The following is a 72089-nucleotide window of genomic DNA, read 5'->3' as shown; positions in this document are numbered from 1 at the left end:
TGCTAGGCCTTGAAAAATAGGAAATGGGCTTTGAACGGGTTGGGCCCATTAAGCCCAATCCGGCCCCACCCGACTCGTTTATCTTATTTTCTCTAAATTTCTTGCACAAAGTCATATTATTAAATTTCATTACTTAACTCGGAAACAAAATTTCTTATTTGATGCTCCTTACATTAATGTCATATTATTAAATTTCATTAGTTCAAAAGCTGATACAATTTTAATGAATTGGCAGTTGATCAAAACTGATGAAATTAGTAAAGAAAATCAATTCCATAATTCCATAGAGGACTAGTAATTGTCAATATCAAATCAAATCCGATCAATATAAAAATTAAAGTACATTCATTGATATTAAAATTAACATTAAAAAATGTCAGAAATTAAAAGAAGGAAGAAGCATATTAATATTAAATAATGTACCAGTGACATTGAAGCAAACACGAGATGCTTTGGTGGTACTGAACATTTTCTCCAGCATTTTCAATTGTCATTTTTTCTCTTAAAATCGATTAAAACCTAGAAAATACCTTATTCTTCGAAATCAATTCAAAAAAAAATCAATCTGCAGAAAAAACCACGAATAGAAAGACAGAGGAATTTATACGACGGAGGGTGAAATTGGGGATTATGCCATTTTACAATTAGAAAATTGGAAGTCGTTTACCGGAATGGATTATGTAGGAAATTGGAAGTCATTTACTGGAGAAAACACCGCGAATATAAACTATATAATACAAGCAATAATTTTTAATATATTCCCGATTGGGATTGGGGTTTTTATAAACAGAGCCTGGATACTTCATTTTATTGGTCCAACCGAGCCAACCATAAATTATTCTCAGTGAGAATATTAACCTAAATCTCCCTAAAACTAAAAAACGGATCGAATTGCATTTCATGTCCAAATTTTGGATGATTTAATCAATCTTTCTTGGGAAAAATGGAGGATATCTCAATCGGGAGAGATAATGGGAAAATCCCATATGACCCAATATATCTAACAAGTCGCACTATATGTCAACCCAAGATGCATCTTCCTCTCTAGGACTTCGAAAGGGAACTTTTGGAACACCAATAGGCATTAAATGATATTCCTGCTCCTATGATGAATCAAAAATTAAGAGTGTACATTGGGGAAAATTTCTACTTCAAAGAGGATGATTTTTAAGTTTCAAAGTTGATGGACCGGCCTAATGCATAGGTCTAGTGTAAACTAAGTAATGATAATAGTTAACGTAAAGTAATGGTAATAGTTATCTAAGCAACAAACAAAAGCACTATAATGGTAACGTTTTATCTGTTTCCATTTAACTTCCTTCAAATCTCTGTGCCAAACGACCCCTAAATATTTTGCACATTTCATCTAATACTCATACTATCACAAAATAATTGATAAAACAATGTCAAAGCATTAATCCCAACAATATGGGCCAACTATGTTTTAAAAAAAGAAAGAAATGTGTTAGTAGCCTCAAAATCCTTTCAGAAAATGAGTTATGAGAACATAAGAAACATGCTAATTATTACAAAGAGCAAAGATTTTGGTCTCACCAGTATTGCTTGGGTTATCATCCAAATAAGCTGAGCCACCAGAAGTTCTCTTACTTGCTGCAGAAACAAATACCGCATGAGAATGGTCCCTCTTCGAAAATAATTCAACAAAATATTTTGGTTTATAATTGTATCACAATTTCAGCCAGAATGCATACCGGAATAATAGAGGTCACACCAATACTACCGAGAAACATAAAAAGCATGAAATATCCTAAGGGTCCTCAAAGCCTAGGCATCATGCGAATGTGCTAGCCTTTGGGTGTAAGGTTTAACGGGCCCTAAAATCTAAGAAAAATATAAACCCCCTAAAAAACATTGAAAAAACCTAAATGAAGAAAATTAAACATAGAGAACCTGAGAAAAAGAAAACGAAAAGAGAAAACATATGTCATGAGAGCATACATTGAAACTTCAAAGGAACAAATCCTAAAGAAAGCAAGAACTATTACTTGTTCTGCACAAAAATCTTAGATAAAAGATAAAGATAACAATATAGTTGTGCCCGCATAGGGCCCGATCCAATACGTGCCTTGTGTCTTCTTTCCCGTGTCTATGTCGACAATACAAGGTGCAACTGTTCTATTTCCAAGTACCGTTGGTTCCCACACCTTCAATGAGTATGTTAAAAATATCGATGTAACCCGATCACAGAGCAATTGAATATAGACACCCTGCCCCCACTTTCCAATTTTAAACCATACCCTTTGACATTAAGATAAGGTATTAAAGTCCCAATAAATAAACCAAATTAAAGTATTTACATAAATAAATAGCATACCAAAATATGAGAACAAGCTATGAGATGACGAATAGGCAGCGACGTCTACCATTTCTTCTACTCTTCTCCGTTTTTTCCTCTTAAAAACCCTTCTTGACCGGTTCTGGCAAACAAAAGGAGCTGACTTTATAGCAAGGTCTTCAGCGGCACAATTCTCTAACTCAAACTTCTTTCTTCTACCACATTCTGCTAGCTCCCGATCATATTTGGATTCTAGGTAGTCTAGTTTCCTCATCTGCAACTCTGCCCATTTACACCTCCACATAACAGGTTGTACATATTTTCTCCAATGAGATGTCACCTTCTTCCTGAGCATGCGGACCACAATTACAAAACAGTACGTGGGGCATACAGAGGAATACAGAATGAAAAACCTCATGTACAGAAAGTAAAAAATTGAAGAAGCAAGGGACTACAAGCACACCGGTAAGCATCATTACAATCGTACTTAGTGTTGGAATGTCAAAATATGAGGGAGCATGTAGCAGTAAGATCTTCCGGAGTTCCAAAAGTTCACAATACATACACAAAAACAAGAGAATTGCAATTATACGGCCATCCAAGCATCAGAGTATGAATTTGGGAGACATGTTAAATAATGGAACTTCAAAAACCAAGGATCAGTTCGGCACTTAAGGTTTCAAAACCACTTTCTAGCATCACTAATACTAACTAAAACTACAACACAAAATGAAGCATTGTGATGATTATATTTCTGCCAGAAGGCACAATCTTGCAAAAGTGTATTACTTATGTTGCTCTGTAATCTAGCACCTATCACCTTTGTTACATGGAACGACATTCGGTTTGAACGAGGAACGGGAACAGGAACGTGAACAACAAGCGCAACCTAGATTGACTGGGGAACGACTGGGTGTGAGATACATTATAAATATATTTGAAAACAAAATCAAACTAAAATGGATTTTGTTGTTTTAAGAAATTGATAGTGGAATTTTTTTGTTTCCTAGGTTTCATCTTTTTTTCCTCCTTTTTTCTCTAATTTGTAAATGAAGGCCAAAATACCTTTTAAAAAAGGTCTTCTACGCCGGGAAGTCATCTTGAGCGATTCAGATCGCATTTCGTGGTGATTGAAGACAAACGTTCTTGGATCGCATAACGTGGCTACATTCCACGTTCCATGTAACTATATTATCACTTCCCTAATGTTATAACCCGTAACGTCCTCCTAAGGAACTCAAGGCTCTCAAAAAGCTTTGGAATTGGATATGATGTGCAACACAAATGTAAAATTTATACCTCGGCCCCCTACTAGTTATAAAGGATCACACATTAAAACCCAAGTCCAACATGTCTACAATAAAGTAGGTGTAGATTCTGAATAGCAACTAACAATAAGCTATTATACAATTCACTATAACGGAAATTTCATAAAGCAATAACCAATTTAACAATGAAGAAATACACAGAAAAAGCCATTCACCTTACACAGTCTTGTTTACATACTCTCAATCTATGCTACTTGGACTCGGATACTAATGTCATATTGGTACGTGTCCAAGTGTCGGATTCGTCTAAATATTCAATTTAACGCCTAAAATAAATGTAAATGTCGTACAAATGTCCGAGCATTAAGGATCGGACACGAATGCGTGAGCAAACTGAAGAGTCCAAATAACATAGCTCTCAATAAAAGACTCAATAGACAATAACAGACTGAGAAAAGAGATAATAGGCACAAAATCATCAGAATATTTTTCCATTTACTCCAACTTGACTCGTTCAAACAAATAATTTTTCCATCAATCAGCGTACTCTTTCATGCTTATAACGATTATAAATCAATAACAAAAACATAATTAAAAATGTTAAAATAACAAAAATTAAAATGGAAATAAAAAATCAAGTTACCTGGTTTTGAATAAATCAAGTCTATCCAACTCTTTCAATGATCCATCACCATCCCTCAACCGAGACTCAACTTCCACATCACTAGCAGCTCCAGCAGTTCCAATCCCAGAATCTGTACACCCAAACGAGCTCGAATTTTCCGTTGCATCAAGAGATTCCCTATCCGCCATCATCTCCTCAACAACAACCCCATTCCCCACAACATCAACATCTACATCCTCATTTGGCCCCATAGTCATACCTTGATCGCAATCGACTTCCATATGAAAACTATTATCCTCATAATTACTAGCACATGTGATCATCAAATTCTCTTTGGGGTTTTTCTCTTCACATTTACTTGCACTAACATCCGATTTCTCTTCGTGTAATTTAACACTACTGGCATTCTCTTTGATACTAACCGGAGAAGATTCCATTATATTATTTAAATTTTGACTCATACCTACTTCAAGAACCATCATTCCAAATGCCCAATCATAAAGTTTCCATCCTTTCTACAAATACAGCTCATTCCAAACAATCAATTTCAAAGAATCCGTTGTTTAAACAACCAATCATGAAGCTTTTTGCAACTGCCCATCAATCAAAAACTTGCAAATTATTTACTATAGAACTCAACTTAATTAATTTTTCTCAACCAACATTGAGATGTTTCATGGGGTTAAGATGAAAGTTGCAAGCTTTTTGTTACACAAATGATGATTAAAGTTTCTGACCCAGATGAAAAAAAACCTAATTGAATAAAAATTTAACTATAAAAGAAGGGGATTGGACAAAAACCCAACAAAATTCAAACAAAGGCAACAGAAATTTCAATTGAAATTAGAAAAAATTACCCAATAACAAAGATAATCCAAAAACTTCATATAAAAACCAGAATCATAATAAGAAAGCAAAATTAATAAAGGAAGAAAGGCTGAAGGGAATTTTTTTTTTTTTTTTTTTGAAATTTTGAAGAGCGATACCTGGGTGAAAATTAAATGATGATTTGAACACTTCTAAGGGGACAAAAGAAAGCTGGGATTTCGGAGTGTTTGGTTGGAAGTGGAGAAGGTAAACACTTGAGGGGTAAGAGAGAGAATGGCAAGTAGCTTTGAAAACTTGACAGGCAAGGCTATAATGCTCAAATATGGATCTTATTTAACTTTTTGTTTTCTTGGACTTTTGTTTTAATTTTTATCGGCTGTTTTCTCGTTTCTTAAGAAAAATTATCATTTATCCGAAAAAAAAAATAAACTATCACAAATTATTAATTCTTAGTTTTCTAATATAGTTTCCACATAGAATGGTCACGAAAATAAATAGTTGTTTTAAATAATAAAATAGGAGTATTATTTTAAAAATATTAAAAGGTTATTGGAAAAAATATAGAAACTACAACTAACAAAAAAATATTTTTATTAAGTTTGTGAGAAACATGTAAGGACCAAAACGTTTATAAAAGATAAAAATATTAAAATAAGGATGAAAAAGATTATTTTTGTCCAAAGATAAAAATAGAAAAATTTTGTGTGAAAACAATAAATAAAACACCCAAAATAACAAATGAGAACTTTTTTAAGGAACGAAGGGAGTATATAATAAAGCGTTCGGTGATAAACTTCATACATAAGTTAAATAACTCAATTTAAATTAATTATGCAAATATAATTGTTTGCTTTGAGACTGTTTCTAAGATCATAATAGAATCTCATAAATTATACGTCCTCGATTTTAAATGTTCTCATAATGAATGTCCGCAAGAATTATAAAAAAAACTTTTTTTTATGGTGTATATATTAAATGATAGAATTAATGAAGAAAAGTGAAGATCATTAACATTAAAATAAAGTAAATAAAATTAGTGAAAAAAATAAAAATTACAATTATTAAAAAATATTTAAATAAATTAGTGAAAACATGTAGGGATTTTTTGAGACAGTCCCTATTTTAGCGGCTTAATTAATAGTAATTAATTAAGTTAATTTGAATACTAAATTTTTAAGTATGTTATTTTATTTAGACTCAGAATAATATTTTATTATTTAAGATATTAGTCCTATTAAATTAGAGATAAAAGTAAGTTATACGATGAAAATAGGGTAAAAAGTAAAGTGTCTTATGGTTAGACACATAAACGTATAAGGTGTCAAACCTTTAACAATATCAACTTACTCATCTTCCTTCATTTATTTTAAAATAAATATAGAAAACAAACCAGACTCAAAATTGAGCTCTCCTCCTCCCTTAAACCTCAACACCATTATCAATCATCACTACCTAGAGATGGCAATAGGTATTGTACCCGACACGGATCCGTGGATCCGTATCCGTTTTCACGGATTTGGGTCCTAAAAATATAGACCCGTCGGATCCGGTTCGAATTCAGATTCGTTTAAATTTTACGGGTCCGGATCCGGATCTGAGAAAAATACTTAGACCGGGACCCGGGGATCTGGAGGACCCGTTTTATTTAATTTTTTTTTTATATCAAAAATATGTTAAAATACCTCCCTCACAGTCACTGCCTCATCACGACACACCCTCATCAATTCAGTCATCACATACTCCTCCCTCACTGCCTCCCACTCCCAGTCGACAGACTCGAGTACTCGACACTGATGATATTGATGAAGAATCAGTGAGTTTGATTTTGAAGTTCTTTAATAATTTGAACCTCATGTAACTACCATTGACAATTACGAATTTGAAATATTGATATTTGATAGGTGGCAAAGCTTTAGAATCTGATGGAGCAAGATTATGAGATTGGGTAAGTTTTGATGTGTAGTGTAATTGATGAATGGCGTGATCATCTCTTAGATTAACCATGCTTATTATTGTTGCTAACTACTCATTATGAATGTTCCCGATCATGATTCAGATTGACCATTCGAGACAAAATTACTCCTCATGTTGTATCATGGTTTACTGGAGAGGCAACTCAGGGGGTTGAATTTGATGATATAAATGATGATGGGGATGATGAAGAAGAAGAAGATGACGATGATGAAGACGAAGACGATTCAAAAACACAAGTCAGACCCGTTTTGGACCCGGATCCTGATCTGGGTCTTGCAAAACTGGACCCGCGGATCTGGGTCTGGATCTGGATCCTGTTCTTGAAAACGGATCTGGATCCGGGTCCACTGGACCCGGTCCAGATCCGAGCCGTTTCCATCCCTATCACTACCACCATCGTGCCTCCACACGCGCCGCCACTGCTGCGCCACCTTTGCCGCCACTTCAGTCACCACCTTCTCACCTCTTTATTTTTGGTAAAGTTTCATGTCTTGCTATTGATATCGAAGTTAGGGTTTTATTAATTTGGGGTTTTTGAGTTGAATCTCAATTAGGCTTATAGAATCAAGTTAGGATTTCTGATTTGGGGAATAATTAGTGAATTGAAGTTCCATTGGGAGATAATGAAGTTGATCATTGAAGAGGTGATTCATCCATAGTTTTCAAAAAGCTTGTATATCAACTTTTAATGGAGATTTTCTCATAAAAGAGGTAAGACACAATTAGTAAAGCTTTTCAAGTTTAATTTTTTGTAATTGATTTATATAGAAAATTCATTTGATTATGACTATGATTTTGATTTAATATATTGTTTATTGTTGAAAATCTTATTTATTATGGTTTGAGTTTGTAATGACTAAGTTATTGTCAAGATTGTTGAGTTTAAACTTCAAGTTGAACTTGGGTGATTATGATCTTGTTTTTGGGTTATAGTTTGAGTATCAATTAGATTTATTTAGGTAATTTGATTATGATATCAAATTAGGTTTCTAGTATCAAATTGAGTTTCTTATCAAGTTTTGAGTTCTTGTTTAATGTTGATTAGTAATGGTTATTTGGGTTTAATTTTTACATTAATTGGGTAATTAATTCAAGTATTAAAGTTGGATTCATTTGGGTTCTCTTTGAGTTCTAATTCATGCGGTAGTATTTAATTAGTGGTTACAATTTGGGGTTTTAATTCATCTTCAAAGTTAAAAAAACAAAGTTCATTTATAGTCCTTAAAAATTCAGATTGTCCTCTCTGTTGTCGACTGTTTTCGAGCATCTTCTAGCCATTTCTGGGTTTTGGTGTTTGCATATGATTTGTAGAGCTCTGAGTCGCAGTCGCGTAGGCACTTGAATCACCCCCAAATGAGTTCTTATGTGAGAGTTATGACTAAAATACTAATAGGTTGTCATGAAAATCGAGAATAATCAATTATGAGATTAATCGTTCAAATTGAGATTTCAATTGGGTATTCCTTTAATTAAGTATTTAGGATTATTTTATGTTTCTTTATTGGGTAATTATGGATGGTATAGATTTGTTGAGTATTATTGACAGTGATGCAAAAAGGGGCTTGGATTATTATCTTTTGGAGTTAGAAGTTGATGCACACAAGGTGTTTGTTCAAATGCATCAATGAATTCTTTGATTTTCTAATATGATTTTTGGTTGAAGAATTTGCTCATAAAGATAACCTACAAACATCTAATATCATTTAAAGCTAATTTAAGTATTTTTATGTTCAATTGATGATGGAAAAATATTGGTTGTATTGCTTTGTTTATGTAATAATATTATTAGTATTGTAAAATGATTTTAATTTAAAATTAATCATGTTATAAAAATTCTATTTGATTAAAAAGTATATTAATATTTTATTTATTTAAAGAGATTACAAAAGTATGTTTTGTATGTTATTGACTTATAAAATGTGAGTCTTGAAATATCGTATTATGAAAATGAAGTATGGTTGTTGATTTCAAAGAAAATCAATTGAATTATTGTTTTGTTTTATATTGAAATATTCGACATTGAAAAATGTCCGTTTTTGGGAATTGGCAACGGATATTTATATCCGGATTATTGTGAAATCCTATAGCTTGATAATAGGTAATGGTTATTCGGATAGGTCTCTAGCCCCTAATCCCGTTTCGTTCTTGCAAGAGTCGTATTTTCGGTGATGCGATCACCAGGTGTGTTCAGGATTTAGATCAAGCCTACTTCCTTACGGTCCATATATTCCCACGTTTTTAAGTGTTGTTATATTATTGTTTTAATATGAGTTTTGAATAAATACGTTTGGTATATAAAGTTTTGTTTGTTTCGCAAATGAAATCATATGTTTTCATTTGCCGTATTGTTTCGCTATTGACTTGTAAATTAATAGTCGTATTTTGATTTTCGCTATTAACTTCTGAAGTTATAGTCGTGATTTAATTCGCTTTGAACTAAAGGTTCTTAGCTTTATTGATGTCGATACCAAACGATCTTTTAAAAGAGTTTGAGTTTTGATAATTTAATATTTTATCAGGAAAATAGGATTTCTTGGGGGAGCGCGTGCTACCCGACCAACTATTAAATAAAAAAAGTTCCTTAGAAGAATAACAAATGGAATAACTCAAAATAGAAAATGAGAAAAACTTCAACGAACGGAGGGAATATATGGCCAAAATCCAAGTGAAAAGCCCAGGCACTTGCCTATCCTTGTTAATTTTTAGTCGATATTATGCTCCAGATTGTGGAGCTTCACGGTTTTTTTATGTGATTTTCAAATGCCATCATTTCTTGCTCGATTAATAGATTTGAGTGTTCGAAGTGGCGTTGGAAAGAGTTCATCTTAATTATTCATTTTCCACTTGAGTTACTGAAAAAAATTTAAATGTAAAAAATATAGTATTTTAAAGATAACTATATCTCTTAGAGGATAAATCTGAAATTTAGCTTAACTTTTTACTTGCCCAATAACTCTTTAACATCAAGACTAATCGTGTTAAAAGGTCTAAGTTGATTCAAGTAATATGAGGAAATGGAAGAATTGTGTGACGATATAACTCAAGATCCTTCATAAAATGTGATACAGCTTTTTTACTGAGATAAAATTCAATTCTCAAGCGCGAAACCTCTCTAAACCCATTCAAATGAGCAAATAATTGGAACCTAAAATCTGTAGTATTTAGCATTTATCATTTGATGTTCCTTTCTATCTTTGAGGGTACATAATATTTTATTTATGTCGTTCTTTATAATTTCCCCATATTTGCAATGAAATTAACCTAACCCATTATTAATCCGGCCAAAATCAAACATTTGAAATTAACAAGTTTTTGTAATAAAAAATTTTAAAAACAAGCGATCCTTGTGACTATTTTCCGAAATAAATGTCTTCTTATTCGAGCCTCAGGTCGTGTTTGGCATTATAACAATAGAAATGAGAAAATCTTGTTAAAGTCAAGTAAAGTTTTGCTTCCTGTTGTTAACAATGAATAATATATATTATAGTTTTTTTAATTAAAAAGTCATAATTTTAAAAAGTAATTAAAAATATAAAAACTATTTATACACTCATTGTAAAACTGAATAAGACCTAATAAGAGGCTCAAAGAAAAAACACTTAATTTTTAAAATAGTTTTGAGGATGTTTTTTTAAATCTTTTTATTAAAACAAGCTCCTTTATTTCAACACAAATTGTTGTAAGAGACGGTCTCTATGAGATATCGTCTCTAATTGGGCTGGTCCGTTATATATTTTTGTGACAAACGAAAAATGTAGTGTAACTGCACGTTTACTCGGTAGGATTTTAGGATACCTCAAGTAGGCATTCAGGGTACGTCAAGTATGGTTTTACAGTATGTTAAGTTGTCAAATAGGTATTTTTAATCGTCTAATTCTTGTAAACCTTAAACACCTACTTGGTACATCTCAAAACAACTATTTGACACACGTTAAACAACTACTTGACATACCTCAAATACCTGCTTTAGATATCCAAACTCATACTTAACATACCTCAAAGACATACTTGACAACCTAAATACTTGGTATTTCCAAATTCCTACCTAGCATACCTCAAACACTTACTGGGTATACCGTAAACACCTAATTAGTATATCTCAAATACCTATTTGATATACCTCAAACACCTATTTGACAACTCCAAAATACCTACTTAGTATACCTAAAATATCTGCTTAGTATATCTCAAATTTCTACTTGATATAGATCAAACACTTACTTGACAACCCTAAATAGCTAAATTCTTACTTGGTATACCCTATATCCCCACCATAAAGATATTTTAAAAAATAATAAACTAACATTTTTTAATTAAATAGTTTTTATGAGCTGAGCCTCCTCCTGAAAGAGACATACTCTCATGAGAACTATTACTTACTCCCTTTTATTCTACCTATTAGGGATGCAGGCGGGGCGGGTCTAATAGGAGACCCGCCCTATCCCCGCCTCATCGGGGAGGGGATGGGTCCCGGTTTGATGGGTCATGGGGCGGGTACGGGTATAAAATTCATACCCACCGCGGGGATGGGGATGGGGATAGGTTTTAGGTGATACCCGCCCCATCCCCGCCCCGCCCCGCCCCGCCCCGCCTCAAGATACCCGCCTCAAAATATGTACAAATTTTGGAAAACCGGGTACCCGGTATCCGGTTTATATTTAAAAAAAAAATAATTTTCAAAACCCTAAATTTGGCCTTTTGGAGCCTAATTGGAGATTTGATAAGGATTATGAAAATCATAAGATGCATAATCTAAACAAACAGTAAAGAATTAGAAATGGGTGGATCCTGGAAGATAGATAGCTAATCAATTTTTTTTCATGAAGTAAGCTTCATCCAGTATCAAATTTTAAATTTTATTTTTGTTTTTTTTCATGTTTACTTTTTGTTTTACTTATTTGTTAACTAGTGTTTTATTTTTTTTGTTTAATGATAATTTAATTTAATTTAGTTTTAGCATGTTTTAATATTGTTCTGATTAGTGTATTTTTTTATTTTGTTGGTTATTTTATATTTAATTGTTATCTTAGTTTGGATGATTTTATATTTACTTTGGATGATTTTGAGTTGATGTTGAAATACTTTTGTTTTAGACATGTATATTTGTTTGACACTTTGGTTATGCGTTTGTTTGAGACAAGGATTGAATATAAATATGTGGCACAGATGGGTATTAAGCGGGGATTTAACGGGTAGTGGGGCGGGGAAAATGGGTATTACAAAGGGATGGATACCCAAATGGGTGGTGGGGCGGGGATGGTTTTAGATACAAACCCATCGGGGCGGGGACGGGGAAAAAAATTATACCCGCCGCGGGGATGGGGATGGGGATGGGGATTGCATTAACAGATGGGGATGGGGATGGTAATTCCAATATCCGCCCCGTCCCGCCCCGTTTGCATCCCTACTACCTATTAGTCCAATTTATTTTTTTTCGCTATTCACTTATCACTCTTAATTTGTATTTTATTCTTAATTTTTAAGTTAAAACATACTCAAGTTGGATCTTGTTTGATTCGTCTCAACACAAAAATTATTAATATCAATTTTATAATTTTTAATTGAAAACAATTAGAAATTTAAAGAGTTAAAATATTGTCTTGACAAGTTTAGAAAATTAAATAAGATTAATAAATTGACTATGAGGTAGTATTATTTTAAAAGTTTTGCTAAAATCGACCCACTTAAAAATTAGAAATGGATCTAATTAAACGACCATTTTATGAAGTCTATGCGGTCTCTACCAATCCCAACAAATTCAAACGACACTGCCTTACGCCCTTAGCCCTTACCCTTCCCAATTCCCATCACATCTCCATAGTCGACCCTTCGACCTTCTCTTTACCCTAATAGAACTAAATGAATATCGTTTCAAATAAAAAAAAAAAATGAATATCCTTTATTAAAATATATTTATTACTACTTTACAAGTAATATTTTCTCTCAAAACTAGTTTCAAACTTTCTAATACGTTAATTTAATTTTTAATATTTCTAATTATAAAAAATAAAATTCTAATTTAAACGATTAAAAAGATCTCGTATGATTATATTTTAACTTATAAATTAACGATAATATAAAAATTAAGCTACTTATCAAATTGTCTTTATATTTGTATATTGTTGTGCCCTTTCCTTCAAAAACATTTATCACCGACGGCGCAAAAGTGTACTTTTTCCAGAAGTTGCCGGGAGATTAATTCCGGCCACCACTAATATCGAGTTTCTCCGATTGCCTATATAAATTAATCAATCAGGAAATAAATTGATCATTTTGAAGATGGCGAAAAAGAGGAAATCTGCTGCTTCAAACCTAGATGAGGTGGATCGAACCATGTACACAACCTTTTGTAGCGCAGCAACCTCTCTTTCTCAACTTTATACACAAGCCATGAACCACCAGAAACTTTGTTTTCAGGCCGGTGAACGCCATGGACATGTATACATATCTTCCTTTCTTTTTTCGTTTTTCTTGTCATCCAAAATTTTGTCTTCTGTTTGTTTGTTCTTGTTTCTGGGTTTTTGATTGAATTGTTTTATTCTTACTTAATTTTTTAATTTCTTCAATTAAGGATTTTTTAATTGAGTTTTTGAATGCATTTTTTTGTTCTGGGTAGTTAATTTTTCTTATCTACTTATGATATGAATTTTAAAGTATTTTTATCATGAAGAGTTGGAGTTTTGAATGATGAGGAATTCTGGGCATCAATTGCTTAAAAAATTTCTTAGTGGTTTATTTAATTTGGTTAATTTGTGTTTGGATTATCCAGATCCTTAATCTGTGGTTGAACAACAATGGTATAGTCTTAATCCCAAAAGATTGGGTATCTATGTTTCAAGTTTATTTATATGATACTTTTAGGTGTCATTGGCTTAAGCTATAAACCTGCAAACAATTTTGCTATTAAAATTAATGTTTGCAATGTACTAATTGCTTGTTGAAAATTCTGCCTTTCGTTAGATGCACTTTTTGCAACCTCTTAATTTTTTCAAGTACTGTTATCTCTTTGTTTTTCAATCTTAGTGTATATGGCGTTGTTAACGATAAATTTGTAACTTCTAGTATGTCCTTGAACAAGGATGTATCTTTCCTGTTGGTGGAGTAAAGCATACCTTCGCTTTGAGGTTATGTGGTTTTCCTTGAGTTAGAACTTATCTTGTTACTTTAGACTACAATTGTTGTTTATGCATACATTGAACATTCTCAATGAGGTTTAGGATCATGATGTTTTGGGTTTTTTGTTGTGGTTAACGCAAAATAGTGATGCTAATATTGTGAAAAAGTGAGTGAAGATCTTTGATTGTTATTCATATCCTTTTATGGAAGTAAAGCGAGCTTTCTCAAATGATCATGTTATTAATGCATGCTGATTTTCGTTCTCAAATTCTTCTCAGTTCCTTACTCCTAAAGCTTCTTTATTTCATTACTCTATATAAAAGCAAGTTGTTTTTTATTTTTCCTTTTACGTAATGAATCATTAAGAGATATTTTGGGTTTGTACTAAAAAATTATAGTTAATCATTGTCAATGTTGATAGTGATGTTAGTATTAAGAAAAATGAGTGAGGATCTTGAAAGTATTATTTTTTTCCTTTGTGGGAAGTGAATTAAGATTTCTCAAATGATCATGCTATCAATGCGTGTTGATTTTAAATCTCAATCATGTAGCGGTTTTCAACTCCTAAACCTTGTTCACTTTAGTTAACCCTATATTTTAGTAAATTTTCCCCCCTTTTACGATCATGAATCATCAAGTAATGTTGACGAGAACCTTAGTTTAAAAAAGCGAGCGAAAGTGCGTGGCAATATAGGCGATTGGAAATACACAAGCGCACTCTGTCCCTTTTTTGTACCTTCACGCTGGGCTTTTGAATGTAAATGTAAAGTAGATCCAAGAGAATCCCAAAAGTACAAATAGTGGCGGAGATTTGTGATTTGGATTAGGGATAGTAATGGGTCAGACTCAGCTTGGATTATCCAACCTTCGAGTTTGCTTGGACAAACTCGGATTATATTTTTCAAACCACCTCTACTCGGAGTGGGATTATGCATACTCTAACTTTGCTCCGGCTCAAAGTCTCGGACCTCTGACGGAGTTTGGATTATCATCAAGCTTAATTTTTATCTATATTACACTTATGATTTAAATGCATAAAAAACTAATAGAGAAGTCTTTCAAATGAAATAAAACTTAACAACGAAAATATGTCTTTCAAATTTTAGAATTGCAATTTGAATCGTAGAATTGCAACTAGAATCGTACAGTTTTACTGATTCTACACGATTCTGAAAACACTCCACAAAAATGCTTACTTGGGCCTTACCCACCCAATCAACTATATCCCTGGACCTTAATTTCTACCTTTTTTTTTTGCTTTCTAATTATTAAATTAAGGCTCTTGACCATAATATTACTATTTTATGAACAATACGCGTGATAGTTGAGACTCTTAGCTTTTTAATAAAAATTCTTGCTTCCTTAGAGTTTCTTTTGTTGATTACTAGTTGAGGCTTGATTTCATTTGGTGTTACCGAGTTATTAATGATTGAATTGGTGTTCATAATTTATCATTTCTGAATTATTGACCGTGAAAATTATTGAGTTTTTCATTTGTTGTTATAATTAATAGGGCTTTAAAATGGTTACAATATAATGTGGCTTTGATAAACTTATCACAAGATCATTCTCCTTTGCATTGCTTAATTTACTAAGGATTATTCTACTATTTGATTCGATCTGATTATGAAAATTGTTTTTTATTTAAGTTAAATTCACGCTTTTAACAACTTTGGCTATAATTCACCTTAATTCTCTTTTCATATTCAATTATGAAACCAAAAACATTGTAATTAAAACTTTGAGTAGTATATTATTAACTGATATTAAAACATAAGTTTTTTGAATTTGACTTAATATAAAACACAATCGAGCTTAGACTTTTTACTTAAATTTGACATTTAATCTATGATTTAGATGTCAAGTTCTCAAATTTAGTTTGAATAAATTTATTTTCATCTTATTTTTAATATAAGTTCAAATTTGTTCAAATTTAAAAAATGGCTTAAATTTGAATTCGGAGTTGGGTATCGAGTGGAGTTGGGTCGAGTCGGAGTATTCGATTTTTTATGAAGTCCAACTTCGGTCCGTCTCTGAATCGGACTCGGACTATATAATCGCATTCAGAGTCAAATGAAAAGATGTTAGGCTTGTCAAAAGAAGAAGGGAGATAGAATGTTTATGAGTTGGTGATGAGAATCACCACAATTAGAATACAAATAGAGTGTGAAAAAGTGGATGAACAAGAAAGGATAGGTGGCTAAGCTTAAAATCCACACGATATATAGAAACCATCACTAATGAGCTTTAAAGGCCCTTAAGAAGTACCAATGCATGTATGGATGCAAATCATATAAAGCATAAGATCTTTCTTCCACTCTATATTAATCTAGTATAAAGGTTAAGACAAGGATAAGCAAAATGCTCAACTTTCTTCATTTATTCCTTAACTACTACAAATGTGAGTATATAATTATTAATAATAGACAATAACATCTTTATCATCCTTTCAATCCAAGCCCTTCAATTTAGGTAAACAATAATCCTTATGCAACTTTCCCCTTTTCATTCAAGTAATTCTATAGTTGTTGGCTTTGAAGCCAATCACCATAATAAATTTAACAAAATACAAATACAAATTTGTAAAATAATTAATTTTGATATTGAGATTATTGACGTTAACTAAATTTTTTTCTTATTTTATGTCAATTTTTTTAAAAAGTTATTTGCTACTTTTAAATATGTTATTTACATTTTAATTATTTTTCAATTAGTAAAAAAGAAATACATTAGATTCTATACTAATATATTCAATGATTGACAATGCATAATTGTGGTGGTTGAATTTGCAAAATTTTCAATTTTACTTGAGAAAATATATTACACGCCTATGTGGATGCTCAACTTCCCTCTTGCTACTTCTCCAACTTCCATGATGTTAACTCCTATTACGTCTTATGTAACTTTTGATTTTAACTTACTCGACTCAAGAGTAAGTTGCGTTGCTTCGTAATTTGCTCGATGTTTTCTTGAATTCTGAAATGATGAACTTCTGTTTGAAGCTAGGAACATAGAGGGTTTGTGCATTTAAAATGGCATATAATTTCCATAATAAACAATCAAAAATGATCTCAAAATTTAAGCTGAAAGGAAAATGTTAAATAGATTAGCCTTCTATAGAAGCAACAACAACAGGAAGAAAATTGATGACATAGATGGGTTGGATGAATCTACATCATCAATTTTCATCTTCTTATTGCTTTTATAGTATGTTATTTATTACTATATCTTGTTCAATACTCTTAATGCAAAGCTATAGTGTCTTACTTATTCCTTTACTTTTTTAGGAAAAACTTTATCAGTGGATCTTAAGACAACAAGAGACGGGTGTTAGAGTGACAACAATGGACATACTTACTTTCCTTCAGGTATATGTTTTTATTTATGTTTTACTACATATGTTTTTCATGACCCTCTTTAGCTTTTCTAGTATAAATTTTTTCTTTGGTAGCATACTGATAAACAAGAAGATCGTTATGAAGAACAACAATCCTTGTTTCACTGCACAGGATTTTAATGAATAAAGGGTGGAGCCACAAAAAACTAGTGTTGTATGCCCCATTAAATCCGCCATTGTGATGTAAGACCAATAGTAGCAGCATTGTTAATTACAAATCTGGTATCTAAATAACCTTATATTTAAAAGGTGTTTTTTGACATCTTGTTGTTTCGGGCAATTGAGTGTGAAAGCTTCATGTATGGTCTTGGGCTGCTATACTTACTCAAATTGTTTGCTTAACAATGTTAGAAAAAAACAACATACAACATTCCATTACCCTCTCACGTAATTGGAAAACTGAAAAGATTTTGCTATAAGTTGTTTTTATTGTACCACGTAGCACAAAATTGTGTGCCAACGAAAACAGTATCAAGTTCTGGATTTTTAGTTATAGTGGACTCTTAGTGTGGTGTATATTGTAGATACCTTGATATTGATGAACATTAACATCTCATAGAGCATATAGAAGTGAAAATAATTGTGTGCAAGAAGTTGTAACCAAGGATTTAAGGGGGAGAGGATGTATTGTCTTAATGATAGTACATGTTGTAGTTTTGAATGACTTGTTCTTTTGTGGAGTAGATTGGGATTTGTTATTTCTAGTGTTGTAGATTGAAGGTTTCTATTTAAATTTCTTTATCAAGCAAAATATTACAATGATATGGAAATAAAGTTGATTATTGGAATTTCTTTATTAAGGTTTCTACTTAAATTTCTAAGATCATAATAACTGCTCATAAATTGCTTGAGTTTTTGTATATTGATTTTTGAATTGAGTTATACATGACATATTGCTAACGTTTCTTAGAGTAATTTGTAGAAGTATATATTGTAAAAGTGAGCCTCATTGTGCCCACTACAATTTCTTCATGCAAATCTGTGCACTGTTGTTGTAATTGTCCAGTGAGTATGACTTTGCTTGCAATTTGGTGATGCACTTATCACATTGTAATTGTTTTGACCAATGTAAATTGTTACTTTGAGCAGTCTTTATGGTTTTGATTTTTTATTCATACGTTCGAAGATTTTCTGCTAATACTTTGCATTTACTTTATTTTTTAACCTTCCTAGTAGTCTATTATTGGGAAAATGCACGTCCTCTCTTTACTTCTTTCCCTTTCCTTTCTAATATCTCACTCAACAACCTGACAAATCACTGTTTAGCCAGTTGCTATTAAGATACAACAATGCCAAGAACTTAAATCCAAAGGATTAGGGTCGGCTAAATAAATCAAAATATCAGTTCCAATGGTCGTCCACATGGATTCTTCTTCCCCATTCATTCTTATTTTCTACCATCTTAATTTTTAAGTCTTAATTTTTATATATCTTTTTCGACTCATGTTGTCCAAGTCATCTTCGGTTTTTCCCCCACTTTTTAGATTTTCCAAGCTCTAACTTTCTATTTCCTTATTGGTTGGCTAATACTTCGTCGTTGCACATAACCAAACCATTTTAAACAATTCTCTTTCATCTTTTTCTCAATATTTGTTAACTCTTAAACTCTTTCTTATATCTTTGTTTTGAATTCTATCCTTTAAGGTATGCCAGGATGTTTGTTTGGTCCTAAACTAGTTGTTATTAAGATATTTGGTATAAAATAGTTGGTCGTTTTTTTTATATTAGAAAAAAGTGGCTTTAAAGGCCAAAGTCAATGAAAAAGCTACTGATAGTTGCTTTTTGATTTTGGCTTAAAAGTCATTTATTGAACACTTTTTTTTGCTCTATGATCAACCATAAAGCCAAAAGCGAGCCAATAAGCTAATTGCTGAACACATCCTTAATATTTTAACATTAAGCTTTTATTGTTGTCAACCTCTAAGTACCTGCTCATGTTATAAATTCTTCAAACGAATTGCCATTCTTGGAAAATGCACCCCAACTCTTTCTCTTTTCTTCCTTTTTGTTGTAATCTCTCGTCCAACAACCTTTCCAAAAGTATAAATATTTTGATTGTGAGCTTGGTGACGATTCATTAGATCTTTCTCCTTTTAACTTATTCCATATGATGGATTAAGACCATAATATATTATGCATTAAGCAAATACAAAGACTGTTGAGTAAGGAGTTGAAATTTGAAATTTTGATTATTGTTGAATATGTGGGCGAACACCTCCAATGAAGCAGTCTCGTCTAATACAGAACTAAAACGTTGTTGCAACTCTATTTATTATGACTCATCTGATTTTGTGAACACCCTTGTTTATGTTAACAGAAGTAAGGTGGTGGAAAATTGTTGTGGACAAGTATAAGGTGAATGCAAATTTAGTATGGTAAATACACACTGCTGAGTGCTCCAGCATCCACTATTGTCGTACACTCTTGTAATGGAATGCTTTACATTTGATTGCATCTTATACAATGCTCAATCAGCTGCTTTTCTTTTTACGTGTCCATTTTAATGTTCTTTTTTGAATGATTTCTTTGTCTTGATGCTTTTCCTGTTTGCCTAACACCATTCCAAGTCCTTGTGCTTGGCCCGTAGATAGAATGTACTTTTAACTAGAAAAGAGATTTTATTTGTGTATATTGATTCATTTTTATCATTTTTGCTAGCATGACATTCATGATACACTACTTAATGTTTACAAGTTTCTGTGTCTGTGTAGAATGAGCTTGATTATTGTGGAGATGAAACATCAATGTCCCCTCGAGCTCCCATAGCACATCACCATTCACAAGCTCCCTCACATATTGCAAATACTGGATTTCTTCATTCTGGATCATCAGCCCAAATTCAAGCTGCTCACTTACCACCTAGATCTGAGCAGTATGAAAATCAGACTAAGAATTCAGTCTTCTCCAATGCTTTGGCAAGTCCGGTCCGTAGGACTCTTCAGCACTATCACCTAGCTCAAGGAGGGTATTGCCCAAGCGGTGCATCCCCACCACCACCCGGTAATGCTGCGCGAAGTAATGAAAGCAATTATGGAAGTAACCAGAACAAGGATTCAAACTCAAATGATTCATTAATGGACATGCATCAAGATAGCCCAGGTCCCGAATCTAGTTACTGACTAGTCATTTGTCCCATAAGCTGATTGTCATGGATGAATGTTCTGTTTGTTGTGGCATACTTTGAGGTTGCTGTTAGTTGTTTTCCGTAGTGGATAGAGCCACAGACGTCCTGAATGGTTCAGGGACTGAAACTTATTTTGTATTCACTGGCTTGAGGTGTGTGAATAGGGATGGAAATCGGGAAGGTGTTGGTGTGTATGCGTCTGAACGGTGCACAACAGAAGTTACCCTTCACTACAATTTAATGAACCTAGCGTTTTTTCTGTTAAAATAGCAGTGTCAAAAGTAGTATATATACTTTTCTCGATGTCATATTGTCTAATTTCATAATGTCGATCAAGGGTTTAAGTGTTTTTTTAATTAAAAAAGTCTTATTGAAGTGTTTTTTCATGTTTACGAGGTATATAGATCCGGTGTGTCCATTGGAGAGTCAGTTTGGTGGTGGCTTCTTGTGTGTGCTGTTTAGCAACCCATACCCTGGTGTGATTGACTAGCCAAAGCTATTGTATTCTACTTATAACCTGATAGGTACTATAGAATAGTGTTTTCTTTTCAATGAAAATGTGCTAATTTCTGCTGTTTCTTGAGCTCCATTAATAGTGTCTTCTATTAGCAGAGAGCGAGACACTCTTAGGGGGTGTTTGGTATGACAACATCAAATATAATGGAAAGGAAAATGATAAAGAGGAGTAAGGGTAAGAGTAAGGATTGTAGTTATATGTTGTTTGGTATAACAATATATAAGGAAAACACTTACTTGATCATAGAAACACCAACAAAGTAACATCAGAATTTGTTATTTGACAAATGGGTGGTAATAAAATAAGGGTATCCATTACCCTTAGGAAAGGGATTGAGTTAAATAATATTATATCAAACAAAAAATATAAAGTAATGGTAATTGAATCTATTACTTGGTATTAAAAAGTTCATACCAAACACCCCTAATGTGAGAATCTAGAGCCCATATCATATTATCATCAACCTGCAATTTAATTTCTTTTTAAAGGCAAAACACGCACAACAAACTATTCATATTTCATAGATGATTGTAGAAAAAAAAAATACGAAAACGACATCAATTAATGCGAATTCTTCTTCACTTGGAGAAAGGAAGATGAATATTAAAGAATTGATGCTTAAATTCGATTAAAATTAATTCTTAAAACTCTTACAGCTCGTTTGTTTAGTAGTATTAAATGGTGGTAATGAGAATGATTTATAGTATAAAATTTCATCAAAAGTTTCATGTTATTCTCATGATGAAACTTTGACCACAAAAAAGTTTTTTTATTCACAAGTTTCCATTACCATTTAATACCCCATCTTCCAATGGGAATGCATTGGAATAAGTTTTATGAAAAAAATAAGATGATTAAAGTTGGACAAGTAAGACCATCAAAGTAGCCAAGAAAATTTTCAACTAAAACTACACTAATTTTAATTGTCATTACTATCGTTTCATACCATCTATCAAACGAGTTGCTAATATTTTCATTTGATTTTGTAAGAATATTGTTGAACATTTTCGATTAATTGATTTATGGGTGATTGTTGAATTGATTTTAGCATCACATGATTTATGAATTTGTTAAAATGCTAGCTTAGGCTTATACACATGATATGAATGATAAATAAACACATAATTATTAGAATCATACATCCACTGTTTTGAATAATAATATAACATAAATTTTCTGTTCTAAAATATTTCAATGCACTAATTTAATCTTTAATATCTTTAATTTAATTATTTACAATAAAAATTATAAAAATTTAATTTTATAATCTTTGCATTGAGATGAATCAAACAAGATCTCATTTGACTAAAGATTAAAAATTAATAATATATTAAGGGTGATGACTAAATAATGCATTATCTTATTATGTTACAAGTAATATGGAACGGAACAAGTATAATGTTAAGTAACAACACAATTGATTTGTTAAAATGTCCACTCAGGATCTTAAAACACTTACTTGGTTTTTCCTCTTAGATTTGCATCAAAGAGAAAAGAAATGATTATTTAGAAATAATCAATAGTTAGTAGTATTCACTGTAGATAGGCAAAACATTTTTCTTCATTCTTTATGCACAAAATAAGCGATGAAAACTTCGTAGAAAATAAATTTTGATGTTACATTATAGTTTCAATTTCTTTCCTTGTTATTTGGGTGCTTAGATCAGAGTTATTCTTGTAGAGTTATTTATGAGCGGATTGCACGTCTGGCTTGATCCACTCAATTTGAAAAATGATAGGCTTGGATGATATACAAATTTTTGTTTAGGGCTGTTTCAGTATAGGATGAGTCTAACAAGAGAGCCCAAAGAAATATAATCCGTTCTAAGTTGTTTCAGCTGGTCTTGGACGAGACGGCTTTATAATGAGACCGTCAATTTAGGCCGGCTAAATTCGCACGTGTAACAAACTGTGCATTTTCAATTTTGATCTTAAATGTATCAATTTTGATCTTAAAGTCAATTTTCAAAATTGATACCTTTAAGGTCAAAAATTGATAAATCCCAGAAAAATGAAATGTTGTTACACGCGCGAATCGAGCTGGCCCAAATTAACGGTCTCATAATGAGACCGTCTTGTCCAAGTTTTTGTGAAGTTTTATAATACGTACATATGTAAGTTTATACTATATGGTTCATTTTATCATTTATATATACTTTCTTATGGCATAAGTGATCATCAGTAAAGTGTAAGTGATTATTATTACTATATAATTTTTCCACTAAGAGATTACTATTCTCATTTAACTAAAGAAGCATGAAAGAGGTCAATAGTATGTACTATGTGGTCAATTTTAAGCTTTACATGATTCATTTTGAGGTGAAATAACATTCAAATATTGACTAGCTTCACCCGAGACTGACATAGCCTTAGAGCTATGGATGTTCCTCTTAACTAGACGCCATGTCCGCACATAGATCTAGGAAACTGATGTTGCTTTTAAACTTATGATTTGAATTACTGTGTTTTGTGGTTTTGGATTGTTACTTATCATTCAGTTTAACCTGACCCCCTGTTGTTTCCATCTTTTAGAGTGCCTACAAATCGGAACCGGTCAGGAACGATGGGTTAGTGGTGATGATTAGACTTACATGGATGTTAAATTGAGATGAGTACATGAGAAGTTGTAGCTTTGTATTAGGTTTTGGTAAATGTATATTGGACTAGATTGTATTGGTTATGTTGGACTTCATAGTGACTTTTGTGATTACTTTGTGTTTTAGTTAGATGTTTGGATTGAGAACTAACTTATACAGCTATGTAATAGAACTGTTGACCCTTTTGCACAAGTTTTGGAATTGAGAAATAAGTTTCCTGGAAAATAAATCTCGTGATGACCCTGTTTACTCAGTCAATAGTAAGTCGGGTTGTTACAGAGAATTAGCTGATACAGCTATGTCAACTAGTGATTCATTTGCACAAGTTTTGGAATTGAAATTTAAGTTTCTTGGGAAATAAGCCCCGTTTACTCAGTCAATGATAAGTCGGGTTATTGCAGCTGACTTTCCTCCATTTTGTGAGCTTTTTCATCCTTATTTAAAATTAGTGCTTTTAATGTTTAAAGTTTTGGATAAACTCATGAATCTTAGTTTAAATTAGTTTATATCTTGATAAAATTTGTAATGGGTAAGTGTTCGAAGTGAGATTTGAAAATTAATAAGTTAGGTTTATGTTGTGGATGAAATTGAAGGTAGTTAGTACTAATTTTATGTATTTTGGTGATTTTTGATATTGGGACAAATTTATAGAAGCTTTTGATAAGTGTTATTTTTGATTAATAATGGTGGTTTTGATGATTAAAAATAGTTAGGATTGTTGGTCACTTTTAATAGTTAAATATAAATTAATTATGTTAATGGTGGTGAATGTGATTATTGTTGTTATTTGGTGGTGATAAAATTACTAATAAAGAATTAGTGATAAAATTACTAATAAAGAATTAGTGATAAAAATTACTAATAAAGAATTATTAATAAAATTACTAATAAAGAATTGTTGTATAAAATTACTAATAAAGAATTATTAAATCATGTGTCGCTAGCGGTGATTAAGTGTTGTCATTGTAATTTTGGAAACATGGTTGATGTGTAATTGATGTGATTAGTATGCAATTGTTGCCAAACTAATTTCTTGTATGGTTTTGAGATGTCTAAGCTACTAATTGCGGTTTTTTTGTTATACTTTGTCACCTCAAACCTTAAGAAATGGAACAAATTTGATTTAAAATCATTATCATCATCCATTGAAATCGAGTGTAATACACTACACTATACGATTTAAGGCTTACATAGTCTTGTTTTATTACAAAAAATATATAAATTGAATCTTTCCCTTTGAACATGCCTTGTTGAATTTAATGGAAACTAATGTTATAGTTAGATTGATTGATGACATTGTTTGTAAGTAAACATGTTGTGTGTATGATTAGATTGCATATTCATATGAGTTGTGGCTTGTAAGGATCAAATTAAGGTACTTAATAGAGCAAGTAGCTCCTAAAGGAAGTCGCGTAGACTTACTAGTCTTACTTTAAACGTGTATAGGTTCCTGGTTCATAAGAGGGGCGTAAGAACCTCCTTCGAAGTGATTGTTGCGACTTGTTATCTTGCAGTTGCAGGTAAGTACACGTAGTAGCTAACTCTTGCATGAATCTTGAATATGTTTTCTTTGCGTAACAATATTATATGAATTATGTCTACTATGAATTGTTAAACATTATTAAGTTGTTGTTCAAGTGTGGATTGGTATGTAGAGATGGTAGAGAATGAGTTTTGATGTCACGAAAGTGGAATGTTGGACTATATGAGATGGAATGAGAATGATTCCCTTATTTATAAGTTGTGAATTATGTTTTATGAGTGGGAATGAGTCCTTTATGGATGAGATATTAAGTTGGCTGTTATTGTGACTCCACTGGATTGGTACCCTAGTTGGTTTAGTTCCCGGAGGCATGGATCATCTGCATATGGTCGCTGTACGGGGGTATGATCATACGTTGCCATTGGGTGCCAGCATGGCCATCACCGTCCTTGGCTGAGGTGTTGCCATGTGGGTTTTGCAAACCCCAATATGGTGGCCTCTTGTCACGTAAGAGAATATATGAAATCAAAGAAGAGAAAGAAAATGGTGAAGACATTGAAAAGTACATCGAAATGAGAAATAGTTGGAGTTGATACTTACATAGTGGAATGCCTCCTTTATCTTGTTATGTGGATATTGATTGTTGGTCATATATATAACATGTTTTAGTTATTGACGTGTACTGTTTGTTTTCATAGTTGATGGCTCGTCTATGATGCGTTGGTCTATGATCTTACGTTGAGCAGTGGAGACATCATAGATAGACATTACAGGTGATGGAGCTTCTATGCATTGCATACGGGGGAATGAGTGAGAACCTTAAAGCGTGCAATGTTATATTTGTTTTTGACGCTACATGTAGTTTCTTTGCATTTAAATTGTTTATGTTTTTGGCTTGAAGCACATGTCCTCCTTTTTGAATAAGTTATCTCCGCTGCGTTGTTTTTGTGATTTGTATGATTTAAATAGTTATCGTTCTTTTTCTTTCTTCAATCTCAAGCGTTTACTTTGGAACCACGATCCATTCTTAGCATGTCGACAGAGGATTAGGCGATGAACATTCCGCCGTGATATTTTGTTACAAGGCCGATGTTGCCTCTTCTTGATTATGTTTTAGTGCTCGTTTATTTTCTTTTGGTGCGTCCAATTTCAAGGCAGATGCTGGCGAAATTTCCGCACGATTTTGGTTGGAAGTTTTTCTATAATCCCTTTAATTAAATCAATCAAACGTAACTTTTTCTTTTCCTTTTCTTATTTCCTTTTCTATATTTTATTTTTAATGTAATACCCGAATTTCCTCTGTTTCCTAATTCAGAGGTGTTACAAGTTATGCTTTATTATCTCCCTTCAGAGCGCTTAACGTCTCACGAGATATTATGAAATACATTACACTCTTATTACGTCCTCACGAAATTAAAAAAATCCTATCAGATCCTCCAAGCTAAAGGCAACCAAGCTATTTAGCTGCTTGATCTCTTATAAATAGTAACTTAGGTTTCGGAAAAGACAGCCTTTGGGCCCCTGACTACTCCCAAGGTAAGAATTAAGTAACAAATCTCTTCCAGCATACATTGGATTCCCTTTGGATTTGATCCATTCTAGATCTTAATTGTGTATATATTCATACAGGAAGATATGATTTATCCATAACAATTTTGGTGTGGTTCAAATTATGGAGTTTATTCAATTGGTTTCTCGAAGTTTCTTACAAAATCTGTTCAGATTGGAGTACCACCCATTAATACTTCTCCGTTCCAAGTTATTTGTGATGTTTAATTTTTTACGCATTCAAATGCTTTAGTTTAATTCTTAATATCTCTAATTATATATAATAAAAAATTATAAAAATTTATTATTAATAATCTTTGTATTTTAGACGAATCAAAGAAGATCTCACTTGACTATGTTTTTGCTTTCACATTAAAACTAATCACACATTAAAAGTGATGGATGAATAGTTTAATATATCTAAATCCGATCCGAAACCAAAAGTAAACCGACCCGAAAATGTGTTCCTTTTTTATATTTATCGAACTGACATTACCCGACCCGAAGCTATACACGAACCGGTTGACAACCGAAAATGGGAAATTTGAAACCAAGCTGTAACCGATTTTTCTAACCGACATATAACCGTTAACCATGATTACCCGAACCTAATAATGACCGACCCGAGTCATATCTGACCCGAATCATGCTCGAGACTGAACTCGATTCGGTTAAAACCGACTTAACCCGAACGAAGTTTAGATCGAACTACTGTAAACCTGAACCAATTTTTTACATAGAAGTATGATCGACTCATATTCAATCATCTTATTAGTTATTTTAACAAAGTGATAAATATTTTAATAAAATAAATCTTATAAGTACATGGTTTCATATATTTAGAGTTAATAATCAATGGTCGATGTTAATTTAACTACTTTTAATCGAATTAGATGAAAATTGATAGAACTTTATAATTTTAATTTCTGGTCAAACAAGTAAAAGTAACAATGTAATAATGATCACTAATTGATTTTGCATTTTCACTATTTTGCTTTAAGTAAAGGAACCTTACATCAATTAAAATATGACTAACAACTTAATCTGATAATGACTCGATCAATAGTAATTAGTAATTCGCAACTCGTAGCCGAATTCTACTTGAAAAATACCTCAACCCGATTTGTACCTAGAAAACCGAACCAATTATTAACCGATGACAACCCGATCCCGATTGAAACTCGACACGAACTTCAACCAACACCGAACTGATGCTAACCCGATAGCTCGAATAACCGATCTTCAACCGAACCGTGACTAACTGACCCGACCCCAGTGTGACCCGTCGCAACACGCTTCCGAAATATAACCGATCCGAAATACAATCGAATCGAATGACACCCGTCCGAAACCGACCTGATCACCCGAATGAACACCTCTAATTCCTACTCACATAATTATACATTATACTAAAAAGCTTTGAAAATTCCAAGTGTCACAACTCACAATTAAAGAGACTTTTGCCAAATGAAACTCAGTTATTAGCTTAACAAATGTTACATTGCATTTAATCTTGAGCAATATTTCTACCATCAAAATATATTTGACTAGCAATTATTTATAGTTAAATTGGTTAAGTTAGAGAATATAATAACATACATTATATTAAAAAGCTTAAAAAATTTTCAAGTGCCACAATTAAAGAGAGTTTTATCAAATAGAACTCAATTATTGGCTCAAGAGTAGAAAGATGACATTTAATCTTGAGCAATATCTCTACTATTAAAGTATCTTTGACTAACATTTATTTATAGTTAATTTGAGTAAGTTTGAGGATATAATATACTGTATAATATTTTGCTAATAATATACTGTGTAATATCTCTAGCTTTATTTTTTCAATATTATATATTTATACATGTAAATGCTAAAAAATCGTGTATTTTTACGAGTTCCTATGCTAATTGATATTAATGTTACTGATGAAGTAGAAAACGATAAAGAAGAGTTACAATGGCAGAGAAGATGTATAATTAGTTAATTGTTTGGCTGAAATTTTAGAGGGACTGAATCTTTATAAACTTATTTTTGAACAGGTTTAACATAAACGTCTGAACATTAATTTAATTAACAAAATTTTTAAGATTATTCAGGGTTAATAATCAAATTTTAAGATTATTGTAGAAAAAATAGTTAAAGGAGAAATTATTCTAGATATTTTAATATAACCATCACTTGAATTGATGTTGTCAATTATTATTGTTTTCTTCATAAACAATATTATTTATCGTTTAGCTCTGATTGAAAACTTAAGATAAACAAATTTAATTTTTTTATTATATTATAGTCATCAACTAAGTATCCTGCTTGAAGAAAGGTTCATATGCGAAAAGATAACGAATAATCTATACATATACACCTCCAAAGGTATGATTTCCAGTGTAAATTTTCAAGATATGTATCATATCATTTCCATGGTAATGAAAGTTTAATCGTAAAAAAGTTTTTTTCTTCACAATTTTCCATCATTACCATCTAATAAGTAATACCACATGTTTAAATAGTAATATTGGAATGAATTTTGTAAAGAAAATGAGATTCTTTAAGTAGTGTAATAATGATCACTAAACTTGTCAAGAAATATTTCTACCAAAATTACACTAATTCTTTATTACTGTTCCCACAATTTAATACCGATTACCAAACGGACCGTTAAAGGAAGCAAAGTGACAAAATTCATATTTTATTTTCCTTGTAAAAAAAACAAGGAAGAAATATTTAATTAAAAAACGTTGTCCTCCAAAAACCAAAATACCTGTAGTTCTCTAATGAAGGCCATAGAAGATGTTATTGTAACCTGTGTTACCTATCTGTCAACTTAACTACCTCAAAAATGGAAGTCCTGGGAATGACCTAACCTCGCCATCTTGAGAAAACAAAAGTTGCTCTTTTCCATTACGCGGTTGTTGGGGGATCAAGAAACAGAATACTAACTCGTACTTGAATTTAAAGAAAATCCATATCATGTAGATTGACGACTTGATTTGTGATTTCGTTCTTTCCTGAATCTCGCTTGTTGTGGATCAAATCCACCTTCTGCAGCTCCATATACAGCCCAAGATGGTGTAGGGGCCATATAATCTATGCTCTTGAAAGGCTCACCAGAAGCTACCTGTATTTTGGGTAGCAACAAGATTTAAATTTTCAGATGCTTGGACCATTTGATGCAAATTATTTATGTTCGAGCGCTCAAGAATAACAAATTTATCAAATTTCATAATATTAAAAATTAAATTTCTTGAAGGGATTTTAAAAACTAAATACTTTTAAAAAAACAGTGGAATGAAGAAAACGCTGTAACTAACCAGGTCCTGAAACTTTTCATAGTCTATCCATGTGAACCATTGCCCATCGATCTTAAATTTATCAGTCTTTGCCAAGAGGACACAGCAGGAGTGCTCATGTTCACAAGCAACCTCATACTCGCCTTCACTCTTCAGGGCCACGGCTTCAGAAAACGCTTTAACATCAGAATGCCACGGAACATTCTCCATAGTCAACTTTGATGTTGCAGTTCTGCAAGAGGGTCCTTGCTCAATAAGTACCAGAGTCCACAGATAAAAAACTATAGTGATTCATTCCCAGCTTTTAGTCTATATGGTCAAATTATAAACTATTACACGATACTAGGATATTCAGAAAACGTTTTCACCATTTTACAACTACATATCTTTGTATGCCGTGGAATTAGGGATGTGTTTGGATGGAAAGAAATGGATGGAAAGGAAGGGGAATTGGAAATAGGAAAAAGGGATTTGGAGGGAGGAAGAATCCCTTATTTGAATAGCAAAATAGGAAAAAAGGGATTTGGAGGGGAGGGAATTGGAAGTGATAAAGCGGCGGCAGAAGTATAACAACTTAACAATATTTCTATAAAACATTATCATAATCTAAATTTATCAACAGTTAGACAGAGGGAGTAGGAATGAATAATACATACGATCCACAATAGGTCACGCCTTTGATTTCAATAAAGTCGGGACTCCCAAGTGAAACAAGCTTAAAATAACCATCTACATCGTCGGCATTCCAACCTTTAACTAGAGTCAAACGATAAACAGTGCGCTGATGCTTGTCTCTAAGAACAGTCAATGAATCCTGTAAAAAATTAGAGTACAGCCATAAGGCAAATGCAATTGTCAAACATTCATTAGAAAAAGGGAGGGGGACTTGCCGACACCCAGAAAGATGAGAGTATAGGTGTAATGTCTAGATGAAGTTTCAAACCATTTGAAGTAGTGTACCAAAGTGGGTTTTACAAGCAGGTATTTGATCCGAGTAGTCCATTTGAAAAAAATACAAGTACAAAAGGGAAAATAAAAAATCCAAAGTATTCAATTAAAACTTCAATGGACAGCCTTATTAGCTAATTATGACTATGAAACACATCATTGGTCAAATCGAGATACACAATTAGCTATTCTGAGTAGCTAGTATAAGCAAATGAAGCAATCAGTAAACATGAGATGGATTATGCATCCACTAAAGAGAATGGCTTACCACAAAGCGCTCCCAAAAGTCTCCAAATAAGGGTCTATCAACTGCCTTTAAACTCTCTTTTGTTGCAGCATCAACACTCACATATAACTGCATGCGTCAGAAAAGGTTTTGTATTCAGAATTAAGCTTGAGAATATGGCCAAACAGAAATATAGGAGATACACAGTTTCTATTATCAAATATATCATCTAACAGAAACATATATACCTGAGTGATTGGTTTCAACATTTTAATTTTTTCAGGGAATTGGGCGTTTGTAACAAGGAAGGTAGAAATTCTCCTCCGGTGCAATTCATCTACAAGTGAGTTAATTTCAGGATACATAATAGGTTCTCCTACAAGTGACAATGCACAGTGCCTGGGTAAAAGACCTTCTGATAATCGCTTCTCCTGCACACCTGCAACAGCATCTCAAAAATAATTAGGGTGTGTTTGGATGGAAAGAAATGGAGGGAAAGGAAGGGGAGGGATTTGGAGGTATAAGGGATCCCTTGATTGGATAAAAAACATTGAAGGGAAGGAATTTGGAGGGATTGGATGGATGATTTTTGTTAAGGCATCAATCTTTCCAAAGTTGGAAAGATTTGAATAAGAGTTACTTCCATTTCATTTCTCTTCCCTTCCTTTCCCTTCCCTCCTTCCTTTCTTTTCTTCCCAAAGTAGTTATCCAAACATAGTGTTAGTCCTAGTTTACGAAATAAACAATGACAATTACGTTACTTAAACTCTTCATTTCACCTCAGTTATCCACACGGACCCTTGACACTTTAAGAAGGGTTTGGCACTTAGAAACTTCATTTTGAACCAAAATCATGGAAATTTTCTGAAAAATAGCTGAGACAGACACTTGGACACACACAAACGCGCGCTACTAAATTTCAAGTAGCTTAGAATGACCTAAAAATTGGAAAGTAATGACAGATTAAGATATATATCTACATTCCAGCGCATACACTATTTCATCATTTTCAACACAGCAGCAATTTCATCATTGATCCTCACATTAGCTTTTAGTACTATCTATTGAGGTACATGTCAGATGACATATGCACTGTTAAGAATACTACAAGACCAAAATACCCAGTCATTTGAAATTCCTTGTCGCAAAGAGTACAGCTTAAAATTTTCTGTAATTTAGGATGCATATTATACACAGGACATACATTACCCCATACTAAAGAGTCCTAGCAATGCATGGTACAAAAAATTTTACTCGAAGAAACCAACCTGGAACTCCTTTCATTTGCTTTATCATTTTCGTGTGTAGGTCTATTGCAGTGTTGACAATCTCAACGGGATCATCCATTTTCCATTGCCAGCTCTTCCCAACAGGATTAGTATGATGCCTCCAACAAAAAACACACTTGTTTGCACAAGCTAGGCTTGGTGTTGCCTCCATGCATCTGTTGTAATAAAGCAGTTCCTTAAGGATATATAAAAGACATGGCTAAAACAAATGACAATAAATTAAATAATAATGATAGAATTGACCCTTTTTATAAATTTAAGTTTCCTTCACATGTATAAATAACATAATAGCTGTCCTAATTACTTGATTAATATGAACATGTCTAACTAGCATTAACTGTAAAACCTCACTTCTAATAGATAACAATGTCAAAAGCACGTGCTCTCTAAATATTGACTACACCTAAACAAACAAAAAGGGTCTTGAGGCAAAAAAACAATAATCATTTGTGTCAATGTCCAATAATATCTACAAACAAGCAGCCACGAACTCGTAATGAAACCTGGAAAAGCAAAACTCATCATAAATTCCTATTCAACCAAACCCATGCAACAAAAAGATCTAGGACCTTGAGTATTAAATATTAAAACTGGTTAATAACCAATTGTTGGCATTTAGAGTCAAGTAGAACCTATACTATGTACTAGAATTATTGTGGGACATAAATAGATTTATATCTAATAGTCCAAAATGTTTAAGAAAATAAAACGCAACATTGAAGTAAAGTGGACAGAAGGTAGGACGTGCAGCACGGTCAAATGTCGCGAGGCACGACGCCTGTCATGCAACATGACCAAATGTTGTGCAGCATGACGCTAACGCTGACAGTTGGCAGTAACCTAGTCGCCATGTTTCGTGACTGTAGTTATGTTGAATCAAAGCTTTGTTCATGAAGATTTCTGTTCTTACGTCAATGGAGTTTTTCTTCTTTATTTACCTGACGAATTATGAAGAAAACATTTGTTCATTTCTGAAACTAAGAAACCTTTCTTGTCTATCTCTTTACTTGAACTTGTTAAGAACTTAATAAATTCTTCACAACGTTTGAAATTTTATTATCTTCCACAAACACATAATCATTTAGATTAATAACTTTGTGTGTGATTGATTGTTAGTAAATTTCTATGTCTTAAACCCAAGTACCTTCACGGGGAAATATAACAAAAGGAAAGTTTACATATCACCTACAATCCATATCAAGTTTCCCAATGACTTAAGTGTTGTAAATCATATCTTCAAGGTATCAACGTTTAGTGTTCATGACAAGCAAGAAGTCCTTCATTGTCATACACAAAAGGGTCTTCAATATTATCTTGTAATTGTAGTGTAATTTACTTGTATTATATTTCTAATTGCAACTAGCCGTATTGCATAGATGTATGTGTGCATGGGGAAAAGTTGACGTACACAAGTGGCAGACATCGGGCGACTACTCAGCGCCAAGATCGACTTATGTGAGTAAATTTTTGCGAGTTGAGATGTAAAAGTAACTATACTTGATTGAGGAGTAGTGGTAAAGCAAGGAATTTTTTCAAACTACGTTTTTACTTTCATCGTGCTAGTTCTAGTTGCATCAAATTGCTTTTTCTTATAAACTCTAATTAGCATATGAGTTAAGAGTTTGAATTATCTCACAAATTTTCAATTAGCTTAGAATTACACTTTCAATATACCAGGAATTAGTATATCCCACACAAAGCCTATTAGATTATCAATTGAATACTATAAACAGACATTGATGTAATTCAAAATATATACGGATTGAGATTATAGATTCCAAAATTTGATTTGAGAGCAAAAGTTACGTGGACAATAAATGATCAAATGCACGGACTTATAGATCATTATGTATGACCAACAATATCCTCAAATAGGTTTCAAACCTTTGAGTATGGATGAACAAACCCCAAATTCCATGCAAGTCTAAAACATGCTGAGAATATACCAATTATTCAGCCAAAAATCATTTCTTCCAATCTTGAAAGATCATACATGGAAAATTTTTATCCATTAATTGACTTGGTTAGTTCATCACAAATCTAGACATACCATACTCATAAAAGTTTGGTAATAGAGCCCATAATTCCTTGCAATACTATATTTCTTTAAAATAATCATTTAAACTACAAATCAAAACTTAAATTTTATAGTGATATTGTTATAATAATTTTACTTGTATTTATATAGAAGTGAAATCAAGATTATAAGATAATTTTTATACAAATGAGACTACTTTTGTAGGATCGTAGGATTCGTGTTATGATTCTCCTAAATTCTGGAGGTTGAAAAACGTGGAGTTCTTAATCAAGTTTAAAATAATTAATATTTGGCATGTTCAAAAGAAATGGTGTTTCCGTTCATATTTAAGGAAAATTATAAATCGATAAGTTCAAAAAGGACGATGTTCTCATTCAAGTTTAAGAAATTGATATTTGGCGGGTTGGAAAAGAATGGTGTTTTTGCTAAATCAAAAGAAAAATTATGACCTTGGTGAGTTCAAAAAGAATGGTTCACATTCCAGTTCAAAAAATTTAATGTTTGGGGGTTTGAAAAAAGTTATGTTCATGTTCCATCAAAAACAATATATGACCTTAGTGAGTTTAAAAAGTATCTAGTTTACATTAATGTTCCAAAGTTTTTTGAGTTGGAAAAGAATGGTGTTGTCGTTCAATCAAAAGAAAAATAAAACATATGACCTAGTTGGGTTCTAAAAGAGTGATGTCCTTACAACAGCATTCCCATTTCACAAAGGATATTTTAAAGAACGCGGTCATGAGGGGGAGTATTAGAAAATAAAAATCAAATAGAACTAGAATGTTAATAATTAGTTATTTTCTATATCTTGTATAATACTGTTTGGTTAGTTATAAAATAATCTTCCGTTTGAGCCATTTGCTTTTGACACGAAAAACAAGAAGTTGGGTATAATGGGCTAAAGTTGTTGAGTATTTAGACATAAAAGAGAGAATATACTAACTAAAAGTGATAAGGTCATATCCAAAACTAAATTAAGGAAAATTTATTAGGATTGTCTAAAATAGAAAATGATGCAATTAAGTAGAATAACAGAATATATCTTTCTTATTCTTAGAAATTTAGTTAGGATTTTCTCTTATATTTAAAAATAGAGGTCATTTGATGTATGCCAAACATAGAAATGCAAGGAATAAAATAAATTTATCTCAAGAAACTTCTATTCTCCATCTATCAAGGAGCAACAACCAACAAGTGGCCAATGGGAAATTTAACGCAAAGGCGGGTTCAAGGAAAAAAGAAACAAACGAAAGCACAAAGTGGGGAAAATGATGAAGTAAAAGGCAAGAAAGAGTTGAAAGTTAAAGGAGAGTTTGCCAAGACTCCAAGAATGTAATTTCAAAGACAATATTCATCCTTAAACATTATGAGTTCGGTAATTTACATAAATATTGCACAATTCATATAAAAATATCTTTGTATTGTCATTAGAAAAGCATAGCCTACATTCTATATTTTCAACAAGAACAACAACATTCTATTACTCCAATTCCAAGTTTGGGGTCAGGTGTACGCAGCATTACCCTTGTTGGTGATAACAAAATAATGAATGAAATTGGATGTCAAAAACAAAACAATTCATCCTTCTAGAATAAATATATAACTACTATATCGGCTGAATTTAAAAAGTTGGCATTGAAAGAGAAAGTGTGAGGAAGAAAAAAAAGTTGTGAAATAGTTACCTATGACTCTCAATCCCATAAAATGAGTGCTTGTAACAGCCTCCACGGCCTCTAAGTTGTGACTTGGTCCATCTACAAAGTTTCACACCACTATGTGAACCAATTATCTTATAGCCCTGTCAAAAGAGTGATAGTAAATCAATAATTCCAAAAGCACGAAGTTGGCAAAGATTAAAATGCAACTCAAAACATTAAAAAACAAAAGAGAAAATGCGGACCATGCCCTTTGAAACCTACTATGCTACATAAATAAGTACATGCTTTTTAGCAATAGACCTCAACCTACAACATTCTTTTCTGATGCTAAGAACTTAATAGGAGACCCATCGGCAAATTGAACATACACCAGGTTCTTTACACATGTGAAATTTTGTACATTGCATTGTTCTCACTTTCAGTAGCTTTACACACTCGAAGACAGATGGTCCTAACCATTTCAAACTATGGGTCATCTATAAGTAATGGGAATAACCTATCCACCAATATTATTTCTTTGTGAGGGAAGGTAGAGCAAATTAGAAGACCTTTCAAAAGAATTAGGAAAACGAGGAAAGGCAAACCGATCTCATGAGATATCAACATCTAGCAAGCATTTTATGTAATTAAGATTAAGAGAGAAAAAAAAAACCAACGTTCTTAAACAAGCTAGTGCCAGATTTATAGTTCCATGTAGATAAAATAGAATAAATAACATTTAGCAGACAGTAAAAGGTTCAAAGAATAAAGTATAGTTCTCAACATTGACATATCAAGAAAATGTAGCATAAAGTTCTTAACATACGAAGGAAAAAACCAAATGAATAAATAAATAAATATAAATACTCACTTGTTTCTCTAGATTTGCTCTGATTACAGGAGTTACCATATCTCTTTTTCCATCAGTTTTCACTCCATTAGCCTGCACTACATTCCTTGAGTTCCGTGACGGCCCCTTTCCAGCTATATCCTCCAGATCAACAACCCCTATGTCTTCATCAATTTCTTCTTCCTCTTCGTCATCAGACATATCAGCACACTCTGATCCATTCTCATCATCTAATTTCCCACAACCAATCACCCTAGTTTCCTGAACTTTACTTTTCAAAACCCTGCTCAACTTGTCACCCCAAACATCAATCTGTTTCCCTAATCCACCACAATCTACATCACCCTCCCACAGTGGGACTACCTCATTTGCTCCCAATGCCTTCATTTTTTTTGAAATCCCTCTTGCCACCACATTGAAACTCTCCCCATATGCTCCACTACCAACACCAAAAACTGCAAACTTACACTTACTGAGCAAGAGTGCTCCAACTCTAAAATCATTCACGCTCTCCTCTATCCAGTCAACAAAAAACTTAGCTTTAGGCGGCGGCTTGCCATCTTCCCAAGTTGAAGTCACAATCACAACAAGGTTTTCTTTTGCAATGTCTTCCGGCTCATAATCTTTGACATCAATGAGATCAAAGATGAGACCTTTAGATGCAAGCAACTTGTGAAGGCGATAAGCCAGGGTTTTGGAAGTGCCGGTTTGTGTGATGTAGATAAGCTTCGGATTGCGAGCCAATAAAGCAAGATTTTTGGAAGCGAGCTTCAAACTGCGGGACTTATAGAAGCAGTATAAGGTAGTAATAGAGAGGAGGCCAAGTAGGGTAACACGAGAAGTGAAATATGATGAGTCCATTACAAACAATCACTATCAATGAAGTTTCAACTCATACACATAAACAAAACAATTTCATCTCATACAGAAAACCTGTCCAAATGAATCTCAGGATGATGTCGAATTGCCCTGCGAAAGAAAAACATTTTTATATCAAAGAAATGAAGTTGGCAATTGCTATTACTATATATTATAATTAAAATATGTAATAAAAACTTTGCAAATTACCCAAATTTACTGTTTTACAAAAAATCACAAACTACTTGGAAATAAATAAAATTCACCAAACACTGAATCCAGTATTTCATCATTTCCAGATGTAAGCTTTGAAAATGTATAAATATTCAAAAATTATAGAATATCTTCACTGCCTAGGCCCTAGATAATACATACAGATACATACTTCAATAATGTATAAATATTCAAAAAACACTAAATAAAATCTATGTGGGGTTTAATATTAACAAGGGTTTAAGAAAACCATGCTGATCGATAGTCATTAAAATTGAAAGGGGCTATAAAAAGTTTGAGAATAGCATGAAGAACTGCTCTTACCAGGTACGAAGAGGTGCAAAAAATGGGCTTGGAGCTTCGCCAAAGTGATCAAAGCAAACACCAACAACAGCCGCCGGTGGCAAAAAAGCGCTCTTACCTTCAACCAAAAAAATTCCAGTATAAAGGGTAAGGTAGTCTTTGCCCTATAATTAACCTTTTTCTCATCAATTTTATTTTGTTTTTTTAATATTGTTTTTTTGATGGGTAATTAATAGAAAATATTATCCAAAATAATTTAATATTTTACTGATTTTCTCACAATAATTTTAATTTTTGATTAAATATGAATAATGTCAACTATAAGGGATGTTTGCTAAGAATGAACTACGGTAACCTCTTACTTATACAACATGTCATTTTGCATACAATAATAAAAAATTAAATACAAAATTAAATTATTAAAAAACTTAAAATTTTAAAAAATTAGTAAGAGAAATCAAGTAAGTTTATTTTTTGATTTTAATTTTTAATTTTTAATATATTTGACTTTTAAATTTTTTTTCGCAATTAGCCTGCAAAAACTGGTCACCATTTTGGCAATAATGTAATTTGGTAAGTGAAACCTAAAATATAGATTTTTCATGGTTAATTAAAGTTGAGATTATTGTAGGAAAATAATAAAAAATTGGATAATTTTAAGTAATTTTTCCTAATTAATATTGATTGCTTATTAAGCATATGTCTACTCTAGTCTTAGTTTCTTTGTAAGATCTTAAGATCGAATCTCAGAAAATGTATAATGAGATGAATAACTAAATTAGATATATAATAGGAAAATAAAAAGAAAAGTCTTACGCTTTCATGCCATAATATTTTAAAAATCTCACATTTAGGGTGATATCTAAAAATCACATTGATAACTATTAACTTGTTGAGCTTGTAACATGGTAATGCGACTTGCTCACATGGGGGGACATTACATCTTTGATAATCTCAATGGCTACGTGTAAACTTTTTATTTGATCACTTAACTGTATGATCACTTGCATCACACATCAATTCTAATGACAAGTTCAAATCTAGTGGTTAGACTACATGCCAATCCAGATACTAGTGCATGTTTCAGTTTCTCAAAAGACTGCAACCACTCATTAGTAAACTGAAATAGACTACAATTAACAAAGCTTTTCAGAAGCTTTCACGTGAAATCCCAACCCAACTCATGCTCATCCTTCTTCTACAATCTTCCAAATGAAAGCTCATAAACCCCCTCCCTTATCTTCTCAGTGTTCTACCTTCATCTCTTCCATAACTTTCACCCTTTTGCTCTTCATGGAATCGGACCACCGCAGACCCACCACCGAAGCCCAGCCTTCTCTCCCTTTCCTGTGACGCCAACTGCCTCCCTTCCAGCAGCCGGCCTTGTGCCGCCAACAGAAGCAAGCAACGACTCTTTCTCCTTCCTCTTCCTTTAATGGTGATTGAGGTAATCCACAAACTATTCCTTTTAAGTATTAATTGAATGTTTTAAAGTAGTTTGGTATGTGGATTCAATTTGGGTATCAACTTGAATTTAATTAGAGTATATGAGTTTAATTAGTAATTGGGTTCTTGCTAGTGTTGATTAGTATTGGTTATTTGGGTTATTTGGTTTCTAGTATGAAATTTAATATTTGGATATTGAGATTTCAGCTCAAAAACTGAGCATTCTGTTTTGGCCATTTTCGGTCAGTTGTGATTGTTTCTAGGTTCTGGTGTCTGCTTAGAATTTGTAGAGCTTTGAGTCGCGGTCGTGTGGGCACTTGAATCGCCTCTATACGAGTTCGTATGAGGGAGTTATGTTCAAAACAGTGGCATACCCGCAGGCTGTCATGAAAATCAATACTGAACCTTCTGTTTTGGCTATTTTGGGATAGTTTTGATTGTTTTTCGGTTCTGGTGTCTGCATGATATTTGTAGAGTTTTGAGTCGCGATCACGTAGGCACTTGAATCGCCCCAAGATGAGTTCGTATGAGAGAGTTATGTTCAAAACAGTGGCATACCCGCAGGCTGTCATGAAAATCAATACTGAACCTTCTGTTTTGGCTATTTTGGGATAGTTTTGATTGTTTTTGGGTTCTGGTGTCTTCATGATATTTGTAGAGCTTTGAGTCGCGATAACGTAGGCACTTAAATTGCCCCAAGATGAGTTCGTATGAGAGAGTTATGATCAAATTACTAACAAGTGTCCTGTTATGGTACTAAAATGGAATTTATTATGTGGGATTAGGAAGTATAAAATAAATTGGAGGTTTAAGGTTATGTATTGAGTAATTGAGATTAACTTAGGTTTATTGTTTTCCCTTTATGGATTGGTATTGTTGGGTTATGGATCTTAATTGAATAATATGAGTGTTTGGTTCAAGTATAAATTTGGGAACATATGAGTTGATTGGTATTTTAATTAGTGATTGTTATTCATGGTGTAGGAAGGTAATCCACAAGCAAACTACTATCCTATCTTTTAAATTAAATTCAAGTATTTCAAAGTTCAAGTTATGTTTTGAATGTTCATACGTTTTTATATATGAGCTTTTAAATATAGTATTTATTTAATGAGATTACAAAAGCATGTTTTGTATGTTACTAATTTATAAAATACGAGTCTTGAAATATTGTATTATAAAAAGGAGGTATGATTGTTGATTTCAAAGAAAACCAATTGAATTATTGTTTTGTTTTATATTGAAATGTTCGACATTGAAAAATGTCCGTTTTTGGGAATTGGCAACGGATATGTATATCCGGATTATTATGAAATCCTATAGCTTGATAATAGGTAATGGTTATTCGGATCGGTCTCGAGCCCCCGATCCCGTTTCGTTCTTGCAAGAACCGTATTTTCGGTGATGACGATCACCCGTGTTCTCAGGATTTAGATCAAGCCTACTTCCTGACGGTGCATATATTCCCACGTTTTAAAGTGCTGTTAAATTATTGAGTTAATATGAGTTTTGAATAGATACGTTTGGTATATAAATTTTTGTTTGTTTCGCAAATGATATCATATTTTTCATTTGCCGTATTGTTTCGCTATTGACTTATAAAGTAATAGCCGCATTTTGATTTTTTGCTATTAACTTGTACAGTTATAGCCGTATTTTAATTCGTTATGAACTAAAGGTTCATAACCGTATTTATGTCAATCAGACGGTCTTTTAAAAGAGTTTGGACTTGTTTATAAATGTAATAGTTTGTTGGATTACTCAACAATGCAATTGTTGACCGTTTTTTTAGGGTCTATCTCTTACAGGGGGTAGATCCACTTTCAGGTTGCCATCTTTAGTGCAGATGGATGTGCTGCTCATTTATGTGTCATGTGTTGCGATAGCGAGGACATCGTTTTCGGAAGGTTAACTTATAATGATATTTTGAAAAATCATGTCTTTTAAGAAAAATAGATATTTTATAATGTATTAATTTAGTTTATAACTGGGTTGTAAGTAATTATATTACAGTTATGTAAAGTTTTTTTAAATACTCTGATATTGGTTGCTGTGGCTATCGAGCCACAGGTCGGATTCAGCCCAGACTTCTATAAGTCTTCCGCTGTGCATTGTAGACAATATTATTATATTGTTTACACTGGTTTGGGCTGTTTCAATTGGTATCAGAGCCTGGTTGTTTCTGGAGTACTCGAATCCTCATATTCGAGTACAAAACTTTTGAAGAAAAAAAATAATAAAAAAAAATGAATTTCGAAAATTCGAGAGAGCGCGGTAGTTGTGTCTTAGGGTGTAACCTCTTAGAATAATATGTTATTAATGTGACTATGTGTTATATGTGTGATGTGTAGCGTTTTTATAGGGTAAGGAAATCCTGAAGTTTTCTTACGTGTTGTGAATCCTCATTTCGAGTCTTGTCGAGGGTCAAGAATTAAGTTCGAATTATGAATTTGGAACTTTGAAGTTTGGTGAAAGGAGTTTTAAAGGATATTAAAGTTAATTTGGGAATTTTTCATTTGAATCTTGTTTGATGGATTTACTTGATTTTATGTGAAATATTGTGTGATTGTTTACATGTCATGTATAAAAAAAAATAGTTGTTTTTTTTAAAAGATCTCAAAATTTTCTACTTGAAATATATATATATACTCGAGTCAAGTATTCTTGAAATTGTTTTCCAAAAGATATTATATATACTCGGATAACTGGCAAAAAGGAGTTGAGGACCAAACTTATCGAGAATTGCGATGATGTTGTGCAAGAAGGATTCGATGCAAAGAGTTTAAAAGAAAAATTTTGGGAATATTGAAAGTTATGCGTTAATTGAGTGTTAAGATTGAAAATCTATAAAGGAATAAAGAATGTAGATCAAGTATTTGTGACATGTTCAATTATGGGATGAGAAATTTTAATTAAGGAAAGTTATTCAAAAGGAAACAAAGGATAATGCAATTAATAGTAACTTAAAGTTATGTTGTAGTAAGTTTGATTGAATGGCCTATACGTGTTGAGGATAATGTAAAATCATGATTGAGAAAGCTTTCAACGGTTTTTAATGAATGAATGATAACTTTGGGATTCTATAAAGGTTTTATTGATGGTAAAATGTGAATTAAGAAAAAGGGATCAATTGGAAGTTTAAAGAATACTTCAATTGTGAGAAGTTTGACTTTGTAAGTGAGGAAATGTTTGGTTATTAAAGGTTAAAAAAAAATTGGGATTGTATGAAACTATTAATGGTTTAAAACAAAATATGAATTTAAATGTTTAAAGGTTATTGAAGTTATTTCGGATGGATTTCTTATGGAATTTGAAGTTTTAAGCGTTAAATGAAGAGTATGGTTATAAATGTTATAATTCGAAGTAAGTTGACAATGATCGAGTTTTGAGTTATTTAAAGTTTATAGAAAAATGATTGTGGATATCTTTAATGAATATGAGATTCAATAAATGACTTAAGGTATTCATCTCAAAGTATCTCGGGAGTTATAAGAGTTTTAATAAGAAATTTAATTGTAATTGGGAAACAACAAGTAAGTTGATGATTCAATATCTCAAAGGTTGAAATGACAAAATATGTAATTAAAGGTATAAAAGATTTTGAAGTAACGTGGTTGATTTAAAGTACATGTGAACGATTACGTAAAGTAACTCGAGGTTGAAGTTTCAAATTTAAAGGTTTGAAGTAATTCAATTGAGGTTAGTTGTGTTACCAATATGTAATTCATCTCATATGATCGAAAATGTGTAGGTATAGTATGTCTTGAATCAAAGCTGGGGAGTAACTAAAGTTTATTTGGTTCTCATTTCACGAAATTTGAGTTATACGTTATGACTAAGGATGATCGGAAGTGTATGTATAATTTCGGGGACGAAATTATTTTAAGTTGGGGAGAATGAAATAGACTACATTTAACAAAGCTTTTCAGAAGCTTTCACGTGAAATCCCAACCCAACTCATGCTCATCCTTCTTCTACAATCTTCCAAATGAAAGCTCATAAACCCCCTCCCTTATCTTCTCAGTGTTCTACCTTCATCTCTTCCATAACTTTCACCCTTTCGCTCTTCATGGAATCGGACCACCGCAGACCCACCACCGAAGCCCAGCCTTCTCTCCCTTTCCTGTGACGCCAACTGCCTCCCTTCCAGCAGCCGGCCTTGTGCCGCCAACAGAAGCAAGCAACGACTCTTTCTCCTTCCTCTTCCTTTAATGGTGATTGAGGTAATCCACAAACTATTCCTTTTAAGTATTAGTTGAATGTTTTAAAGTAGTTTGGTATGTGGATTCAATTTGGGTCGTGGATTCAATTTGGGTATCAACTGGAATTTAATTAGAGTATATGAGTTTAATTAGTAATTGGGTTCTTGCTAGTGTTGATTAGTATTGGTTATTTGGGTTATTTGGTTTCTAGTATGAAATTTAATATTTGGATATTGAGATTTCAGCTCAAAAACTGAGCATTCTGTTTTGGCCATTTTCGGTCAGTTGTGATTGTTTCTAGGTTCTGGTGTCTGCTTAGAATTTGTAGAGCTTTGAGTCGCGGTCGTGTGGGCACTTGAATCGCCTCTATACGAGTTCGTATGAGGGAGTTATGTTCAAAACAGTGGCATACCCGCAGGCTGTCATGAAAATCAATACTGAACCTTCTGTTTTGGCTATTTTGGGATAGTTTTGATTGTTTTTGGGTTCTGGTGTCTGCATGATATTTGTAGAGCTTTGAGTCGCGATCACGTAGGCACTTGAATCGCCCCAAGATGAGTTCGTATGAGAGAGTTATGTTCAAAACAGTGCATACCCGCAGGCTGTCATGAAAATCAATACTGAACCTTCTGTTTTGGCTATTTTGGGATAGTTTTGATTGTTTTTGGGTTCTGGTGTCTTCATGATATTTGTAGAGCTTTGAGTCGCGATCACGTAGGCACTTGAATTGCCCCAAGATGAGTTCGTATGAGAGAGTTATGATCAAATTACTAACAAGTGTCCTGTTATGGTACTAAAATGGAATTTATTATGTGGGATTAGGAAGTATAAAATAAATTGGAGGTTTAAGGTTATGTATTGAGTAATTGAGATTAACTTAGGTTTATTGTTTTCCCTTTATGGATTGGTATTGTTGGGTTATGGATCTTAATTGAATAATATGAGTGTTTGGTTCAAGTATAAATTTGGGAACATATGAGTTGATTGGTATTTTAATTAGTGATTGTTATTCATGGTGTAGGAAGGTAATCCACAAGCAAACTACTATCCTATCTTTTAAATTAAATTCAAGTATTTCAAAGTTCAAGTTATGTTTTGAATGTTCATACGTTTTTATATATGAGCTTTTAAATATAGTATTTATTTAATGAGATTACAAAAGCATGTTTTGTATGTTACTAATTTATAAAATACGAGTCTTGAAATATTGTATTATAAAAAGGAGGTATGATTGTTGATTTCAAAGAAAACCAATTGAATTATTGTTTTGTTTTATATTGAAATGTTCGACATTGAAAAATGTCCGTTTTTGGGAATTGGCAACGGATATGTATATCCGGATTATTATGAAATCCTATAGCTTGATAATAGGTAATGGTTATTCGGATCGGTCTCGAGCCCCCGATCCCGTTTCGTTCTTGCAAGAACCGTATTTTCGGTGATGACGATCACCCGTGTTCTCAGGATTTAGATCAAGCCTACTTCCTGACGGTGCATATATTCCCACGTTTTAAAGTGCTGTTAAATTATTGAGTTAATATGAGTTTTGAATAGATACGTTTGGTATATAAATTTTTGTTTGTTTCGCAAATGATATCATATTTTTCATTTGCCGTATTGTTTCGCTATTGACTTATAAAGTAATAGCCGCATTTTGATTTTTTGCTATTAACTTGTACAGTTATAGCCGTATTTTAATTCGTTATGAACTAAAGGTTCATAACCGTATTTATGTCAATCAGACGGTCTTTTAAAAGAGTTTGGACTTGTTTATAAATGTAATAGTTTGTTGGATTACTCAACAATGCAATTGTTGACCGTTTTTTTTTAGGGTCTATCTCTTACAGGGGGTAGATCCACTTTCAGGTTGCCATCTTTAGTGCAGATGGATGTGCTGCTCATTTATGTGTCATGTGTTGCGATAGCGAGGACATCGTTTTCGGAAGGTTAACTTATAATGATATTTTGAAAAATCATGTCTTTTAAGAAAAATAGATATTTTATAATGTATTAATTTAGTTTATAACTGGGTTGTAAGTAATTATATTACAGTTATGTAAAGTTTTTTTTTAAATACTCTGATATTGGTTGCTGTGGCTATCGAGCCACAGGTCGGATTCAGCCCAGACTTCTATAAGTCTTCCACTGTGCATTGTAGACAATATTATTATATTGTTTACGCTGGTTTGGGCTGTTTCATAAACACAAATGGTATACATAAATTGTTACTATAAAGACGATCTCTAGGAGAAACCAAGCTATTGGGTCAGAAAATTATAGAAAAAAGACTGCTCCTAAAATTAAAATTCATGCACACACATTTTTTAAATTCCCCCTTCTTTGATCTTCCATATTTTGTTTCATCAAATTCATTCCTTCCAACTTTCTTTCATCTCATATTTCTCAAAAATTATACAAACATTCTCTAATTTGGTTTTTTCTCATCATCTTAAGTAGCATGTAGTGTCTACATTTATATCATTTATATGTTTTCTTTTTTGGTGTTTTTATGTTGATATTTGGAATTTGTTAGGGTTTATTTACTTATTTTTTCATTTTGATCATATTTTCAAATATGAAACCTTCCTTTAGCACTCATTATTCTTTCGAGGATGATGCACTACTTTCAATTGTTCTATAAAAATCAAAAGATGTTCGTCACATTGTTTCTAAGAGAAAGGATGATTGTAATGAGATTGTTGAAGCATCCGATGCGGAACTTAAGGCTAAGAGGCAAAATGTTTTCATTTTGATCATGTTTTCACATATAGAACCTTCCTTTAGTACTTATGATTCTTTCGAGGACGACGCACCACTTATAATTGTTCTAGAAAAATTGAAAGATGTTCGTCACATTGTTTCAAAGAGAAAGGATGATTGTAATGAGATTGTTGAAGCATCCGATGCAAAACCTAAGACTAAGAGGCAAAATGTTGCATTTATGATGCAAAACCTATTGATTAATCATGAATAATCCCAACTTTAAGGGGTATTTGCCTAGAGTAAACTTGGGTAACCCGATGACCTGCTATAATAGGTATTTCACCAAAAAAATAAATGAGTTGGTTTTGAAGTACGTGTTGTTAAGAGTGTTAAGCTCTAATTTTTCTTTTTTTGTTTAAACATTTTGGATCGGGCCTTAGAGAACGTTGATAAAGAGATGGTCTCCTAAGACACCAGTTAAATGGTATATCATTTGCTAAAAGTGGTGTGAGAGGTCGAGCACTCTTAGATTAATCGGGTATTAACCTTCTATAGATTCCAACATTCCTAAGAAAACTACAAATCCCATTCACATTCATTTAAGGGGATAGCTTCTTAATAATCTCTACCTTAGCCTTGTCGACCTCAACACCACGATTAGATCCAAATGATCAAGAACTATACCTTGTTGTACCATAAAATAGCTCTTTACCCAGTTGAAGACTAAGTTGAGTTCTTTGCATCAACTTCTCTCTAGTTTAACTAAGGTATCATCGGAGGAGTTATTGTACACGGAAAATTATTCCATGATTACCTTCATGCTATATTCTATGAAATCAAAGAAAATGGATATTATGCACCGTTTGCAGGCGGATGGGGATTACATAGCCGAAATGGCATTCTGCGATAAGCAAATATGCCATAGGTGCGATAAGAAAATATCCCATAGAGGGTAGTAAAGGTGGTCTTCACTCTGTCATCTAGATCAACATGAATCTAGAAGAAACCCGGGTATTTATCTAGGTAATAGTAACCAGAGTAAACTCAGAGAAAATGGATATCATACAACTTTAGAAGGTGGTTAGGGCATTAAAAGCGCAAATGGAATTCTTTAATAATTAAATGTACCATAGGGAAAAGTAAAGATAGCCTTCTCTTTATCATCTAGATGGACACAAATCTTGATGAAATCAGAGTATCCATCCAAATAACAGAAACAAGAGTAATTTTTCAACCTTTCACGCATTTGATCAATGAAGAAAAGGGGTATTCGTTTTTTTGGGGTGGCTTTGTTTAATTTTCTGTAGTCAAGACACATATGCCGCCATATGACTGTCCTAGTGCGGATTAATTCATTTCTATCTTTTTTAATAACAATGATACCTTCCTTCCAACGTACACTGGGGAACCCCTTTACTATCAGAGATAGGGTAGATGATCCTAATGCTTAATAACTTTAAGACTTCCTCTTTTTACTACTTCTTTTATAGTGGTATTGAGTCTCTTTTGTCCCTCTATGGCAGGAGTACCATCAGGTTCAAGATTTATTATGTGAGTGCATATAAAAGGACTAATACTCTTAATATCATCAATGGTGTACCAGACGACTTTTCTGTGTGTGCTGATAATCTTGACCAGACGGTCTAGTTTGTCACCATCAAGTTCACTACTAATAATAATGGGCTATTTAGAGTTATCCCCTAAAAAAGCTTTTTTCGAATGAGATTGAAGGGGTTTTGACTTAATATGATGAGCTATTGACATATCCTTGTTCACCTTCTCAACATGTATGATCTTATTCAAAAGCTCAAAATCATTGCTAGATGGTTTAACTCTATATTTAACTCTATAGGTATTTTACCATCTCATGACCTCTTTGTTGTCACTCTTAGTGCCCTTAAGAAAGGACCTTAAGGCATCAACTTTATTTGTGCAGTTGGGTTCAATGGGAAAATCATTACTGTAATCAATCCGGTACATGGATTCAACGTTAACCAGAGCATTTAAAACATCCTGGATAGCAAACTCAACTTTATCCTCCTCCACACTCATAATCAATTAACCTTAGTAATATCAATTAAGGTACTAGTTATGGCTAGGCAAGTGTTATGAATGGTGTGACTTGAGTGCACATTTGATGGGTTCATTCATGTGGTGACTCTTGGGATGGAATCCCATAAGTATGTCATGAATGGGTGTATTAAGTTTTGTCTTAATATTTGTGGTTTATGATGATGATTAAAGTATGAATTAATGAGTTAATCATGGGAGTTATGGGACTTAATGAAGAAGTGCAAAGGTTTAATTCAAGATGCTCTACTATGCAAAGTCGAGCAATAATGTCAGAAGCCTTCTGAAGTGCAGCTCGACCAGCTCGCTTGACCGAGCGAGCTCAGAATGGGTCGAGCGAGCATACAGAATGCAACCAGAAACTTTCTGTAGTCCGCTCGACCAAACCGCTCGACCGAGCAAGCCCCTGTGTTGGTCGAGCGAAGTCTCTAATACTCCTAGGATGCTGTTATTGACTCTTCAAGTACTTGGTGATGTTTCATTATCATTTATTTATAGTTTTTAATGTACTTAATGTTACTTAGTGAGATCACTCCTATAAATAGAGAGCTCTCATTCACACATAAAGAATCATCCACAAAATACAACCCATGCCAAACACTAGCCTATATCTCTTCTCTATTGCAATTCTCCATGTTTGAGAGTTCTTTGAACTCCTTTGATAATATAAGAGATACTACACACCGGAGGACGTAGCCTAAGTTGGGTGAACCTCGTTAAATTTTTTTGTGTCGTTTTATTGCATTACTTTCTCCTATAAACATCGATATCATTGGTAGCTTAATTTGTTTGTCACAAAACCTCATACATTCAATCTTGGCAATATTGGAGTTTGAAACACATTGTTCGAACTCTAATATAGCATCGTTTTCAGCAAGATTTACCAAGAATAATAGGGGTCTTGATATCCTCAAGAATGTCAATGATAGTAAAGTCACAAGAAACCATGGACTTACCTATTCTTAAAGTAAAATCCATCAACATTCCTTAGGATAACGACACTGTGATCATCAAATTGTAGTCTCATCTTAGTGGGCGTCAACTCGCTAACATCCTCAACCTCTTTTACATAGCGTGTGGAGTATTGACAATGGCACCTAGCTAGTTCACATAAGGCTTTATCTATTATAAGATTCCTAGTGGTGACTACGATGCTAAAGCTTTCAAGGTCCTTTAGTTTGGGAGTTAACTTTCTTAGCATAACTACATTCACATTTCCCCTCCTTAGAATCCTGGATAACATCATCAAGCTTCTTATTATTTGACAACAAAATTTTAAGAAACTTAAGAAATGTAGATATCTCAGAAAGAGCATCCAAAAAATGAAAGTTCTAAGGAGACATCCTTCAATAGACTTTAGTACTATAATATATTGGATTTTCAGAAGATATATGCTTTAAGGGAGGATTAGCTAGCTGTTTACCACTTTGTGTAGATATCAGCATTGATTAGGCTCTTTACTATAAGGTTTAGTCTGGTAATTAAGGAATTTAATTTTGAGTTGTAGTATTTTGTTATTGAGCTATGTGGTTAATCTGAGTCTCCAACCTCTTCATATGAATACTTTAAGCTTGAAGCATGTTCCTTATCACCGAAAGTTGTGCATCTTAATTGGGAGGTCATTAATTTTGTTATGGATGGAACTGTGGAGATCATAGGTTGTATTACTTTGGACGAGGGTGGAATCCTGGTAGGTTTTGTTGTTGGAATGGGGTGATGGATGCTGGAGGGTTGATGCTTACGTATTCATGGAGTTTCGCTGATTTTTGTATGAGAGGTTTGTTTGGTTTTTGAAATCTTGGTTTATAACTATTGTCAAATGGGTCATTTTGCCTGTTTTATAGCGCGTTTGCCTAGGAAAATTACCTGATCTATTCCCAAAAACTCTTTAAGTATCATAGTTAGTAATAATATTCATGGAAGTATATAGAAGATGAGTTACAGGATTTACTTTAGTCATTAGCTCAGTGAGGATGGATAGGTTAGCTGTTGTGTAAGAGTCTTTATAATTTCATTTTCACATGAGCTCCACTATTATAGTTGTGGGCTCCTTTCATTACCCCATGAGATTCTGTTCGTTCTGAGCCATTGTTTTGATTAGCTTTAGAGATCATTTAGTAACTTTGACTCCATTTCTCCACCACTTACTGCATTGATGGAAGACTTGTGCTCATCGAACAGATCACCATAAAAGGACTAAACTAGTAACCATTTATGAATTTGATGGTGAGGATATTTCATTTGCAGTTCTTTAAACCTCTTCTATATGTCAAAAAATAAATGAAATGGATATTTATTAAAGGTTTATAGCTAGATCCTAATTTGGAAATTCTTCCTTGGAGGGTAAAATTTTGCCAAGAATCAATTAACTAACTACTCCTAGGTTCTGTAGATACTTGTTGGCTCAACTTTTACTTATTCCTTGGCTTTATACTTAAAACGAAAAGGGAAAACCTTATCTGAAAGTTGATAGGAGGTCGAATAATCTCTAGAGGGGGGGTGAATTGAGAGTATGCACGTTTAAAATTTTTGTCTGGAAGGTTGTCTTAAGAGATTGAGTGGCCTTTCAAAAACTGTTTTCTGGGACAATTTTTAGGTTGAATAATAAAACTATAACATATGTGCGGAAAATAAACTTAAACAATAACACACGATATGTTAACGAGGTTCGGTTCTAAACAATCTACTCCCTGCCTATGGGTTCCCTTTCAACCCGTAGGATTTTAACGCCTTTTTTGAAGACTTTAAGATAAACTAGAAGATCTCACTATCTTCTCTCACCACATTCTTCCCTTGAAGAAACATCTTACAAGTCCCTTTAATAAAAGCATATCCCAAATCTTACAATAGAGATTACAAGTTGAACACTTTGAAAAGCATTCTAAGTTAGGCGTATTAAACTATGAAATAATCTAACTCTTTTTAACACTTAAGCCTATTACAAATTCTAAGAGCTAGATGAATTAAGAATTACAACTCTTTTGAATACTTAGAGAATACTAGATCTTAAGTCAATAAGAGAAATATGTAAGAAGAGGTGCATCCTTAATTATTGAACGAAGCCTTGTATTTATATATGTCACGCCTCAACATATCCTTGAAGAGCAAGAAAGCTTCATCCGTCAATTTCGTTGATCTAGATATTCAGTGCCAGTCTTCAAGACCTTGAGCTTTAATTCAAACTGACGTTCCACTGACAGCTCATATAGTTATATCAATGTGTGCTGTAATTTATTTTTAATAACCAATGCTATGCTGCCACGTTAGAACTCATACAAGATATTGAAAGCTCAACAAAAACCAGATAAAATAACGTGTAAATAATTATTCAAATTAATTCCTATTTTTAGCACTAATTTAAATTTTTATTTCCTATTTTTAGTATCAAATTAAATTGCCATCTTATTTATAGGAAACTCTTTAATTAACTTAACAACTTATTTAAATTCAAATATTAACCATGTACTATTAATAACAAAATGTGTGTTAGCTTGTACTTTAAAATTTAATCAATTAAATATCTTAAACATACATCTTAAATACAAATTCAAAATATATGCTAACGTAATAAAATAAAACATGTAATAACATATTCAAACTTAATTTCAATATATTTTGACCTATAACAAAAATATTTCAAAGATAATTTTAACAAACGTTGACCTAATAAAATATTTTAAATATAATTACGAAAATAACCTTATTGTAAACACAATTATCTTAAGGCCATTTAAACTTATTTCAAGACTTATACATTTAACCTTAAGATAAACTTAAGTCATTTAAACATATTTCAATATTCCGGACTTAAAATATATATCAATTATTCACTTTATATTTAAAATGATTTTGGACCAACTTAAACAACTAAATGTAATTACTTAATTTATTTGTTTAATTAATATGTGTTTTGAATTATCATCATTTAAGAGAGTTGAGTCTTCAATCTCCCCCTTGATGAAACTCAAAACCTTATTTTCCTAAATCATATTTCTAAGTTAAACATGATGTTGGCTCTTAAGGTTTTGATGATGACTTCACTTTTAAATAAACAAACATGTTTTAGAGATTGTTTTGTAGGTGAATATCCGATTTTGTTGAGATCGTTGATGAAGCCTATGACTTGGTTCGTGGAAGTTGTACGTGTCTTAGAATATCCAAGAAGTTAGATAAAAGCTTAGGATGTTAAAAGTAGACAGACGGTCTACTGTTCCCAAAGTTGATAAACTGACAGAAGTTGTAGATGGAGACAGTACACTGTTCCCACGTCGCAGGTCTGGAGAGAAACATCGGCTGGAAAATTGCGAATTAATTATTTTCTGTTTTTAAGTTGATGTAACGGTTAAGAATTAATTTAATTGCTTAATTAATTAATAAATTGGTTGGCAAAACTATTTTTAGGCTATCTAAAAATAGCCTAAGACTTTTTCTTCTTAAGATTAAGATTTCCTATTTTTTAGGATCTTGTTCTTTTAATTCCTATGCTATTTTTAGTTTAAGGAAACTGATTTTCTCTCTGAGCAAATGACAACCGATCATTTATTTTTTGGCAATTCCACTACCATTTGTTTTGAGAACGTGGATGATAGTGGGAGGTGTGTTTAAGGTAACTGCTGGCTGTTCCTACTATAAATAGGAGGGACTATGCTCAAACCGAACATCCATCCAAGAGTGTCCATTAAAGGGAGATCATTTAAGAAAAATATTTTCTGTTGTTAAATGCCAATTAATTTATTATATTTTTCTTAAGTAATTATTTTGATTTTTAATCTCTTGAGAATTGGCCTTGTAAGGGTTAATGAGTGTTTTGTTGTAATTAGACTTATGAGAAGTCTAAGGGAATAAAGAAGTGTAACGTGAGAAGAGAAAGAGAAGGAGAAAGTAGAGAAAGAGAATTAGGCCTAGAGTAGAGAAAGAGAATTAGGCCTAGAGTAGAGAAGCTTCAAGTGAAGCAAACTGTTTTATGTAATTGTATTTGATTGCCTAAAACATAGTGAGAATTTTGAAATCCCGGGGGTCGTGGTTTTCCTTCTTATTAGGCCAAGAAGGTTTCCACGTAAAATCTTTGTCTCCTTTTTATCTTTTGCTTTTTAAGTTTAAGCTTTATTTTGTTTGTTAAAATTCCGCAAATTAGAAGAAAAACGAAGTAAAGCTAGATACACAAAAATTCACCCCCCTCTTGTTGCATTCGACCATCTTCGTGTATTTCAACACATGAATTGAAGTGAAATCATTAATAAAATAAACTATTATAACAAGTAAACAAATAACTAATCACAATACATGCAAAGGTATAATAATCAATATTCATCATATCAAAAATCATGATTATCAAACATCATGAACAATAATCAGTAACTAGAAACGTATCATCAAGTAACTAAGTTTAAGATTTAAGATAAACAATCAACAAAATCAGCAACAAATCAATAAGCATATTTTTCTCAAATTTCTTAAATTATTAAATTTCTCCCCCTTTTTAAAATGATCTACTGGATCATAATGAACCATGAATGAACAATCATTATGCATTATCTAGCAAAACTAATATGCAACACTAAGTATTAATATGCAACATGCAAAGCAAGCAAGCAAAAATAAACATAATTTGCATAATATTTTTCCCCCTTTTTGACTTTCATCAAAAAGAAACAGGGATAAAATATTGGGATTGTTAACCAAAACAAAAAAAATATTGTTTGCCGAAAATAATAATATTGTTTATCAACTAACAGAAATTAAAATCACAACCTGGACCTAGTCTTCCTTTTCTTGGAAGCTTTTGGTTTACCAGGGGAAGTAGTAAATGGTGTAGTTTCAACGGATGGTGGAATTGTTTGAATAGGGGTGGCATCAACTATTTCTGCATTTTCTTCTTCAGCCTTTTCTTTCTCCTTCTTCTCTTTTTCCTTCTCTTCTTCAGCAGCCTCTTTTTCTCCTGCTTTCTCCTTGACTTCCTCCTTAACAACATCTTCCATTTTCTCTGCATTAGCACCCTCATCAACTTCTTCTTCTTCCACAACCACATCTTCAACAACCATAGCTTTCAATTCTTTCATTAACGTGTCCAACATAAAAGTCAAAGTAGACACTTTATCATGCAAATCAAGTATGGAAATGTTCATTTCATTGACCTCAGAGTCAAGAGATTGGAGGCGTGAAAGTGTGGTGTGTTCTTTGATTTGAGGTTCAAGACGAGAAAACATTTTGCCATGGATCTTTGAAGATCCTCTTTTTCAGATTAGGACAAGTGCGAATACAACTCATACTTACCATGATTTTTAAAAATTCCTAGAGGAGGGAGTACATTGCTAGAGAGGGATTGAGGACCAAAATAATCTACTTCCTACAAATCACAAAGTAAATTAAAATGATCAAATATTAAAGTCAGGAGATTAGCATAAGGGCGTAAACTATTACGAACAGGAGAACTACAAAAACGTATAGTTGAAATAATGAGGGAAGCATAATCAACGTTTTTTAGTGAAGTAATTTTCCGCATCAAGATGAGATGGGCATCTGTGACAAGTTCACAAGATGAATTGCGAGAGAAGACGGTTCTAACAAGAAGACTATGTAATAATTTTCTACAGAGATTCAAAGCATTGTGAGTCAGTTGTTTGGTAGGAGAGAAATCAGAATGAGAATTAAGAATAAACATATCTTTGGCATTTTGAAGTGCCACAATATTTGGTGTAGAGTCATCAACCATAGTGAAAGACAAATTACAATAGAAGATTTTCACCAGAATAGGATATGAATATAACCTGGATCCAACAACTTACCAGGAGTTGATTGGATGAATGAAGCAATAATCTCAAAATCTTCAAACAGAAAGAAATTATAGTTAAGAATATCAACGTAGGATAAGGAATGATGTTTAAATGTATCAATCCATCGACCAAATGCTGTGTGATTTTCAAAACAGTGTTTAGGTACTTCTAAAGATGTAAGAGGTGAGGGAATTGATGGGGTTGGAGTTTCTTGCATTAGTGATCTTGATGTTTCACCTTTTTCAAATTTTGTGGAGGACTGGTTAAGTTTTCTTTTGGGGGCCATTGATGATTGTTTTGAGAGCTTGAAAAGGAAAGAGTGAAAGAGATGTTTGAGAGTAAAAACAGAAACTGTAGAGGTAAGGGAACAAGGAAGGCATTTTATTCACTATAAAAGGGAAATGTAGTACAACGCATTTGTACTTCATTTAACAGTGATTTGACAACATAGGGAAAAGGCATAATTGATGTGTGTAGCTTGACCGGTTGGAAGAGTGACGTGAAGGGGTGTGTGATTTAGAGGTGTAATCATGAATTCAATTTGAGACTAATTTGATTAGAACCAAATTCATGAACAAGTATTTATTGCATGGTTCACATCCAAAAATGTATCAAACAAAAAATTTTGTTTTAAGATAATTAGATATCCTTTATTAATTAAAGGTTTTTAAATATAAATCCCATTTTTGTATATATAAAAAAAAATATTTTTTTTAAGAAATTGAAATTTAATTTTTAATTCTCAAAAACATGCATATATCCAATTTAGATCATGTAAATAAAGTGAAATACTCCCCCTAAATACATACTTAGTATTTAGTAACATTTTACCTTTACTATTGAACCCTTACTCCCCCTTATTTCATGCAACATCATTTAGCATGCCAAGTTCCATACGAATATATGCAAACCTATCATGACTTAAAGGTTTTGTAAATTTATTAGCTAATTGATTTTCTATAGAGATAAAGGATAGAGTAATATGACCTTTTTCAACATGATCACGTGAAATGCTGACGAACCTCTATGTGTTTTGTACGTGAATATTGTACTGGATTTTTAGTAATATAAATTGCACTTATATTATCACATCTTATTGGAATGCCTTTGAGATCAACTCCAAGATCTCGAAGCTGTTGTGCAATCCATAAGGTTTGAGAGCAACACACACCTGCAGCTATGTATTCTGCTTCAGCTGTAGCTAGAGCAACTGAATTTTGCTTTTTAGAATACCATGAGATCAATGAATTTCCCAAGAATTGACATGATCCTGAAATGTGTTTTCTATTCACTTTATAACCAGCATAATCAGCATCTGAAAAACCAATCAAACTAAAATTTGCACAACTAGGGTACCATAGACCGAAGTCTTTAGTCCCATGCGAATATTTAAAGATTCTCTTAACTGTTGCTAAGTGAGGTTCTTTTGGGTTAGCTTGAAAATGAGCACATAAGCAAACACTAAACATAATATCAGGACGACTAGCAGTTAAATACAATAAAGAACCAATCATACCTCTATAAGTCTTTTAATCAACACTCTTACCATTTATGTCTTGGTCTAGACTTAGTGTTGCACTCATAGGCATATTAGCAACTTTACATTGATCCATATTGTACTTCTTTAGCAAATCTCTTACATATTTACTTTGACAAATAAACATACCATCTTTCTTTTTCTTTATTTGTAGTCCAAGAAAAAATGTTAAGTCTCCCATCATGCTCATTTCGAATTCATTGCACATAATCTTTGAAAATTTCTTGCATAAAGAATCATTAGTAGCTCCAAACAATATATCATCAACATATACTTGAACAACAACAATATCTTTTCCTTTAGTTTTAATGAAAAGCGTGTTATCAATTTTACCTCATTGAAAGTTATTTTCAAGTAAATGTGAGCTAAATCTGTTAAACCAAGCCCTTGGAGCTTGTTTCAAGCCATATAGTGCTTTGTTTAGTTTAAACACATGATTAGGTAGATTGGGATTTTCAAAGCCAGGTGGTTGTTTAACATATACTTTCTCTTGTAAGTAGCCATTTAAGAAAGCACATTTTACATCCATTTGATATAGTTTAATATTCATATATGAAGCAAAAGCAAGCATAATATGGATAGATTCTGACCTTGCAACTGGAGCGAAAGTTTTGTCATAATCTATACCTTCTTCTTGATTATAACCTTAAGCTACTAGCCTTGCTTTATTCCTTATAATGTCTCCATCCTCATTGAGCTTGTTGTGAAAGACCTATCTAATTCCAACGATAGTACGATCTGGAGGCCTTTCAACTAGATCCCAAACTTTGTTTCTTTCGAATTCATTTAATTCATTTTGCATAGCAATGATCCACTCTAGTTCTTGTATAGCTTCTTTAACATCCTTTGGTTCTACAAGAGAAATAAAAGCTGAAAATGCACATAAATTCTTGAAAGAGGATTGAGTTTGCGTACCTTTGTTTGGATCACTTATGATGTTTTCTGGGGGATGTTGAGATGACATTCTAAGTCTTCTTCATAGTATGGATGGTGGGTAATCATTCAAAGAACTTGTACCTACTTCCATTGAGGGATTTCTAATTGGCGTATCTAAAGCAATACGTTCAGGAGCTGTTTCCAGGTCTTGAGATTGGGTCTTAAGATCAGGCTGTGAGTCTTCAACGTTTACAACCTATTTTCCTTCAACCTCATCAAGACTTTGTATGGTATCCAGCACGTTCTTCCTTTTAACTTCACTAAATACCATTAGCATCCAATTCCTTATCACTTATATCATCGAAATGTTTATTAAGGTTTAACTCTTTAAATCCTTCACTTAATGTTTCATTGTCAAATTCATCAAATACTATACTTTCCTCAACCATACTTGTACGCTTATTTAAAACTTTATAGGCTTTACTATTTAATGAGTATCCAAGAAATATATCTTCATCATTTCTAGCATCAAATTTACCTAGATTATCTTTACCATTATTATGGATAAAACATTTGCAATCAAATGGTCTAAGGTAGGCAATGTTTGGTTTTCTTCCTTTGAATAACTCATAGTGGGTTTTCTTAAGTATAGGTCTTATGAGGCACCTATTTAAGACATAATTTGCCGTGTTAACAGCCTCGGCCTAATAATGTTTGGCTAATCCATTTTTTATAAGCATTGTCCTAGCCATTTCCTCTAAGGTTCGATTTTTCCTTTCAACCACGCCATTTTTTTGGGGTGTCCTAGGAGCTGAAAAGTTATGGGTTATACCGTCTTTTTCACAAAAGGAATCAAAACCTAGTTGATCAAACTCTTTCCCATGATCACTTCTAATCGAAACTATTGAAAGATTCAGCTGATGTAACACCCGAATTTCCTCCCTTCCTTCATGATTCTGGTTTCGTTTAAGGGGTTGGAAATTTGAATTTCCATCCCCTTAAACGAAACCAGAATCATGAAGGAAGGGAGGAAATTCGGGTGTTACAGCTGAGTTTGCATTTCTTTACAACGACTACGATTTCAAGGCTTCACTTTTATTCTTCAAAAAGTCAATCCACGTAAATCTAGAATAATCATCAACTGTAACTAAAATTTAAGATTTACCTCGTATGCTCCGTACACGCATTGGACCACATAGATCAATATGTAAAAGTTCACATGGTCTTGAAGTACTTACCATTTTCTTTGGTTTGAATGAACTTCTTACTTGTTCTCCTCTAATGCATGCATCACATGTAGCTAGGACTGTGTTTGTAGTCAAGAACTGGAAGTCCCTTAACCAAATCTTTACTTACCAACTCATGCATGGTATGAGTATTGATGTGACCAAGACGTCTATGCCATAGTTTTGGATCATTTGTCATAGCCTTCAAGCACTTGAAATTCTGAGCTGCAATTTCGTTAGTATTCAAAACATAAACATTATCATGTCTAAGGGCGGTAATAAATCACTAGTGGAAAAAAACGTATTTGCTGCTTATCATTTGCTGCGGTTTTTGTATATTCGCAGCAATAAATAGGAAAAAGAATTGAAAAAAAAATAATTAATTGCTTCGGTTTTAAGGTGTGACCGCAGCAAATACTCAGTACCAATAATGCCACTTATTTGCTGCGGTTTTGGGGCTGACCGCAGCAAACACTCCTCTTTATTTGCTGCGGTTTTGTGTTGACCGCAGCAAATAATGCCCTTTTTTGCTGCGGTTTTTAACCGCATCATTTAAAATAGGCCATTTGCTGCTATCACTATTGCTTAGGGCCAAAACCGCAGCAAATAATGGCCAAAAAACCGCAGCAAATGAGGTTTTTTCCACTAGTAAATGTGTCTCGGTGTTAGGTTTTTAACAACACATTTTTCTTTATCAAAGATTACTTCATTATCTTTATCACATAGTTGAGACACGCTTAGAAAATTAAACTTTAGACCTTCAACCAAATAAACATTATCATTTGTTTTAAACGGATTCTTACCAACTTTGCCAACACCTAAAATTTTGCATTTACCTTTATCTCCTAGGGTGATCAAGCCATTGCATCTTTCTTTAATTTCAGAAAATAAAGAAACTTTACCACTCATATGTCTCGAGCATCCACTATCTAAGATCCACTTTTGCTTTTCCTACAAAACAAAAAAAAATAATCTTTCTCAACTTTACTTGGCTATCCAAGTCACAAATTTGGGACCATATTCGGGGTAGACCATGTTGGGTGGTCTTGTCCCTTTAGGAACCCATATTTGCTTTATCTGTCCATGTAATTCAAGAGGAAAGGAATTCTTAATAATATAATTGTCCTTACGTCTGTCGGGACATGCAAACTTAATATGTCCTTCTTTGCAACAAAAAGAGCAAGTAGGTGTGCGTCTATGTTTGTATGCATTCTTAACAAATGTGGTTTTACTCTTGTAGTTATGTGTGACATTGTTATAACCTATACCACGTTTATCATTGAATCATTTTTTGCGTGTAAGCATTTTAGTAAATTTAGATTCAGAGTTATTTACCTTTGTTATCGCTTGTAGATTTTTCTCAGACTCATGTCTCAGAGTCTTGAGCTTGGATTCAAGATCATTGTTTTTATTCTTAAGATCAATGAGCTTTTTCGTTTGGCTGAGATATTGTTCTTTTAAGACTTTGACAGTCTCTTCAAATTTTACTGTTTCAGCCTTTAGTGATTCATTTTTCTTTATAAGGTCTTCACAACCTTCGGCATAGTGACGAATTCTATTTTCTAAAATATCTTTCTCATCTTTTAAGATCTTTTCAATTTGAAACATGTCAAAGAGAGCTCTAACTAATTTGTCTTTAGAGCAAGAGTTAAAAAAGTCAAGTACCACCTTATGATTTTGATCTAGATCATCTTCTTTGTCATAGCCATAAGACATAAGTGAGCTTGACCATCTTCACTTTCAGGTTCAGTTGATCCTTCGGAATCACTCCATGTAGCAACCATTGCTTGTTTCTTCTTGTTTTTCTTGTAAGATTCCCTTTTCTTCTTAAGGCATTCCTTTACAAGATGTTCTGTAGATCCACACTCAAATCAAGCAAGTTTGTTAGTTTTAAAATTATAGTCAGAGTTTGAAGACTTACTTTTGTTTCTAGATTTAAATTTCTTAAATCTTTTGCGCATCTTCATGATTCCTTCTAGACCTCTAGTGATCAAGGCAAATGGATCTTCCTTATCATCACTTTCTTCATCATCGCTTGAGGATTCATGATGTTTCTTTGCCTTTAGTGCAAGATTCTTCATGGAAGGTGTTACATCACTTTCTCCATCATCATGTAGGGTTAGTTCGTGAGTTGTGAGTTTCCAAGGAGATCGTCAAGTGATAGAACTCTAAAGTCTTAAGCTTCTTCATTGGCGGTGACATTTGGACCGCATTTGGATCTTTGAAGACACCTTAAGACCTTCTGGACTTTTTCTACACTAGTAAAAGTTTTGCCAAGAGAATTCAAACTATTAGTAATTAATGTAAAACAAGTAAACATTTCATTAATATTCTCATCTTGAACATTTCGTATTGATGCATGAGGATGTTGATCTTAGTCTCCTTCACTTGACTTGTTCCTTCATAAGTCACAACTAACTTATCCCATATTTCCTTAGCACTTGTGCATGAAGAAACTCTATTGAACTCGTTACCATTCAGAGCACAACATAATTGATTCATTGCCCTATAGTTCTTGGAAACGGATTCCAAATCAATTTGTGAATATTCGGATTCGGTTTTTAACACATCATTTCCTTGAGCGTCCTTTTTCATGGGTACCTTAGGTCTTTTAGTTATAATGTCCTAAAGTTCCATATCTTGATCAATCACGAACAATTTAATCAAAGTTTTCTAATGTGAGAAATTTGTTCCACAAAACAAAAGAGGCCTAGAGCACGAATGTCCTTGAGCAAACAACCCTTCTCTTATCGGATCCATCACAAGATATTAGTCTTTATATGTTAAACTAAACTTTGATACCAATTGAAAGTTGATAGGATGTCGAATACTCTCTAGAGGGGGGGGGGGGGGGGGGTGAATAAAGAGTATGCCCGTTTAAAAATTTTGTTTGGAAGGTTGTCTCAAGAGATTGAGTGACCTTTCAAAAACTTTTTCCTGGGACAGTTTTTAGGTTGAATAATAATATTATAACGTATGTGCGGAAAATAAACTTAAACAATAACACACGATATGTTAACGAGGTTCGGTTCTAAAAAACTTACTCCCATCCTATGGGTTCTCTTTCAACCTGTAGGATTTCAACGCCTTTTATTAATAGATTTTAAGACAAACTAGAAGATCTTACTATATTCTCTCACCACGTTCTTCCCTTGAAGAAATGTCTTACAAGTCCTTTTAATAAAACCAAATCCCGAATCTCACAATAGAGATTACAAGTTGAACACTTTGAAAAACATTCTAAGTTAGGCGTATTAAACTATGAAATAATCTTACTCTTTTTAACACTTAAGCCTATTACAAATCGTAAGAGCTAGATGAATTAAGAATTATAACTCTTTTGAATACTTAGAGAATACTAGATTTTAAGTCAATAAGAGAAAAATGTAAGAAGAGGTGCATCCTTAATTCTTGAACGAAGCCTTGTATTTATATATGTCACGCCTCAACATATCTTTGAAGAGCAAGAAAGCTTCATCCGTCAATTTCGTTGATCTAGATATTCTGTGCTAGTGTTCAAGACCTTGAGCTTTAATTCAAACTGACGTTGCACCGACAGCTCAAATAATTTCATCATTGTGTGTTGTGATTTATTTTTAATAACCAATGCTATGCTGCCACGTTAGAACTCATACAAGATATTGAAAATTCAGCAAAACCAGATAAAATAACGTGTAAATAATTATTGAAATTAATTTCTATTTTTAGCACTAATTTAAATTGTTATTTCCTATTTTTAGTATCAAATTAAATTACCATCTTATTTATAGGAAACTCTTTAATTAACTTAACAACTTATTTAAATTCAAATATTAACCATGTACTATTAATAACAAAGCGTGTGTTAGCTTGTACTTTAACATTTATTCAACTAAATATCTCAAACACACATTTTAAATACAAATTCAAAATATATCCTAACGTAAAAAAAAAAAAAGTGTAATAACATATTCAAACTTAATTTCAATATATTTTGACCTATAATAAAAATATTTCAAAGATAATTTTAATAAACCTTGACCTATTAAAATATTTTAAATATAATTATGAAAATAACCTTATTGTAAACACAATTATCTTAAGGCCATTTAAACTTATTTTAAGACTTATACATTTAACCTTGAGATACAATTAAGTCATTTAAACATATTTTAATATTTCGGACTTAAAATATATATCAATTATTCTCTTTATATTTAATATGATTTTGGAACGACTTAAACAACTAAATGTAATTACTTAATTTGTTTAATTAATATGTGTTTTGAATTATCATTATTTAAGAGAGTTGAATCTTCATTATCCTTACTTCATTTACTAAAAGATCCTTAGCAATGATGGTGTCACACTGCTCCAGGAAATCGATAACATGATTATTTGGGCTCTCAAAAGCTTGTCCAATTAACTGATTTCTCTCGATCATCCGAGTGAAGTGAGGTTTCAGCTCAAAGTTCTTTGCACTGAAATCTAGTTTAACAATGCAGGAATGGAGGATTGGGTGAGCAAGGGCGCACCTAATTGGTCATTGCTTCTTGTTGTCTTCTTGCCTTCTTCTTCTTCTTTCTATGTATAATTTGCGTGCCACAGCTTCGATTTCAGGATCTAGTTATTCGAAGGAATGATCTCGCTTGCATTGAAGATCACACAATAAGGAATAAATATATGTGAAATAATAGAATTGAACTGCTAAAAATGGTATTGAAATACAATAAAACCAACAGGTTATTGTTCTAGACAATAGAAGAAATAATGAAGGACACTAGGGATCACGCAATTTGCATAAAAATGTCAAACTTTTTCTTTCCTTATTAACTACAAATTCATAGGCTGACTAAATGTGAAGTTGGCTAACCTCAAACTTTTAACTGTAATCTTTACTTAAATTGGGATCAATCCCTCTACCCTAGCCAATAAAGCTACCCACTAGACATTATAATAAACATGAAGATACAAATTAAAACCCTACGCATGATGAATAGCATAAATATAGAAATTAAAACTACTAAATAATCAAACATAAATTATAAGAGCAATAATAAAAACTTACTTGAATTATGACTAGAGAACTTTATTGAACTGAAGATATTAACTTAAGTGTGTTTAGGGTTAACTAATAGAATAAAAAATGGGAAAAAGTTGAAACTGAAGAACCATAAAAATTGTCGCTCATTAATTATAAATCTGAAAACTTTAATTAATTTTCTAAAATTAAGATTTTCCTTCTATGGAAGAAGGTTACTTAGGAAATAATCTTACCAACAACCCTGAAAATTAGCATAACAATAATAAATATAAAATAAAATAAATACAACTAAAGTAACCAAAATGAATGGAAGGGCGCGCAAAATCGCTTAGAAGAAAGGCGGCGAGTCGTCGCTAGGTAAGGGCGACTCATCGCTTGCTAACTGCCTCAAAATGATAACTTTGAGAACCCAGATGGCGAGTTGTCGCTAATAAAGCGATGACTTGTTGCTTTCTCATTAATAAATTAATAAAATATACTAATGAAGAAATGACTTAAGACACATGTCACACTATCATTAAAAATTTTTCCGCTATTTTTCTATTATTGATAGGGAAACTTTTAATATTTGAATTGATATTTAGGGAAACAATTAACTCATCAAAACATGTAATATTTTTTGATTGACTATATTATATGTGATGATCGTTTGAATATATTTCCTTATATAAACCAAAAAAAATAATGTACATGTAAATCTTTACTTTAAATTAGATAATAAATTATTATCATCTAATGAATAAGCTAACTAATTTGGCTATTTTTTCAATTAAATCCTCCCTCCTATTTATCATACATAGTTGAAGGCTTTTCAAATTTTATTTGTCTCAATTATCAACAATTACTATGAGTAAATGTTTAATATTGTTGTATAGTAAATTATTTATTCACTTTGATAATGATAATATCATAACAAATATAAAGATTTAATAATTAAGTTTATGTTGTGAATAAATTAATTTTATAAAATAATATCATTATACATATCAATAAATATTTATAACTTCCGTGTTATACACGAGAATCTATCTTTGTTCTCGTGAATTTGCCGATCCAAGAGTTGGTGGCTAGTCGTTTTCTATTTAACGGTGATTTTTAAATTTCTTTCTATCTTACTTCTTCTTTGATTTTCACAAGTGGCGAGTCGTTTGATGTATGGCCTTGGCGATGACTCCTTGCATACACTCTGCCTTTGTTGCTCATCCTTGTTTATTTGTTCGAGGTCTTAGGCTATTTCTTTAAGCCTTCATCCTATTATAACTCTATAGGACGTATAAAAACTCTAAATTCACGTAAAACGCATGCAAACTGTTATGAATAGAATCATTTAGGTGGAAAACAAACATACTATAAAATCACGTAAAATAGTCATATTACTTCCTAATAGAAGGTATAAAATTAAGTGCAAATAATTGCACTTATCTGATGCAATTAAAGTTTTCAGATCATGCAACATATACTTCCTCCGTTCTCCAATGAAGTTAGTGGGAAATATGTTGGGACCATAAGAAATATAAAAATGTTAAAATGGAGTTAGTGGTAGATATAGTGGGGGGGGGGGGGGACCATAAGCATTATAAAAAATAAAAATATTAAAATGGGGATGAATAAGATTATTTTTTTCCTAAGTTTGTTATATGAATAAAAAGATTTTTTATGTGAATAACAAATTAAAACACCCAAAAATGGGAAATGTGAAGTTCTTTAAGAAAAGGAGGAGTATAATATATAATTGACCAAGTTGATCTTTACTTGTTCTTTTCGTAAACCACATTATTGTATTTGCAACACAAAACGCTCAATTAACCATTAAATTTTTAATGAGCCAATACTTTTCAAATAATATAGAAAAGAAATTAAATTATAATGAAGAAATACAGACCATCTATTTGACTAATTGATTTCTGGTTAATCACCAAGTTTTTGAGTTTTATTATTTTATTTCTGTGTGTTTTTTTATTCAATTATATTGGTGATAATTAGGCATGGCCACGGTCCGGGTTGGGACGGTCCGGGTTGGGCCGGTTCCATCCGGTTCCGGTTCCATTTGGAACCTGTCGCGATCGGTTCCGGTTCCGGGCGGTTCCAAACGGTTCCTTGGCGGTTCATGAGGCGGTTCCAATTCACGGGACGGGCGGGTCGGACCATCGGTTCCATTTTTATTTTTTCTTTAAATATTTATATAATATAAAAATACTATAATATTGCGGACGTACCTTTAATGGTTACTCGATTATTAGCCAAATTCATTGCTTGTCAAGTTGTCATCGTTATTAAAATATTTACTAAAAAGAATGAAAAAAATAAATTAAGAAGAAACGAATCAATGATAATATCGATAAAGATGATTAATAAAAAAATAAGGAGAAAATGGACTTGAACCTAGTACCAAAGGAATACTAAGTTGCCTACGTATCCCGAAGGAATCAAAGCCCACGTAGTTCTTTGTCATACCTTTTATTTTTAGTTTTGAATGTTGATTTATCGTTGTCCGATTGATCCTATTCGTCTTCGTCATCCTCATCTGGTTGGTTAGATGCTTCCGCTGACTCTCCTCCTGACGATGATGCAGATGTATCCATCATCATCCATGGATCATCATCATTCCTTAGTCCTTGTGTTCAAATCTCCACTTGATCCCAATCTTTCTTGCAAACACATATTTGAATATTATGTGGAGCAAGACGAGATCTCTTTTCGTCTAAAACTATTCTACCTGCACTAAAAGCAAACTCCGACGCAATTGTAGAAGCAGGAATTGCAAGGATACCCTTTGCAATTCTCGATAATATGAGAAATTTTACAGATTTTTCTTTCCACCACTCTAAAATATCATAGCTACCTTGGTCAATTTCAAAGTGGTGTTTAAGATAACTATCTAATTCTAAATATGAAGTGGAGGAAGAAGAAGAAGATGATCCTACAAAACTATCATCTTGGCTCATTATATTAGCTATTACGGAATTATAATAAGAGGCACTGCCGAAACGCTTGCACGCCTAGACGTATCGCGTTTTGGGTTATATACACTAGCATAATAATCATAAAGTTCTGCTAAAAGTTTTTTACAACTTGCAACATAATTATGTATATCACTAGGCGGGCGATCTAATGATTGGTAGTAAAATCCAATTACTTTAGTAAGGACTTCTGTTTTAAAACATGGGTCTAAAATGGTTGCAATTCCATAAATATAAGGAAAATCGGTAAAATATGCCTTCCATTTATCCATCATATCTGCAAGAATCGGCTTTAAATATGGCTTAGTATCATCATGCGTATGTTTAAGAAGATGATAAAAAATAGTAATACACTCACTTATTACTAAGTGGACGTTCGGTTCATAAACATATGAAAAAATCTTAGTTGCGTGGTCATACGCTTCTAATATTTTATGTAGACCTATAGCTAATTCCCATGTGTCATCAGTTATATAGCTATCTGTACACTCACTATACAGTTGTGTTATAACTGGACGATAAGCAATCGCATTTCTTAATAAATCGTTGGTTGAGCCCCAACGTGTAGGAGTATCTAATGACCAATACACTTTTTTTAGTTGATATTGGTCACATAATTGTTTATATCGTCTTTTTATCTTTCCAATTCTAAGCCACTTCACTATATCTCTAATTGGATCTAATAAATCTCTTAATTGTTTTATACCTGCTTGGCAAGATAAGTTAACTATATGAGCACAACAACGTATGTGTAATAAGCTACCCCCAAGGATAAAACTAACAGCAGGCTCGTTATACAAAAGTTCCATACATTTAATGTTAGCGGTTGCATTATCGGTAGAGCAACAAAATATCTTATCTAATAAGTTCCATTCTCTACATATCTCTACTAATCTATATTTTATGTTTTCACCCGTATGTCTTTCTAGCATTGTCTCAAAAGCAATTATTCTTTTTTGAATAATCCAATTTTGATCTATCCAATGTGCTGTTACACACATATAAGATTCTAAATGTAGGGGAGCAGACCAAATATCAGTTGTTATGCTAACCCTACCATTAAAAGATTTAAACATTTCAATTAATTCATAGCGCATTGATTCATATAATTTAATTGTGCGTCTTTTAAGAGTGCTCCTAGGGATTGCTCTATATTGTGGTTGCAAAGTTTTTTTAGTGAAACGCTCGTGTGCCCTACTTTCACCGTGGTTAAAAGGCAATTCATCACAAATTACATACTTAGAAAATTCATCAATCATATCATTACGATTATATATAAAAGGCATACCTGTGCTGGGAATGTCCCACTATCGGCTTCCACTTGTGGTCCCGCTGCCGCTTGCTGCATGAGTTTCTTTTGTGATTCCATGCTTCTTTGCCAAATGTTTGTTAAAAGATCCCGTACCACCACCTAACACGTATTCACTAAACACAATAAATAAATTTTTATAAAATATGAATATATAATGTATGTATAAAAAACTAAAAAAGTATTTACCTCTGGCGAAATTGTATGAAATTAAGGGCTTTACTCCTTGACTTTCACAAATTTGACAAGTGCATAAGAAAACATCTGGATTGTCGGTTGGTTCTTTTGTAAAATACGACCACACATGTGAAACAACTCTACCACTAGGAGGTGGCATTGCCGGAAAAGGTTGTCTTACTGGTTCATCTTCATCTAAATTTAAATATAAAGACATACTCAGATATATACCACAATATATAAATAAATAATAATTTAAAATTTAATCAATTTGAAAAATAAAATTATAAAACTAACCGATAGTTTGGAAATTGACTCGTTTACCACGAGCTTGTCTTTGTTGTTGTTGTTGTAGTTGTTCTTCATGTGATCTTGTTGATGACTGTCGAGAATTATGTATCCCAATAGGGGTCGTTGGTTCCTCTTCTTGTTCTTCTTCTTAATCAATTTGTATTTCTCTTTCCACTTCTTCTGCATAATTGTGTAATTCTTGGTCGTACCCTTCTGGATAATTTGGTTCATAATTATAATTACTAATCGAAGGTGTTGTTGATACCGACGGAGTTGAAGTGGCCTTTCTTTTGGAGCTAGAACCTCCCAATGATTTTGCCACTTTAGTAACTTTTTTAGAGGCTTTTTTCAAAAAAAAAGACATGATAATATTGAAATAATAATAGAATTAAAAAAATAAAAAAATAAAAAATAGACTAATTATGTAATTAACTAAATTAAGAAATAATTAAAAAACTAATTATGTAATTAAGAGAATAATTGCGTAATTAAGTAATTAAGTAGAGAGAGTAAGTAGAGAGAGTAGGAGAAGAGATGAGTTGTGAATGAAAATGATTGAAAGTGATGGGTATTTATAGAGAAAATGGCAAGGGCTAGTTAACGGCTAGTTTTCACGGTTCCGGTTCCATGGAACCGCTAGGCCGGTTCACCCGGAACGGTCCCGGTTCCGGTTCCATGGAACTGTTGGACCGGTTCACCCGGACCGGTCTCGGTTCCATAGAACCGTTGGACCGGTTCACCCGGACCGGTCCCGGTTCCAACCCGCGGTTCTTAGGTCCGGTTCATGCAGTTTTTTCCGGCGGTTTCATGGTTCCAGCAACTTTTTTTCGGCGGTTTCACGGTTTCGCAGTTCGGGCCGGTTCGGAACCTGTCGCGAACGGTTCCGGTTTCGGATCCGGTTCCAAGCAGTTCGGGACCGGTTCGGTTCCGGGTAACCCGCCCCGTGGCCATCCCTAGTGATAATATATACATGAGGTCTGAATCACTGCTCCTAGAAATAACTGCCATATTGCCTACACAACCGCTATACTAAATAACTGCTACTATACATAGTCTAACACTAATAATCAATTTAGTAAAACAAAATAAAACAAAACAAAATTGAACATAAAATTATTGAATACTTTTTATGTATAAAATATTAAATTTAACATTTACATAAAACTATCAAATAGTTTCGATATATGTAACACTTATTACATGCATGTATTTTTTAATGAAGTTCACATAAGGAATGTTCACGGAAATTAAGAAAAATAGAATCGTTTATATATTGGAGATATTATTTTGTTGAATAATAAATTTGATGGAGGAAAAGTGGGGACCATAAATATTAAATAAATATTAAAAGAAAGTTAGTGGAGAAAATATGAGGACTACAACTAATAAAAAATATTTTTAATTATAAAATTAGTGAGAAACATGTGAAGACCATAAAGAATATAAAAATGTTAAAATAAAGTTAATGGAAAATATTTAGGGACCATATGCTTTATTAAAATATCAAAATGAGGATGAGTAATGTTATTTTAATATGTGATATACATGGAAAGATTTCTTATGGAACAACAAATAAAGCGCCCCAAAAAGGAAAGTGAGAACTTCTTTGAACAGAGGGAGTAGTTTTGTATCAACTAATTCCTATGTCGATTAGGTTTTAGCAGGGCTATTATTGACTTTTTCGGAACCTAGGGCGAAATAATATATTAGGGCACTTTAAAATAATTTTAATACACAAAAATTCAAATGAAAAAAAATATATAAAAGCTTCAAATTCATCAAATAGATATTATACAAAGCTTTTACTATCAAGAACCGCATCCATCATCATTTTCTACAAGTTTTTTCACATACTGTAAATTATATCTTGCCTTTTTTACATTGTTCATTCTATGTGTAAATAGTGATGTATTAGCTTAATAAAATCAATACAAAGCAGTATCGAAACCCTAATCACTTTTTATTTCTGCATTTTATTTTCTTTCATGGTATCAGAGCCGTAAGGTTCAGATCCGAGATCCGACTCTTCAGTTCTCATCATTTACCTAGAATCACCTTACCTTAATCTCAATGGCAGATTCAACAGAAAACACAATCCAAACCTAACCAATTTCAATGGACCAGATACCAGTTGGAGAATCCTTCATTTTGGCATGAGGACCGAACAAACATGAAGTGTAGCCATTGCTGTGGATCGAGACACACCAAAAATGGTTGTTTCAAACTCATAAGGTACCCAGAGTGGTGGGAAGATCTACAAAAAAGGAAGGTTGCCACCAAGGCACCGGTGAACCGAGCTGGCAGCAAAGCCCTCCTCATTAAAGCAGAAACCTCCGGTGGTGAGCACACAGGGGTTGGTGAAGAAGCAGAAATGGCGAAAGAAGGAGGAGATGGTATGAGAACAATGAGCACAGAAGGAGAGAGATACACAAAAACAAAAAATGGAAAGAACATAGAACATGTCGACCAAAGGGGAAAGGAAAGGGCAAGTGGGAAACTTGCCTTATATGAGTATTTATAAAGGGGAACAAAACAACACATACCCTAACCCTAAAAAACCCTTGTGTCACTCCTATTTATCCCTTAAAAACGGCGGCTCAATTCCCAAAAACAAGCATAAATTTTTACCTACTCATCAAAAAAACCCATCTCTTATCCATTCTAATCCACAAAAATTTAGTCTTATGTGCAAACCTACACCCAATTAGATCTTTGACTGTCGTGCCACTGACACAATGACCTTTGACCGAAATGACCTTGTCACCTCCATACCAACATCCCAATCTCATATCCAAACCACTAATGGGGAGTGTATCCGTGTTGAAAGTGCTGGCCCTGTTGATGTTTCTCACTCTATTCACTTGAAAAATTGTTTATTTATTCCAAGTTTATCTCATAAATTATTGTCTGTTAGTTAGTTGACTAAAGAGCTTGATTGTACTGTTCTCATGACTTCTATTTGTTGCATTGTGCAGGATGCTCAGATTGGGAAAATCATTGGACATGGTTCTGCACTAGAGGATTATACTATGTGGATGACACGACTCAACAAAGTCAAGCTTTGCTAGCTCGCCGGTCCT

The 72089-nt window shown here is 32.8% G+C and overlaps 3 protein-coding genes and 2 long non-coding RNA genes across 6 annotated transcripts in view; 2 read left to right on the top strand and 3 right to left on the bottom strand.

The window, feature by feature from the left end:
- The window catches only part of LOC130809884 (uncharacterized), a 7494-nt gene extending 2160 nt beyond the window's left edge, over nt 1-5334 (bottom strand). The window contains exons 1-4 of one of the 2 annotated variants that reach the window (XM_057675728.1): nt 5176-5334; nt 4208-4782; nt 2336-2643; nt 1555-1611 (exon numbers count right to left, since the gene is read on the bottom strand). In XM_057675728.1, coding sequence (XP_057531711.1) covers nt 1555-1611; nt 2336-2643; nt 4208-4671 — 829 coding nt within the window. In that variant the 5' untranslated portion in view covers nt 4672-4782; nt 5176-5334. Of the gene's footprint in view, nt 1-1554; nt 1612-2335; nt 2644-4207 lie in introns of both variants that reach the window. The other variant, XM_057675727.1, reaches the window with a different exon arrangement.
- A 7598-nt stretch (nt 5335-12932) lies between these two features.
- On the top strand, nt 12933-20960 carry LOC130809883 (uncharacterized). Its single transcript, XM_057675726.1, has 3 exons — nt 12933-13429; nt 17395-17475; nt 20216-20960. The coding sequence occupies exons 1-3, from the start codon at nt 13271-13273 to the stop codon at nt 20621-20623; spliced, it is 648 nt and encodes a 215-aa protein (XP_057531709.1). The 5' UTR covers nt 12933-13270; the 3' UTR covers nt 20624-20960.
- An 8308-nt stretch (nt 20961-29268) lies between these two features.
- LOC130809882 (S-adenosyl-L-methionine-dependent tRNA 4-demethylwyosine synthase) lies at nt 29269-38572 on the bottom strand. Its single transcript, XM_057675725.1, has 9 exons — nt 38438-38572; nt 37064-38011; nt 36238-36353; nt 32500-32675; nt 31480-31670; nt 31274-31360; nt 30714-30871; nt 30079-30289; nt 29269-29885 (listed from the first exon to the last, which is right to left on the bottom strand). The coding sequence occupies exons 2-9, from the start codon at nt 37901-37903 to the stop codon at nt 29736-29738; spliced, it is 1929 nt and encodes a 642-aa protein (XP_057531708.1). The 5' UTR covers nt 37904-38011; nt 38438-38572; the 3' UTR covers nt 29269-29735.
- Nucleotides 38573-39456: 884 nt separating this feature from the next.
- Nucleotides 39457-51750, top strand: LOC130809881 (uncharacterized). Its single transcript, XR_009040961.1, has 3 exons — nt 39457-39863; nt 41655-44085; nt 45896-51750. It is a non-coding gene; the product is annotated as an uncharacterized LOC130809881 (long non-coding RNA).
- A 16816-nt stretch (nt 51751-68566) lies between these two features.
- On the bottom strand, nt 68567-69342 carry LOC130809880 (uncharacterized). The gene is made up of 3 exons (XR_009040960.1): nt 69016-69342; nt 68731-68913; nt 68567-68643 (listed from the first exon to the last, which is right to left on the bottom strand). It is a non-coding gene; the product is annotated as an uncharacterized LOC130809880 (long non-coding RNA).
- Between the last annotated feature and the right edge of the window lie 2747 nt (nt 69343-72089).

The sequence above is a fragment of the Amaranthus tricolor genome, chromosome 4 (assembly GCF_026212465.1).
Source record: "Amaranthus tricolor cultivar Red isolate AtriRed21 chromosome 4, ASM2621246v1, whole genome shotgun sequence".
Classification (NCBI taxonomy): Eukaryota; Viridiplantae; Streptophyta; class Magnoliopsida; order Caryophyllales; family Amaranthaceae; genus Amaranthus; species Amaranthus tricolor.
The sequence above is the reverse complement of the archived record's forward strand: the minus strand, read 5'-3'. Positions and strand labels throughout refer to the sequence as shown.

Excerpts from the sequence above, each read along its gene's own strand:
- LOC130809883 (XM_057675726.1), top strand. The coding sequence starts at position 13,271 with ATGGCGAAAAAGAGGAAATCTGCTGCTTCAAACCTAGATGAGGTGGAT. Across the intron at positions 13,430-17,394 it reads CCGGTGAACGCCATGGACAT|GAAAAACTTTATCAGTGGAT; the intron begins GTATACATATCT and ends TTACTTTTTTAG. Across the intron at positions 17,476-20,215 it reads ACATACTTACTTTCCTTCAG|AATGAGCTTGATTATTGTGG; the intron begins GTATATGTTTTT and ends GTGTCTGTGTAG.
- LOC130809882 (XM_057675725.1), bottom strand. The coding sequence starts at position 37,903 with ATGGACTCATCATATTTCACTTCTCGTGTTACCCTACTTGGCCTCCTC. Across the intron at positions 32,676-36,237 it reads TATGGGATTGAGAGTCATAG|ATGCATGGAGGCAACACCAA; the intron begins GTAACTATTTCA and ends TTATTACAACAG. Across the intron at positions 31,361-31,479 it reads TGTTGAAACCAATCACTCAG|TTATATGTGAGTGTTGATGC; the intron begins GTATATATGTTT and ends TGACGCATGCAG.